The 72,089-nt window shown below is 41.9% G+C and overlaps 1 protein-coding gene across 1 annotated transcript; it reads right to left on the reverse strand.

The window, feature by feature from the left end:
• Window positions 1-847: 847 nt before the first annotated feature.
• LOC149275894 (zinc metalloproteinase-disintegrin-like VLAIP-B) lies at window positions 848-59,619 on the reverse strand. The gene is given in 25 exon segments (XM_089504202.1): window positions 848-954; window positions 2,056-2,131; window positions 2,717-2,770; window positions 2,772-2,798; window positions 4,695-4,839; window positions 6,200-6,302; window positions 6,578-6,650; window positions 6,652-6,774; window positions 6,917-7,006; window positions 7,927-8,104; window positions 8,462-8,592; window positions 10,676-10,760; window positions 10,856-11,025; window positions 11,284-11,355; window positions 15,290-15,352; window positions 16,437-16,611; window positions 17,615-17,691; window positions 18,354-18,432; window positions 18,977-19,053; window positions 20,436-20,518; window positions 24,183-24,308; window positions 55,013-55,093; window positions 58,598-58,835; window positions 59,007-59,152; window positions 59,403-59,619. Coding segments are annotated over 25 exon segments (2,796 nt in total).
• Window positions 59,620-72,089: the final 12,470 nt, after the last annotated feature.

Below are 72,089 nucleotides of genomic sequence, written 5' to 3' on the forward strand. Positions count from 1 at the left end.
ACTCCCAAATACAGCTCACCTTTTATATACTACTCACACGCCACTTACACACACATCAGGCTCGTAACTTAAAGTAAGCACTGCCTACACAGTCATACCATATCACATGTTTCCCACTTTCTGCACAGAATATGGCCCCCTCTCGGCACCCTATCCTTCGCTTTTCAAAGTTTTCATAATTATGATTAATTGGTGATTACTGGTGTAGACCACACATTCCATACCTCAGGTGCAGATACGTAGGAAATAGGCTGTTGTTGTTGCTGAACCTGGGAACCAAAGGCTGGGTTGGTCGAGCCAGATATAGGAGGTTTTGAGCAACTACAAGGAAAGAAAATGTGGTGCTAAAGCAGGAGATGAGCTACCAACAGTCAGGGTAGTTGGTGACTGGGCTTCATACAGGTTATACACATATATATGAAGAAAAAGGTAAGTTATGTTACGGGTTCCATTCATACTCTCTCCTCTTCTTCATTCTTTCACCTTTATTTTCTTTTTTTACCTGTGTGGAGATTACGATATTACCAACTGCCCCTATATATATCTTTGTCTTCCAAAATACATATGTAATTAAGGAGGAGCTGGAAGAGAGAAATGAACAGACATCGGAATAGAGGCAGATTCTAAAAAAATAGTCAGAGAAAAAAATATGTGACTATTTCCCCGTATGGGCCAAAAAGTGAGGGGCTGAGAAGTAGCTCTGTCATTCATGCCTGTACTACACACACTTCTTTATGAGAATGTTCTGATTAGTTCCAAACTATTCCACTTGTGAAAAGAAAAACGTGGCGAAAGAAAAAAAGCAGCAGAGATAGAAGGCTTTCATTTATTTTTCAAAAGGACACCATTACCTCTGCTTCCTGTGTTGCGACTGTCTGCGGAACACCACCATTAACACAAGACCAACAAGAAGAGTAACGGCAATAATGACCACCACCACGATGATGATAATATCTGCGGAAAGAGGGATTTATAATTACAATAGTGTGCTTGAGTAATAACACGTAATAACTCACAAGAAGCAGCATTTCTTCAGCAGACTCTAACTTAAACCTTGAGAGTTCCCGGCCACGGTGACACCTAGGGTAATTTCAGCGGGGAGCTACTGACAGAACGGCTGGTACGACATTATGCACTGCTGTTACTATGAAAATATAACATAAAAAGGTTGCTCTTTATGGACCAAGAATATATTAAGTACATTTTATTTGTTTATGTGTTCAGAAAGGCTGTGTGAAGCTTCATTTCTAGAAAATGTGTATTTGAATTGGAGTTTGACTTGATTCAAATTTTTTCTGCTGGTTTGATTCAATGTTCAGTTTGGCCCAAATTGTGTGTGGACTGTGTGTGTTTTCTCAAGGGTAGACTTGGTAGAATTTTGTAAATTTGGAAATTCACGGGTCCACATTCATTAACACCCTCTAACACTTACACTCCCATCAACTGAGGGCAAATTTGTGGTGCTTGCGGTGGAGGATCGGGGAGGACATCACCACAGCGCCGTTATTTTGGTAGAAGTTCCCGGCAGGTTATGTCCACGAAGATACGGTCAAAGAAAGAAACTACCAGATTAAGGATTGAAGATAGAATAGAGAAGAGAAGGAAGAAGATAGAGGATGAAGAAACTGTGGAAGAAGATGTGGTCGGCAGAAGCAGACGTGGTTGGCAGAGAAGGTAGGGAAACATTAAGAGAGCGTGAAAGAGAAAGTGAATGAGGGTGTGAGTGAATGAATGATGAATGGGCAGGGAACGAAAAGCGTTGCCCGAAAATGAGTGGGCCAAAAAACAAATCGAAAAATGTGTCTGAATCATTTTTGGCCTATTTGCACATGTCTACTCAAGAGCTACTCAGCAGTAGTCAGAGAACAGAGAGTAATTTGTGAGTTATCCTCTGGAGATGCCCAGGACAGAAGCTAAAGTAATTGGTGCTGGCAGAGTTAGACGTATTTGGGTGACAGTAGAGGCTACCTGAAAAGTTTGTGCTGTTTATATGTATGAGGAAAGTATTTCTGACATCATCCTCTGTTGCCATCACTCATCATGTCTTATACTTACTGGTACTTGAAGCCGTGTCACAGGTCAGGGGCGCCCATCCCTCCTGGCACCGACATTGAAGCTCATGGTCACAAACCTAAAAGAAATGAATCAGAGTGAATCCTCAACATGAGCCGAACCTGAGACTCTTCCAGTAATACCTATGTAAAATATCTAAATATTAACTATTTTATAGTCAAGCATAAATATTCTGCATTTGACTTTCCATGAGAGTTGCAGTATCATCTCATAGACACAATCAGAGAGTGGATTTTCAAGAAATTACACTGATTTAACTATGCATTATACATGGTCTGACAAACTCTTCTTGCATCAGATGGTCACTGGGTTTGACACATCATAATACAAAGTGTTGAAGAGTTAAAATGGCAACATTAATCAATACATCCTATAGATAAAAAGAAAAATAATCCAACACCAGGATCTATGTTTCTGACTGATAATAAGGTATAATGGTGATTCTATGCTACATGCTTTCAGGAATATTATGTTACTAACCACAAGGAGTGGTGTCAAAGTGGAATTATGACATTGATTCATTGAAATGATTAACCTCAAGTGAGTTTACCGCCTAATAGGTGGAAATCAGGAAAAAAAGACACCAGTATAAATGCATGCATATTCCTTTTATCCTCCCCCTTTTCCCACACCAAGGTCTCACCGCATGTCCTGGGCACTTGGATGAGCAGTCTGTTGATTTGAACGCACTTTCAAGTGGTAACGCATTTCCCGCTGTAACAGACCTAGACAGAGAATATGAAAGTTAAATCCTGCAATACCATATCCCCACCAGCCGGTTGGTACCGGCAGCGTAACATAATTCCAACAGAATGCAAACACTGAAAGGGGCCACAGTATTATAACGAAACAGTCAACGCTTAATTACAAAGGAGACGGAATTGATGGGATTCTTGTCAGACCCCTCAGGACTATTCCGCATAAACAAAACCCCACAAGTTTATTACAAAACAGGAGGCCTTATTTTGTGCTAAACTTCCTTTACTTCTCCCAAATAACAACAAAAGTGAAAATACAGGAATTTAATAGTTAAAATGTTTGGACAGTTATAAAATCCCCCAATTAATCAATAATATAATGAGGAAGGAAGGAGCCACTTTTCCGACCCCTCATCATCGTACACTCAATCTATGGGTAAAGGCTCCCGGAATTTGTTCCATATTCAACACCGAAACAAAGCTGCTTTCTTCCCTTCAAGTGGACATTCATGTAGATCTCAAGGTGGAAATGGTTATCCGAGATCCAAAACTACTTCCGGCAAGACCACACAATTTCCTTTCTTTCCAAGAAAAAGTATCAGACTTTTTTCCATCGCTGGATAAAAATGACAGCAGATCCATGGATACTGCAGTCAGTTCAGGGTTACGTCATAGATTTTGTTACCATTTCATACCAACGGAAAACACCTCAAACTCTTTACTTCCAGTCATCAGAGATAAAAATGTACACAGAGGTGCAAGATTTATTTAACAAAGGATAGGTTGCACTGGTTCAGTTGTCTTCACTGAGAGATGCCAGTCACCGACCAGTTACCACCATTTCACAATGGAAGGAATATATAATTTAAGAGATTTGCTCTATTTCCAGATGACATAAATAGGTCTCAAGGATGCAAATCAGTATCTATAAACTTTTCTTACAATTGAGACAAAATACCGATTTGTATGCCTTGGTGTTACAAAAAAATACAGAATTTTATGAAGAAGAGGCATAAGGATGATTTTGAACAACATCCTTATAATGTCAAACTGAGTTCCATACATACTGAATGGGCAGTAGATCTTCACAAGGTTTCCTGATAAACTGCAAAAAAATCCATCAAGATCCCCACACAAGGTTGGAATTTCTTTGCTTTACCATAGATCCTACAGAATGCCAAACTCAAGGTTATCAGGAAAGAAATAAGGTCTATTCTGGTGGGAAAAAAGCAGATTTCTTTTTGGAGGCTGGCCAGAAAAGGATGGTTTCAGCGTCAATCCAGGCCATATTTCCAGCTTTTTATTACTATAGAGCTCTTCAGAGATTAACCCAGCATTTGAGAAAGGGACTCAGGAATACAGATTTAATGTATCTGTCTATAGAAGCAACGAAGGAGCTCCACTGGTGATTGAAACAGATTCAAGCATAGAACGAAATAATTTGGTGCTATTCCAGATCAAGTCAAGTCGCCAGTCATCATGGGTAGGAAGCTCCATTTGGTTCACAGATGACGGGTGGCAAATGGTCCTTCCAAAGAACAGCACTTCGTATGAATTATTTGGACTTATGTGTTCTGAATTGTTTGCAGACGTATTTAAATAGGATAGCCCCATTATGTTAAACGTATAGCTTCTATTTTCTTATTCTCACTTGGTGGAATAAATGGATCATGGAGATGCACGGAAAATAGCTTTGGGCACAGGAGAAACAGAAAATACATACGAGGGATACATACTGGAATATCCCTTTAAAGAACTGTGGTGTGCTGCATAACAATGCCAGAGTGTAACAATATAGCTATAATATAAATGACCAAGTCAGGTCCTAATAAAACTACCAAATTCCGATAAACAGGGTCCTCACTGAGGTTATAGATCAGGACATCCCAGATTCTCTCATAATTAATGCCTGAGCTCACTCACCATTCCATCTCCACACTTTGTTCCGTTCTCAACCATTCCAAATGGATATGGAATCCCTTTGCAGTTTGGAAACATAAAATAAGGACCACTAACGGTGGGATAATCAGCACCACCAGAACAAAAGAGTAGCCCGCATTTTACATCTCTAGGTAAAAAGAAATAAAGTCAGGGGGTTAAATGTGAAAACACAGTAGAGAAAATGTATACAGATGTACAGGCTGAAGAGAGACCATCTACCATCTTAAGAAGAGACCCTTTGAGGTATTGAAAGCTAACGCTACATCTATTTGGCCTTACAAAATACCAACATAGAAACATAGAATTTGATGGCAGAGGAGAACTATTTGGCCCATCTAGTCTGCTGTTTTCTTCTGCTTTAAAGATTCGACCATTGGCCTTGTCTTAGATTCAGGATAGACGTCCTTATACCATGCATGTTTAAATTACTTTACTGTATTGAATTCTACTACTTCTGCTGGGAAACTGTTCCACATATCAACCCCCCGTAAATTGTTTCACTTTATTTAGGAACAAACCCAGCGCTGTCTGAGCCTATCCTGATAATCTGCCGTCACATCCCCTTACATTACATACAAACCCAGCACTGCCTTAGCCTGTCCTGATAATCTGCAGTCACATCTCCTTACATTACATACAAACCCAGCGCTGTCTGAGCCTGTCCTGATAATCTGCAGTCACATCTCCTTACATTACATACAAACCCAGCACTGTCTGAGCCTGTCCTGATAATCTACAGTCACATCCCCTTACATTACATACAAACCCAGCACTGTCTGAGCCTGTCCTGATAATCTGCAGTCACATCTCCTTACATTACATACAAACCCAGCACTGTCTGAGCCTGTCCTGATAATCTGCAGTCACATCCCCTTACATTACATACAAACCCAGCGCTGTCTGAGCCTGTCCTGATAATCTACAGTCACATCCCCTTACATTACATGCAAACCCAGCGCTGTTTGAGCCTGTCCTGATAATCTACAGTCACATCTCCTTACATTACATACAAACCCAGCACTCCATGAGCCTGTCCTGGTAATCTGCAGTCACATCTCCTTACATTACATACAAACCCAGCGCTGTCTGAGCCTGTCCTGATAATCTACAGTCACATCCCCTTACATTACATACAAACCCAGCACTGTCTGAGCCTGTCCTGATAATCTGCAGTCACATCTCCTTACATTACATACAAACCCAGCGCTGTCTGAGCCTGTCCTGATAATCTGCAGTCACATCTCCTTACATTACATACAAACCCAGCGCTGTCTGAGCCTGTCCTGATAATCTGCAGTCACATCCCCTTACATTACATACAAACCCAGCACTGTCTGAGCCTGTCCTGATAATCTGCAGTCACATCACCTTACATTACATACAAACCCAGCGCTGTCTGAGCCTGTCCTGATAATCTGCAGTCACATCTCCTTACATTACATACAAACCCAGCGCTGTCTGACCATATGCGAGAGCTGTGTACTCACTTGGCTGCACATGGAACGTATGTGTCCTCAGACTTTGAACAGCACCCATATTGAGTGCCTCTCTGATTAATATCGAAGCAAGAAGTGTCTCCCACCTGAGAACCTGATTTGGGAACAGAATAACTCAATGAATTAGGAAGACTGAGGGGTGGTATATGTCCAGGGGACACAGCAGCTAATACGATTTATATAACACATATGGCAACTATTATTATAGCCCATTATTGAACATATCTCTTGGGTTACTTATTAGTAGCTGTATAGAAGGCAGAATTGTTATTTGTTTTGTTTATATAAACCCTAGTAGATCTCTTATACGGCCAATAATGTATGAAATCCATATAGATTATTTAAATAACCGAGGCTCCTGGCACTCACTTGCTCCCCACAGCGCAGTACACTGACTCTGTAGAGTGGGACACTTCCCATTGTAGCAGCTTCCTTCTCCGCTTCTGCCACGAAAATCCATTGACTTTGTAACGATCAGAGGAACAGAAGGCAGACTTCCCGTTGCACATATCCGCCAGGTCACAGTCATCCTTGGCAGGTCTGCATACATCTCCTGCTTTCCTAATCTGTGCAGAATAAACTTTAATTACAGAGAAAGGCAAAAAGGGAGAGCAGATACCCAACTACATTCCATTCCACTTTGCATGTGACATTATAGTTACCAAATACTGAATGTTTAGGAAATATTATAAGGCGTATCCCACTCACCTGGCAGTCTTTACAGCATTCTCCTTCCGCACACTGAGCTGTGGCTTTGAGTTTGCAGGTGGCGGCATCACAGCAAGGATTGGTACATTCCTACGGGACAATCAAAAGACATGACCTGTCCATCAGCACCGGGGTAACTTAGACAGGAAAAAATCACTTTAGCCTCCTTTGACCTCATAGTGAGATTACTATCAAAATTAACAGAATGTTTGAGAACCAATGCAGCTCACCAACGAATCAAGAGGTTGACAGCAGATAGAAACCATTTAGCCATAGGCATGCACATGTGTAAACAATGGTGCTCACTCCCTGGTTGCAGATCCTGGCTGTCTGCCAGAGATAATCCCCCCAGCAAGTGATGGGATGATATACTGCTGGGGGTAGCCACAGAAGTCTTTACAAAGCCAGGGCCCATAGTCAATAAGGAGGAGGCTGGCTGTTAGGCCTCTCCAGTGGCCCCAGTGATGGAGGCTTCCGTCACAGGTGGCTATTGGCATCCCCTGGAATGTTCTCAACAAAGGACATTATAAAAGCTCTAGAAATTTTGATCATTATAACTGGCAGCATTGTGTCACAGGGTATAAGTGCTGGTGAAATAAATGAGTGCAATCAATTAAGTAAGAATAACATCTTTTATTCAGCTGCTAATATGGTTTTAGTCCAACTGGGAGAAAGGTGCTATGTAAATACTAGTTCTTTTAAGTTCAGACCCATGTTTCCCTGTAGAATATACTTTGATACTCAGCACAGGTATAAGGAACCTATTTGCCATCCCCAAAACAAGACAACATTGCAGTAAAACCTGGCTGGGTTCCAATACTTAACACACATGGTTACAACGAAACTGCTAGCTTATTCTATAATAAGGTCCTGGCATTATCAGGCAGTGTCTGTAAGAAGTTTTTTTATGGGGGATGAAAACCACTGACTGAGTTTCTGACTTTCTAGATCCTGAAAAGGTGTGTTAGGGGTGAGGGACACGCTTTGCATACATCGTGAATAGACGTTACCTCCTCTGTGCCACAGTCACAGTCTTCCCCCAGCTCCGTAAACTTATTGCCACACACTGGCGGTGTCTGGATATCTGTTTTCAGGGGAGCGTCCTTCATACACAGGGGCATTCTATCGTAAATAAAGTCTTTGAAGTTCTGGTGGCTGCAGCTACTAAAGAACTTCGGAGTTTTATAACTGCATGAGAGAGATAACAAAGTCATAAGGACAGTCTGGTGACCCGATAGAGAGATGGAAAAACAGAAAGGGGGCTAAAAAGAGGGAAATAATTGGGGGAACATGGACAAATTCAAAGAATGGGACTTAAAGAGAGTTACAGAAGAAATAAAAAAACATGAAGCAGGCAACATATAAGTGAACAGACCGAAATAGTTCTTAAAAAAATTAATGACCGTGTACAATAAATGGTATTTTGACTATAATCATTTCTGTCTCAATAATTGATGACACAGTTGACGACCTGGGCTATTAACAGATTGCAAGCTCCTTGAGTCTAGCCCTTTCTTTATAATACACAGTGATGTATAATCGCACCTGAGGCTGGCTGACATGATGCAGGATTCAGCGTCACAGGTGCAGGAGCTGCTATCATGATTCATCCCCAGGTTGTGTCCCATCTCATGCGCCACTGTAGCCCCTACTGAGATAGGTGGCTTACTGTGATCCTGGAAGAGGTAAGTGACAGTGCTGATTTGGTTTCTATGGTCTAAAGTCAGATTTACTTGAATACTGTGAAACCGCTGACTCTCAAAAAATGAGTGGACATATAACATGATTCTCAGAACAAAATTTGTTGGTGAGGTCATGGGAAGAATGCACAACACTGAAGCACTCAACTTCTCATATGCTGTAGCCTAAACTGTTAATTAGCTACTGAATAGTTGATGAAGCATTGGTCGAATCAGCTAAAACAGATGTCCACTCCTGGGAAGATTGGCAACTGTTTTTAATGTTTTCCACTTTTGAATAATCTATTTTACTGTAGAAAGATGGACTTTAAATTGCTTGAAAATTGCCTTATAATCCTTCCCAGATTGCTGGGTGGCATACTTCAGACCAACAAACTGCTAAAACTTTGGCTTTTATAGAGGTGGTCACACTTGATGATAATCAATTAATCAAGGGCATTTGAGCAGCAGCACTACTTAGCATCTTAATTCCTATGGAAGCTTAAGGAGTACTTAGTTTTTCCACACAAGGCTTCTCCATTTTGGCTCTCTTTTTGTTGAATATGTCATTATACAGTTTAATGCCAATGGTTCATTGTTTATACGAGGTTGTATTTACTAGACTTGCATTCTTATTCGAGCAAACATGAAAACGAACACGAAGGGTGCGTTTTCGTTTTTCAGCCCGAATACCGAACATACGAACATGGTGGCGGCAAAACGTAGACGAAGACACACAACACGAAGAATCTTCGTGTTCGTTTTCGTCTTCTAATCTCCCTGGTCCCTTCCCCATCTAGCCTACCGTATCTATGCAGCATCGCAGGGGTTAATGAGAGCGGAAATCCGTAGGTTCGCCGTCAGGAGTTAAAAAGGCACCAAAGCTGCTGCACCAAAGCTGCTGCACTAAAGCTGCTGCGTAGTCCGTAATAATTGTACCCATTTGGAAAAGTTTTGGCATAAAAATACCATTGAGAGGTATTATAGAAATTACCGTATTGGCTCGAATATAGGCCGCACTTTTTCCCCCCACTTTAAGTCTTTAAAGTGGAGGTGCGGCCTATATTCGGGGTCTAGCGCCCGACGCCCAGGACATGCAGTTCCGGGTGCCGGGCAGGCAGCAGGGTTAGGATACAGATCCCCCGCAGCGGTGCAGGGGACCCGTATCCTACTCTCGGATACGCTCAGACAGCCTCCCCTGCCAGCACTTTCCACGGGGGGAGTGCCGCACAGGAGGTTGTCTAAGCGCATCGTGCAGACGTTCACCGGCAGCGGCGATGTGCGTAAACAGCCCCCGCTGCCGGCACATCTGCACGATGTGCTTTAACAATCTCCCTTGCCAGGAATTCCCACGGGGGGAGTCCCGGCAAGGGAGATTGTTAAAGCACATCGTGCAGACGTGCCAGCAGCGAGAGGTTGTTAACGCTTGCACCGCCGCAGCCGGTAAACCTCTGCGCGATGTACGCTAACAATCTTCCTTGCCGGCACTTCCCACGGCGGAAGTGCCAGCACCGGAAGTTGAATACGTGTACTGCGTAGCTGCCCTTGCCGGCCCTGCAAGACCCCGGAGAGTCTGCACCGGTAAGTCTAGGGGGGGGGACCTCTTGGGGGCAGAGTGGCAGCATATCTCAGGAGGGGATAGAGTGGCAGCATATCTCGTGGGGGGGGCACATCTCGGGGGCAGAGTGCATATCTCAGGGGGGGATAGAGTGGCAACATATCTTGGGGGGCAGAGTGGCAGCATATCTGTTCCACTAAGTGTTTTGTTTTTTTTACTAAAAAAAAATTTTCTTTGAAAAAGCACCTAACTTTTAGGGTGCGGCCTATATTCGGGTGCGGCCTATATCCGAGCCAATACGGTAATTATTTATGGCAATTCTCAGCACACACTTTTATGGTTTCTGAAAGGGATAAAGGACTTCTGGTATTGCATGGCACAGGAAGTAAAAACATTTCTTATCACAAAAGGTACATCTAACATGGTTGTTTATTTAAGAAAGGTAATAAAATAAGGAAAATGCAATTACTCATATAGATAAACCTTAATTCTATATGACAGTAAATATATGGAGCATCTCACCTGGATAACCCCCGTGGAATAAGATTCGCTGCACATGGTGCCCACGTATGCCAGTCCAACCGTAGCACCATCAAAGTCTGTATTCCTGAGATGAACAGAACACGAGGCATATCAGAAATTACTGCTTCCAAAAGTACTATTTTCTTAATATATTCTTCCCTAAGGCTTATATTTACTTACGTGATAAACTGGGCATTGTCATGTACTATCCTCGGCAAGAGGCGTTCTTTCCTCCAGGAAGAAAACCTATTGAGATTTATCGATGGTGAGGAGACAACTTCAAACTGGTCACTTTTCTCCCAGATTTCCACCCCAGTGAGAGCCAAAAAGGTATTTATGGCCTTATACACCTGAGCATGAATGAACAATGGACAGGATAAATCAATGTGAAATACATGTTATCATCTCTTTCTGCATTACATTGTTATCATTACTTTCTGAATTACCCTTCTAGATTCACCTAATGGTCTTCTGACAGATGGTTTGATATCAGTTAAATTAACATGAAATAAATATGACTACCCCAATGATCAGTCAATTTAACTCTTCAGGAATGTAATAATTATAGGTTATACTAGGTCAGATTCTATCTATCAGGGTGAACTTACCAAGTTGACATAATTAACAATTTCAAAGATTCTCTTTTTAACAGATTCTGCACTGCGGTTGTATTTCGCAAACTGAAAGAGATATAAAAGGTTCAATTTGTGCTGAGTCGTTTAGAGAGAAGGCTATAACAGGAGCTAGAGAAGGCAGTCTACACGACCCACTTCTTTTCCCACGCGCGATTTATGATAGCGAGTATGGTAAAGGAGACAGAGAGCTCTGAAAGTATTTGGGCCACCAATTTCCTGGCAAGTCTAGCCATGTGACCCGGGTAATAGGGCAGCAAAACATATCTGATGGACAACATTGTCATTGTACACTATTCAGTTCTGTCTTAAAAACATATTTAAAGAAACAAACTTGAGCACAGAAAGGATCCAGTTGTAATGCTGACTACTCTCCTTGTTACTGCTCATATATGGTGGATATGTGTGAAACTGCAAGTAAAACACACATGAAACCTCCAGGACGTTGCCCAAAGGCTTTAAAAAGAGAGTCCCAATTACCACCCCATCGCCCTTGCCATCCCTCCGCTAGTTACAGGTAGAACGAGACCTCAAGGGCAAATAAACATAACTAAATAAGGGTATTGACAAGGACATTCAAAAATTTCACAGATTTTGCCATCTTTAGTAACATAGTAACATAGTAACATAGTTCATAAGGTTGAAAAAAGACCAAAGTCCATCAAGTTCAACCTATATACATATTGTGTCCCTACTGTGTTGATCCAGAGGAAGGCAAAAAACCCTTATGAAGCAGATGCCAATTGCCCCATACCAGGGGGAAAATTCCTTCCCGACTCCAAATATGGCAATCAGAATAAATCCCTGGATCAACGTTCTGTCCCTATTAATCTAATATCCATAACTTGTAATATTATTGCTTTCAAGAAACACGTCCAGGCTCCTTTTGAACTCTTTTATTGAGTTTACCATCACCACTTCCTCTGGCAGAGAGTTCCATAATCTCACCGCTCTTACTGTAAAGAACCCCCGTCTGTGCTGGTGTAGAAACCTTCTTTCCTCCAGCCGTAGAGGATGTCCCCTTGTTATAGATACAGTCCTGGGTATAAATAGGTCCTGGGAGTGATCTCTGTACTGTCCCCTTATATATTTATACATAGTTATTAAGTCCCCCCTAAGCCGTCTTTTTTCCAAACTAAATAACCCCAATTCTGATAATCTTTCTGGGTACTGTAGTCCTCCCATTCCCCTTATTACTCTGGTTGCCCGTCTTTGAACCCTCTCCAGCTCCACTATATCTTTCTTGTACACTGGTGCCCAGTACTGTACACAGTATTCCATGTGTGGTCTGACTAGTGACTTGTACAGGGGTAGAATTATTTCCTTGTCGTGGGCATCTATGCCCCTTTTGATGCACCCCATGATTTTATTTGCCTTAGCAGCAGCTGCCTGACACTGGTCGCTACAGGTAAATTTACTGTTAACTAAAACTCCTAAGTCCTTTTCCATGTCAGTCGTCCCCAGTGTTTTCCCATTTAATACATATTCCCAGCCTGGATTTTTCTTCCCCATGTGCATAACCTTACATTTATCTGTGTTGAACCTCATCTGCCACATCCCAGCCCAAGCCTCCAACCTATGCAGATCCATTTGTAATCGTGCGCTGTCCTCTATTGTGTTAACCACGTTACAGAGCTTAGTATCGTCTGCAAAGATTGATACTTTACTATGCAATCCCTCTACAAGGTCATTAATAAATATATTAAAAAGAATAGGACCCAAAACTGACCCCTGTGGTACCCCACTAGCAACAGTCACCCACTCAGAGTATGTACCATTAATAACCACCCTCTGTTTCCTATCACTGAGCCAGTTACTTACCCACATACACACATTCTCCCCCAGCCCAAGCATTCTCATTTTATGTACCAGCCTTTTATGTGGCACCGTATCAAATGCTTTGGAAAAATCAAGATATACGACATCCAGCGATTCACCCCGATCCAGTCTTGAGCTCACCTCCTCATAAAAGCTGATCAGGTTAGTTTGACAGGACCGATCCCTTGTAAACCCATGCTGATATGGAGTCATACACTTATTTTCATTGAGATACTCCAAAATAGCATCTCTTAGGAAACCCTCAAACAGTTTACACACAACAGAAGTTAAACTAACAGGCCTATAATTCCCCGGGTCACTTTTTGTCCCCTTTTTGAATATTGGCACAACATTTGCTATGCGCCAGTCCTGGGGAACAGACCCGGTCACTATAGAGTCCTTGAATATTAGAAATAGGGGTCTGTCTATTACATTACTTAACTCCCTTAGAACGCGGGGGTGAATGCCATCTGGACCTGGTGATTTGTCTATTTTGATTTTTTTTAGGCGGCACTGCACTTCTTCCTGGGTTAGACAGGCGACATGTACTGGGGCAGTTATCTCATCCTGCTGTATATTACCTGGCATTTCATTTTCCTCTGTGAATACAGCAGAGAAGAATATATTTAATAGATTAGCTTTTTCCTGATCCCCGTCTATAACTTCTCCCTCATTACTTTTTAAGGGGCCAACGCTTTCATTGTTAACCTTTTTACTATTTATATAGTTAAAGAACATTTTGGGGTTTGTTTTACTCTCTTTGGCAATGAGTCTTTCTGTCTCCAATTTTGCTGCTTTTATCTGATTTTTACATATTTTATTTTTTTCCCGATAGCTTTTTAGTGCTTCCTCACTGCCTTCCTGTTTTAGTAGCTTAAATGCCTTTTTTTTGCCATTTATTGCCCCCTTTACATTTTTATTTATCCACATTGGTTTTCTCTTGTTCCTGACTCTTTTATTCCCATACGGTATGTACCTTTCACAGTGAGAATTTAAGATATCCTTAAAAATCTCCCATTGAGCGTCTGTACTCTTGTTTTTGAGGACATTTTCCCAATTTACAGTGTTAAGGGCTTCTCTTAGTTGATCAAACTTTGCCCTCCTAAAGTTCATGGTTCTTGTGGCTCCTCTAAGAGTTCCCTTATTGAAGGACAAGTTATAATGCATCATATTGTGATCACTATTTCCTAGATGTCCCCTGACCTGCACATTAGTTACTCTGTCAGGTCTGTTGGTTAATATTAAGTCCAGTAGGGCGCCCCCTCTGGTCGGGTCCTGTACCATTTGGGACAGATAATTATCCTTACTTATAGTCAGAAACCGGTTTCCTTTATGAGATTCACAGGTCTCGGTTTCCCAGTTTATGTCGGGATAGTTAAAGTCCCCCATAATAACCACCTCATTGTGATTAGCTGCCTTGTTTATTTGCTTTAATAATTGATCTTCTGCTGCTTCCATTATATTTGGTGGCTTATAGCAAACCCCGATCAGTATTTTATTATTTTTCTTTCCATATATTTCTACCCATAATGACTCCACATTATCATTTCCCTCACATATATTCTCCCGCAGTGTGGCCTTTAGGCTGGACTTTACATAAAGGCAAACTCCCCCCCCTTTTCGTTTTTTCCGATCCTTCCTGAATAGACTATACCCCTGTATGTTAACCGCCCAGTCATAGCTATCATCCAACCATGTCTCTGTTATACCCACTATGTCATAATTTTCTTCAGACATTATTAACTCCAGTTCGTCAGTTTTATTGGTCAGACTTCTGGCATTAGTAAGCATACAATTTAGAGGTGTATGGTTTTTTTCCCTATGAAGCCTATCCCTATTAACTATTCTAACCCCTCCCTCTGCTCCACCCCCAGGTACATTTATAAGCCCCAGCTCTCTATCTACACTATCTTCCCCTTCTATATTGTAGTTTCCCTCCCCCCCTTTCCCTAGTTTAAACACTCCTCCACCCTTCTGACCATCTTCTCCCCAAGCACAGCTGCACCCTCCCCATTGAGGTGCAGCCCGTCCCTACCGTAGAGCCTGTATCCGACAGAGAAGTCGGCCCAGTTCTCCATGAACCCAAACCCCTCCTTCCTACACCAGCTTCTGAGCCACTTGTTTAGCTCCCTAATCTCCCGCTGCCTCTCTGGTGTACACTTACCATGGTGGTATCTGCCACTACGTAAAGTTGCACATATTTCGTTGAATTAAAAAATGCTTCTTTCTGCAAAATGTAAAGAGAATATCCTGAATTTAAAAAGAGACGAAATTGGCACTTGGTCAACGCACACCCCACAAGGCACACGTTGGGTGTTGTGAGGGGAGCAGTGATCTAAAAAGATAAATGTGAATTCAGTGGAAAAGAATGGTGTAAATTACTCTCAGGAAACTCTCACGTTTCCCTACCTTCTCTACCAACCACTTTCGCTTCTGCCGACTACTGCTTCTGCATCTTCTTCATGATTTTTTACCTTATCTCTTCTATCTTCTATCTCCGTCCGCGTATCCGCGGATCTAACCCAGCGGGAACTTCCGAAAAAATCCTAGAGGATGTCACTGAAAGCTCTGCCATATTGCCCTGAGTTCGAGCAAGAGCAAAATGATGGCGCTTTCGATGATGTCCTCTTCTCGCGGATAGGAGGTCACCAGGAGCCCTGCCATTTTGGCAGAAGTTAATTTCGGGAGATGCGGACAAAGATAGAGGAAGATAGAAAAGAAGATATAAGACAGAAGATGAAGAAAAACACGTGGAAGTGGAAACGGTCGGCAGAAGTGGAAGAGAAGGTAGGGAAACATTCAGAGAGTGTGAGAGAGATTGAAAGAGAGTGTGAGTGAATGTGGGCCCACAAATTTGTACGAATCACCAAATTCAAAAAATTTGGTAAATTGGCAATTCATACAAATCCACAAGTCTAATATAAATCAGCAATTAAGTCAGAAGTTATCGATGGAAGGTAACGCGTTCCACACAGTGTTTCAATAAAGATATAATGAGTGATGACCGAGGTTTAGTGCTGCACACACAAAAGAATAAAAAAAGATTTTTAAGATTTAAGATTTTGGATCTATGTATTTTACATAATTTGATAAACAAATAAATGAATACATACATCTTATATAGAAATTACATGTTTTATTTAGTCCATCCTTTGGTATCACTTGTCATGATTGATGAGTATGTGTTGTTAGCAGCTGTACTTATTATAATGATGTTGTCTTTTTTATGTAATATTAATGTAATCCATTGAGAGAATAAACATGGGCACAGAGATTAATAAATCTTATTCTGCTATTCCAGGGTATTTCACCTCGGCACCGCTGCTACGGGATGACTTGAAAGACTTTCCCTCCAACCAGGTGGTGTTGGTCACTCCGCAGGTTTTGGGGGGCTCTTCTGGAGCCTGGAACACGGCATGTTCTTCCGTGTCTGTCAACTTCAAAGGCTCGATCAAGAACCGCCGGCCGCGTGTCACAATAACCCCACTACAACGAAAATCGCGATATAAAAGAATGATACAAATAAATACGGAGAACATATTGAGCAATGGAAAGGGGTGACATAAAACACGCAAGGGCCAAAGAGATTTTGTGTTCAAATATAATTGTTTTCTAAACATGTTTACTTTAACTATATCTTCTAAATCTGATAGGCCTTTACTCTGTATATCTAAGGTTTATTTCTGCATGGAAATTTTTACAAGCTGGTCAAAAAATTAAATCCAGAATGTGTTGAAGTTTTAAAAAATAAGTTATTCATCACGATTTTCACATTAAGATTTAAGAATTAAGTGCTAAAATGTCCAAGCATATATAAATTCTTTCATAAACTCATTACTGTAAATGTGACGACAGCTAAACGCTTTATTTTAACAGAGCAGTTATATTGGTTTTGGAACATTGTCTACCAGCAATGAGTTTGAGACTTGACCGTTATATGAGAAACATTTCTGATGCGAGCGTATCGCAAGGCCAGCGAGGGAGGATCTTTGTAACAAAAGCACATTACCTAGAAACAACCTAATCAAAATAAAAGTTTTACGCTGAGAAAAGAAACGGAGATAGCGGTTATTTGTTTAGAAACGTGAATCCAGAACAGGAAACACAAGGTAAATGTTACTTAATATAACAATACAATTAGAGGTGATTACCTATAATCGCATAGAAGAAAAAGATGAAAGAGGGAGACGGTTTGAGAAAAAAAGTGCATTAAATGTGACTTTAATACTAACAGGGCCATTTGCTGGATCACACGATGTTAAGCTCAAAATGTGTCCTATGGAGCTTACAATCTATTTTAGGTAGATTAGGATGCAGTCGCTCCTTTCACACTCTATCTATGATAGCCAGCATAGCAAAAGAAGACAGAGTTCTGTAGGTGTTTGGGCCCTCAATTCTCTGGCCTAATTAACCTCATTACTTTCATAGTGTCCATCGCATACAGTCCCTCTGCACCAACTGATTACAGGGATCTCTCCTCCATTCTTACCTTAATCCGCTGCATGTACTAATGCTGGCCGCTGAATCGCTATCGTTCTTCATGCGTCCGTGGTAGTAGCAGTGATCCTATAAAGCAGAGCATGTGTTAAAAAACCCACATCTAGCACTAATACAAACCTCAGCTCTTCTGAACCAGGACCGTATTGAAGCATACGGCTAATACAGGCTGACCAAATCTCCTCTTCAATCATCGACACATACAAAAAAGCAGGTTTAATGTTACCCTATAATGTACATTTTACATATATGTCACCCCAGGTTACTATATTACTAATACTGTATTTGTGTAGGTCAAACCTTCACTTGCTATGTTGTATAGCTTAGCAATAGGCATACTGTGACACTTGTTAAACTATAACTCCCATGACCCTTAGGCAGCTGTGACCAGGTAACCCTTTTAACCACAGGGACTTGTGTAAAATGTACTGGAACATACTGCAGGTCAGCATTAAAGCCCAGTATGTCACATTACTTAAGTGTCCCCAGTTAAAGGGATCATATAGACTCTGTATTGCAGGCTTCCCAAGGGCGGTTTAGTTAAGCATTTTCTGGATCACAGGCTGCTATCTCTGTAACAGATTTGAAGTAGAATACTGTCTTCTTATGTATAAGGGAAACGTTGCCCCAGTACCCAGAAATTCACTTATACGCTCCCCGTGATTCAAATCAATTCCCCTCCTCCAAGAGGTAGACAATCGCCGCACCCCGGCCGGGGACACTCCCAGTACCTGGAGCCGAGGGCTGTTCGTTACTGGCGTGCCATCTGGCAGGTAACTTGTCTCTGTATAATTCTCAGATATCAGGCCCCTGCAGGAGACAGAACGCAGCGATCTCAGGAATGTTCTAACCTGCATTAAGTGTGTAAGCAGCGCAAACACAAAATGTACCCAAAAAACTCAAATATGGTAAAAAAGTTTATAAACATAAAATTGGGGTTAATAATTATGCAAGTTATTGGGTTTATGGATTAGCTGCATAGGTTCTCTCAATGATCACAATCAGGATGAAGCCCACAGGGGCCAGAATGGGTCGGAGTGGGCACTGACTGGAGGATATTTAAGGTTGTGTGCTGCTAGGGCAGGGGGCAGTTTGTTTAATAACATAAGCAAGATGGCGGCTGGATATGAGAGGCACACTCTGTGTATGTAGTGATGATGGGCAGTGGCCCACTGGGCATGTCCCTGTGTGCCAGATGGCCAGTCCAGGACTGAAGTAGGCAACTCCAGTTAGCACCTATTTACTCGGATTTTCACATATCTATATAAATAAAAATAAATACAAAAATAAACATGTTGGCAGCTGATAAAAACTAGATAAACTTGACGGTAGATAAAATATACAAGGCACTCACTCTGTTTTTTCAAGGTGTAGAACAAAGGGTTGTCCTTCCAGTTCTAGTCCATACTGTACCAGGTCGGGATGCTTACTCTGGAAAACGTGGATGATTTCACTTTACATACACATGTCAAATACAAACCACAGGCTTCCATATATATGTTTTTCAACCAAAACACACAAAGCAGAGGCTTAGGAGAGCTGCAGTATCAGCGTGTGGCCACAGTTAAATTGGTAACACAATACAAAGTTTATATAGAGTCACTGACCCAAACTCATGCTATAGAAGGCTATTCGTCATGTTAAGGTTGAATGCTACACCTTTTAATTTCCATCATAAAACTCAATCTATGGACTCAATTGAACAAGAGATAGTGTCAGGTGTTTTCACCAACGAGTGACAAAATAGTCTTTATAGAATGAACTGTGTCCAAAGATGCATTATATAAAGAAGTACTGTAAATAAAAGTGGTGAGAGTATCTATAATCAGACTCTATAGTAATCTCTTATTTCAATCTTTGTATAATCCGCTCATAATCTGGCTTTATTTCTTCAAAAAGAGCTAAAAGAGCAGTTATTTGTATCTATAGTTTTATGTAACATAGTAACATAGTAACATAGTTCATAAGGTTGAAAAAAGACCAAAGTCCATCAAGTTCAACCTATATACATATTGTGTCCCTACTGTGTTGATCCAGAGGAAGGCAAAAAAACCCTTATGAAGCAGATGCCAATTGCCCCATACCAGGGGGAAAATTCCTTCCCGACTCCAAATATGGCAATCAGAATAAATCCCTGGATCAACGTTCTGTCCCTATTAATCTAATATCCATAACTTGTAATATTATTGCTTTCAAGAAACACGTCCAGGCTCCTTTTGAACTCTTTTATTGAGTTTACCATCACCACTTCCTCTGGCAGAGAGTTCCATAATCTCACCACTCTTACTGTAAAGAACCCCCGTCTGTGCTGGTGTAGAAACCTTCTTTCCTCCAACCGTAGAGGATGTCCCCTTGTTATAGATACAGTCCTGGGTATAAATAGGTCCTGGGAGTGATCTCTGTACTGTCCCCTTATATATTTATACATAGTTATTAAATCCCCCCTAAGCCATCTTTTTTCCAAACTAAATAACCTTAATTCTGATAATCTTTCTGGGTACTGTAGTCCTCCCATTCCCCTTATTACTCTGGTTGCCCGTCTTTGAACCCTCTCCAGCTCCACTATATCTTTCTTGTACACTGGTGCCCAGTACTGTACACAGTATTCCATGTGTGGTCTGACTAGTGACTTGTACAGTGGTAGAATTATTTCCTTGTCGTGGGCATCTATAGGTGACCCCACATTCACCAACATCAGAAACATTTGATAGAAGCATACAGTATAAATCACCTTTACTATTTAACCTCATGGTCACATAACCCAGTCCTTGGTGTATTTATTTAGTTATTGGACAGATTCTAGGCTGTGGTACCTGTGTATCTCTTTTGTGCTGTGTATGAAGTTTACGTGGCAAGACGACCTCGTATTTCTGTCCAGCGGGGATCCGATCGGATGCTGCAAGAGAAGAGAACATGCTTTATTTATTATTTTTGATAATTGATAAAGCATTAAATCAAGTAGAAAGCCTGCATTGCTCAGTATCATAATCTAATAATAACAAAAGACAAAGAGACATAAAGTATCAAGGAAAAATAACTTTTTTATGTAAGTCTTAAATACAGTGCTGTATACAGTCACATAGTTTAGCACAAAAACGCTAAATGTCCTCTATCTGCAGACCTGTAACCTGCCATTGTTCTCAGTCATGTGTTATTTTGGGTATCCTTCTTTGCTCAAACACCACATTGAGCTGATGCTTTATGGCAATGCTAATGAAGTCCATTTTTAGACTTTTATTAGTCAGAGTGTCAGGCTGGGTAATAAACACTGAGCCATTCAATTCCTTAACATAAGGCAGCATGATGGGACCAGTGGCCAAAGGTAGCAAGACTACCAAATGAATCTCCAAAGGCTGTTTTTCAATTGTCCACATAAAACTCCAAAAAATGTAAAATAAAATGAAAAAAAACCTAACCATGATAATTCAGTGGTAAGGAATAATTGTCCAGGTCTTCGGAACAGGACACTAAGGCTTAAATCCATATATTTAACTTTAATTAATATGTAGAACTAATGTATGCATTAAATAAACCCATGTAATGTATAGAATTAAAGATCTTCTAATTCTAAAACGTTTGGCGTTAAAAAGTCAAAGAAATACACCCTGAATCCATCAGCAGCTCCCCATGAAGAACACAAATCACACACACCGAAGCAGAGTCCATGGCCAGTACCCAGCATGACATTATCAGGGTAACTTTGCTTATCGGATATTCTAATATCTCTTTGAAACAATGAAACGTCAGACATTTTAATACAATTTGGGATCTTATTATTGTTTTATACATTGATATGACCTTCCCCCAGCTTCTCAATTAAATTGATCCGTCCCCATCCAAAAAATAATAAAAATACACATAAAACATATGGGTCTGACATCATTATTCTTTGATGATATGGATTAAATCCTAGTGTGACATCATTCTTGATCTATAACATGTACAGTAGGTTCTGCACTGTCATTACGCGTTATAAGTATTAGACTTTACCTTCTGGCTTCTGGCTGACAGAAGTACAGTTATTTAACTTTTTTCTCTCAATATTTATTATTACCTAATTCATTATTAGTAAAAATGAAGACATCCATATCAGACATTCTGGAGCCATGTGGAGTGAAAATTATTTTTTTAATATAGAAAACAATGACCCAATAACCTAAAGCATTCTAATTTAAAAGTTCAGGCATTTAAATGAAATAGATAATTTTTTATACTATTTAATTTGTCTATTTTCTTCTCCAAATTTTAATATATAACATATCATAAATATAATAAACATAAACATAAAAAAGCAAAAGTATTGATTTTTTATGCCCCATACTCTGTAGCGTTCTATTAGCTATCAGTCTGAAATTATACACTACAGGGTCAATCTTGCCATCTAATAATATCACACATATATGACGGGGCCCAGAATCACGCTGACTGTTCCTATGACACTTGACAAAGGCCCTGTTTGGCCGAAACGTTGCTTTTGTTTGCTCTCGCTTAATAAAGTATCCTAAAGACTGGAAGCTGTTTGGAGTGCTGGGATTCCTTTTCTTTGTTCCTATTATACTCATAATCACACTTACTATCTGTTTAATAATGATACGACAGTACCCAGGAACAAATTCATTACCAATCTTATTGCATAGAGCCAAACAAAGAACCCTTGTCATTAATCTAATGACACCGTTCACCATACTGCTTACTGTACTGTGCAATAAAACAAAGCTTTCAGCGACTGTGTACATTGGAACCGATTGTATTTTCAGACGGGCTTTCTGTGATCTTCTGATAAAAATACAGATTTAATATGATTTAAAACACAATACAAGTTATTATTATATTTAAAACAGCTTGGTATACTTTTTAAACACTTGGAAAGCTGGTTGCCATCTGTTGCCGCCTGTTCCCACCTTACAGCAGGGACTGATTTAGAGAATATTCTTGGTGACTACAGTTAAGGACTTATTATGTTTGCATTACCTGCTCACCGTTTGTAGGATAATTACATGACTATTTGACAGGTTCTACAAGTTGGGGCCTATGTCATAGACACCTTTTTAAGATTTACATGTGCTGGTAGCGCACAGGCTCCCGCTGGCCATCCGGCACACAGGGCAAATGCCAATAGGGCACTTCTTACCCAGTGGGGAAATGCCTTGTTGATGTCAGAGGTCAGAGGAGAATGGGCAGACTGGTTCGAGATGACAGAAAGGCAACAGTAACTTAAATAACCACTCGTTACAACCAAGGTATGCAGATTACCATCTCTGAACACACAACACACCGAACCTTGAAGCAGATGGGCTACAGCAGCAGAAGACCACACCGGGTGCCGCTCCTGTCAGCTAAGAACAGGAAACTGAGGTTACAATTGGCACAGGCTCACCAAAATTGGACAATGGAAGACTGGAAGACGGTTGCCTGATCTAATGAGTCTCGATTCCAGCTGCGACATTCAGATGGCAGGATTAGAAATCTGGTGTAAACAACATGAAAGCATGGATCCATCCTACCTTGTATCAACGGTTCAGGCTGGTGGTGTAATGGTGTGGGGGACATTTTCTTGGCACACTTTGTACCCCTTAGTACCAATTGAATGTGTCCAGCACCTTGTAGAAAGTATGCCATGAAGGATGATAGCAAAAGGGGTCCAACCCGGTACTAGCAAGGTGTATCAAATAAAGTGGCCAGTAAGTGTATATGCACATATGTATATGAAGATAAGGTCTGCTCTAGCAAGCATTGCACTGCCAATACTGTAATGTGTAACTGTGCAGCAAGTGATTTATTTAAAACACGTTTCTTTAGTAGGGATGTATAGGGCATTAAACTGCCCCTTTAAGAAAATCAGCCTGATCTTTGAAGAATACGTTCTATTATCAGTAATCAATAAAGTTTCTATGATTACAATTAATTCATAAAATGACTGTGCATGTTATTAGTTATGACGACTGGGTGACATCAAATTCTGAAGCTATAAAGTCATATTAAAAAAATGGAAATTAACATTAAAACTAAAATTGACAGTAATACAACAAGATGATCTTGCCTTAAGTTTACCAGTACAGAAGGAGAGGAGCCCTGCTCTTGTGAGCTTACAATCTATCTATATCTATGTTTTACAGATTTTTCTAGTTTCGGAGCAAAACACTGTCACCTTTAGACATGACTAGAATGGCTAACATTCTAAATAGAATGTGGTAGGAATCATATGGCAATAGGATTAAGTGTAGGACTGCAAATAGGGAATGGGAGGGACATTGACAAAGGTATCTTTTTCTATGAAATACATCATTAAACTCCATTAATTGAGAAATAATGTTATGATTAAAAATAAATCAGACCATATAATAGCCTGTTATAGAATGATTTTGCACATTATAGTAACATGAAATTCCAGGCATTTCAGCCAACATTCTTCAACACACTCCTACTATCAAAAATATATGGTGTGGTCCAAACCCTGGTGCACAACCTACAGGAAAACACAAGGGTTTCTATGCCTAGCAGCAACTTATTTGAATTCCTAAAAAAAAATACATTGTGTGTCAGGACAAGGATTTACTCACCTAGAACCTGCAAGCTGAGGAACCCAAGAAGGACCAGCATGGGGGGCAGCATCATGGAGATCTCTCTTGCTAGTGTCTTGCTCTGATGAATGTGACTGACAAAGTGGTTGGATCTGAGGCTCTTCTCTGAGTTTATAACCAGAAGTTAAAAGAGTTTTATTGTGTTTATACATGTGTATGTGACTAGTGGAGGGGGGGATAATGTTATTTTTCTGGTGTGTATGTGTTTTGGCACACAGGTATGCCAGGTTATTTCTTTCCCCAATAATTAATTGTCCATCACATTCTGTTATTCCTTTATAATGAGGTAACATAGTTCCAGGTAAAAAGGTTTACATAATATACATTCCTGGTAATACTCTAATTTACTCAGATATCTTTTTAACTGATTGACAGTTACAGTAAATTTACTTTTTTAAGAGAAGCTTATTATTATAAAAAAAAAAAAATAATCACCAGCCAATTTACTATTACAACAAGTAGGCTTTATCTGTACTCAAAAATGCATTTCATATTAATATTAGTGTCTGATGTTAGACTTTATTGTAGTGAAATTGTTCCCATTTTTTTAAAGAAGGAATCCAGATCTGGTGTGTTCATTCATACAGTATTACATGGTCCATTTTACTTTGAAATGCATTCATTTGATTGGTTAGTATAGAGTCCAGAATTGGGGCAAAGAACACATTATGAGATATACCACACAGGGGGAGATACCATTCATTGTTATCTGTTTAGGGAGCTCCTTACTACACGTTGTTTTAGGTCTAGGGGTTGCTTGTTACAGAGCAGAGGAGGAACTGGGAATATTTATATCAATCTCTCATCTGTTGTGTTGTTTGAAGTTATTTTGCTATTTTGGGTAGGACCCTAGGCTGTGGGTGACCACTATCTATACATAACATAGTGCTAACGTAAAGTTAGGTAGATGAGGAATATTGGTCTGGGCTTTTTTTTTTAGGGTTTGGTCCCCTTAGTTTTCCGTAAAGGGTAATGTTAATGCTACAGGATACAAAGACATTTTAGGCAATTGTACGCTTTTAAATTTGTGGCACCAGTTTTGGAAAGGCCCTTTCCTCTTCCAGCAAGACTGTGCCCTGTGCATGATCAGGCCGTCTAATCGTCAGGCGTCCACAAACATTTGGTTATATATATATATATATATATATATACACACACACACAATGCTGTAAATAAGAATGCTTTCAAAAATAGACATGCTATTTTTTTATTTTTATCATTTAACCAAATGCAAAGTGAGTGAACAGAAGCAAAATCTAAATCAAATCAATATTTCACGTGACCGCCCTTTGCCTTCGAAACAGAATCAGTTCTTTTAGGTAAACCTGCACACAGTTTTTTTAAGGAACTCGGCAGGTAGGTAGTTAGTTGGAGAACTAACCACAGCAAAAAACTTGTGGGCGCGGACGGTGTTGCTGGTGTTGCAGGCGGGAGTGTTGCAGGTCCCGGTAATCCCGCGCAGTCCAGCAAGGCTGTCTCTTCTCTTGCTCCGCCCAGGAACAAAGCGGAGTCTCGTGATGTGACGTCACTTCCCGTGGCTCCGCCTTGTTCCTGGGCGGAGCAAGGGAAGAGACGCTGTGAGGGAGCAACTTGAGGGCAGCCTTGCGGGACTGCGCGGGAAATCTACAGTTCAGGTAAGGAGTTGGGCTTGATTGGCCTCTTTCATCGCATACGTGCAGAATGTTAGAACACTTTTCCTATCATACTACTTCACGATGAAGTTTTTAAGGTTTACCTTTATTGTCTCATCACTAACTTTTAGACCTGGATGTGTCATAATTAATGAAAACAATAAATTGGATTTTATCTATTGTCGTCATTATGCTTTATTAACAGATGGTATCTGGGTTCACTATATTTCCATACCTTGATTAACGATAAGATTAATATCGTAAGGTTTGCTCCAAGTTACAGCCAAAAGAACCTTGTGATGGTTTGTGTAGTTAATGGCCAGCAGGGAGTATTGAAGGTTTCCGTGCGCTAAAGGGTCCCTTATAAGTGCTAGGTGAGAAACCCACAAGGGGTTAATATCTGGATCTTGGCTAGATGCTAGAGTGAGAATTGGTTTTATGATGACATCAGTAGGTGACACGGATTATCCCGACCCGCTGTGGTACCTGGTGGGTGGTCTGCCCCTGATACACCACGTTGCAACATTTATAGTAGTGTGATGGGACCCTACAGCGGTCTTAAGTGGTTAGGTGAATTATTGACGTTTAACTGCCTATTTTATTTATGTTTTCTCAATAAAGTACGTTGCAGCATTTAGGTAAATGAATGCCGCGGCCGCGGTCTTTTATTGTGCATGTGTATTATTTATGGTAATATCAACCACTGTCACCGCATTGTATAGGCAGCGCAAGGGTCATGTTTAAGAAATATCAAATTTGTTTTATTGACATATTTTCATAACAAGAAGAAACTAATTTAAAAATACGTTTATAATTCAGATTTTGAAAGGAGATAAAACAGATATATTTCATTTGTCCTACTATACTACTTATAACAACTACTTTTCAGTCTATGCTTTGAAAATGCCTGTCCCCTGGATAATAATTTACATTAATATCATGGGCTTGACTCAATGACCTGACCGAACCTTAATTGTTTAAAAAAAAAAATACAGTAAACTATTCAATGACCTGACTAAGTCTCTTGGAACGATTGTACATTCCTCGGTTTGAACGAGCAGAAATGCATCATTGACACCATTAGAAACCCTTCCCTGAAAGCAATTTAATGAGGTGCGTAGTGTGTACATACATACATTTTTGCACATATATTTCAGACCATCAATTTGTTTGTCTAACTAGACCTGGATAAACTAAATGTAGATGCCATACAAGAAGCAATTAAACATGCGCAGTCAAACAAGGATGCTTAATCCTCTCAATACTGAAACAGTAACTGCTTTAAGTTATATGAAGAGACACATGTGTCTAATTCAGTTGGCTGCAATCCCGGAATACTGTAGAGAGCTCAGTAATGCCTATATTTCTATGAAACTGTCTGGTTTCAACATTCCTTATGCTGTGTGTGAAGGTCTGAATGTACAGTCATGTATTTATTTCTCATCTTCCTCATAATGAATGTCCTCTGATCTGAGAGCCAGGGCATTACAGGGTATCTCAATCTGTTTTAGAAGGTGACAAAGTGAGGAAAAGAGAACCTTCAGAGGTATGTGCTCAGCTGCATAATATGATTGCGCCAGTTATTATATATATCAGAATCTTCCTAACCCCTATGGAGCAGAATCCTACTGGGAAACCCGATCTCCCAATAGGTTTATCTGCCCCTGGTATTGCACCATTGGGTCTACCACCCCATTAAGACCTGCTGTCTATATCTAGGCCTAATTGGTATTGGTCAAAAATGAATATTAGGTAAACCTACATATTGTTAATATATTTTATAACTCAGGGCTTAATACGATACATATATTCAAGGGGTCTGGCAAGACTAGAATTGACAGACTAAGTTAAACCGATTCATTAGGTGAAATATGTGTTAAGGCTGAATATAAGACAAGCAACAGGGTTTTTTTTAACTAAAGCCTTGCATATGGGCAAACAAATGTATCTGCATTACTACAGTCTAGGTATTTGAGTCTAAAAAAGTAGGAGATAATTAAGTTACCCATTACTAATTTTCCAAAACTGTCCACAACACAGGCTAGTGGGTTGAAGAAGTGAGGATGTGGTCTTTTAAACATATCACTGGTATTAGCCCGAGAACTACCACAATATAAGAATTATGTTCCAAAGTGTTGGGAAACTGTGGGCTTTTTATTTGTATACAATTAGTTTATATGAATATTATTTTATAACCTTACTGCCTCCTCCAAAAGAGCATTTGATGAAATATGCAATGACCCCATTGTAAATGGCAACAACCGCCATGGTCTATTCAATAAAATGAGGGTTATAGTTTCAACCCAACAATTTCATTTTGCATTGGCAAGGTCCAACCTTAGTGAGCTTCTGGTACAGGAAGAGCTTGGATGGCCCTGTATAATGTATAATAAAATCAGAGATGTTTCTGCAGAGTATACTCTTCAGTTGCATTATACAGGACCAGCTCAACCCTTCACGATGGAGAAACCTGCCTGTGTTGGCCCTTCATAATGAATAGTGAAGGGATTTTGTTATACTGACTAAACTCAAATTTGTGTTTTTGTGGTATATAACAATAAATGTGGTGTGTAATTGTAAACTCCTTTATTTCTTTAGCCATTTTTTGAGCAAAAGACTTTGTAAGGGTATTGTCCCATAATAGAATGACCATCAACCCTTTTCTTATGCACCGTCCCAGACAAGAGGTTTCACAACTTGCAACCTGAGACTCTATAAAGCTGAGATGACGATGTTTTCAAAGAATAAACAGAATGTCAACTCATTTCTTGGAGACTGAAGATGAAAGAGGCCGTTTTGCTGCTCTTGTTCTGGGGTGGTTAGAGGAGACAAACAAGGGCTGAGTCATTAGATGAAAACCGCACGTGCCAAGGCTTGAGGTATTAAGGCACTAAGGAGCGGCAATGCCATACTAATAGCTATGTGTGATAATTCATGACCCTGGCACCATAGAAACGACATTTAAATCTTGGAAACAAAGCTTCCAGAGAACATCCGTCACAGAAACTAGTTCAATTGAAGGACAGAAAATGTTACTTCTGGAATCTCATAATAACATGAGACTCATCAACCTCAATGATTCTATTCATAATGTACAACTGGTAATAGAACAAGGTGTGCTCAACATATCGAAAACCCGCAGAAGCAAATCAGAACGGTGTTTAACCTGTCATTCAAATGACACAGAATCTTTCTCCCTTTTTCCTAAATTTTGTAGTAAACTCCATTCACACTCATATTATAAATGTACCTAATAAACGATGTACTAACCTTATACTGATTCCTATTTTTTTACCGCAAAAGAAAGATCAGTCTAGTAACAAAATTTCAAAGTAGGACTGATGAAGACCCATTTTTCTTTGGACCTGTTGGACACAAAGTTCTCTACCTAATACTCCATGTTTTATGGAACTATAAATCCTGTGGTGTAAGCCACATTGGATAATATTCTGCCAGAAATGGTCTTTCTACATGTGAAATGCGTGTGGGATCACACTCATAGTGGTTCCCTTTGATTTGGCTGCATCACCCCTTCAGTACTTGATAAGTCTTTAATAGACATGGGTCTGAGGGCAAGCATAAGTCTGGACTCAAAGATTCTCACTCCAGTCTTTCCTATCTCTGTTGGAAGGGATGCCCAGTTACTTTTAAACTAAAAAGGTTCCAAGACAATTACACCAATTGACACACCAAAAGTACACGCTATAGGTAATTTTGATATGAGAATCTAGTTATATTAAATCCTATCAGTGTTCTTGAGACTTAAAGACGATATGAATTCAAGAAACATGTCCCACTGTTGATATACCTGTCACCATGCGCATAAGTAGATATAAGAAAATGGAGCTTCCTCTTAGCATTAACATTAAAATTATGAGTTATGATATGAGAATTAACAATAAGCGTATTACATTTTAGCAATCCCATAAACTGTGTGTTATAATAATACATATTTGTCAGTAAGTTCAACAAAACCTGTAATCAGGCCCGGACTGGGACAAAAAATCGGCCCGGGCATTTAAGCCTGAGCGGCCCATTTTTATTTATTTACTTATTGTTAAAGCCCACCCTTCATGTACCATCTTTGCATTTACTCACTCATTCACACAATTCATCCACACATTTATTCATTCATTCTCATACGCATTCACACTACCCCCTCTCCCCATCTTATCTGCCCCTTTTCACTATGTACCCCCTCTCACTATCTAACCCCCCTCTGCCCCTTCTCACTGCACCCCCTCCCTCACCCTACTTACCTTGTTGCCGGAGCAAGCCGGATTGACTTGGGGGCTGATGGAGCTGCAGCTCCAGGCCCCTACCTTAAAATAGGCCCAATCAGGACCGGACTGACTGAGCCTATACGTCCTCTACAGCCGCATTAACGCAGGGCCCCTTAAGCCCGCCGCAACTGCGACCGGGTCCGCCACTCTAAGGGGCCGGGAAGCCCCCATCAGGGCCGGCCTAAGGGGTCTGCGGCCGCACAGGGCTTAAATTAAAACATCGGGGGTTTTTTTTAACTTCATTTAACATCCTCCATGTTAAATAAAGTTAACAAAAACTTTATTTAACATGGAAGATGTTAAATGAAGTAAAAAAAAACCATCAAAAAAAACCCCCGATGTTTTAATTTAAGCCCTGTGCGGCCGCACACCCGTAAGGCCGGCCCTGATGGCGGACCCGGTCGCAGTTGCGGCGGGCTTAAGGGGCAGGTGCCAGTCAGTCCGGTCCTGGCTGGGCCTATTTTAAGGTAGGGGCCTGGAGCAGCGGGCCTGCCTGTAATAAAATAGTTATGGGACCTGCGCTCCCTGCTAAGCTCAAAAATCACAATTATTAGTCACGGACGTCTACAACGATTAATTGAAATTAATCATATTGCAGGGATCTGCCAGTTACAACAACAACAAACAGCACAAATCACTGTTTAATTGAAGACTTGTTACCAATATACAATAAACTGTGTTCTCGTTCCAAATACCATAACATTTATATCTCTAGTATATTACACTTGGCATAGAACAATACATTTGTACATTTTGTTACACAAGCCACTCACACATAGACACAAACAGAGACAATGTTGGGTAATTTTGATTAACAGGTTCCCATTGTCGCAGTCCTAACCAATAAAGCTTGTGGTCGTACAGAAGACAATGTTTCATAAAAAGGGATTTATTTAAGAAGAGATTTTTTCTCCCACAATCTAAACAGAATTACCTGCTCTGCAATCAGGGCTGAACCTAAGATGGGACTTGTGCCTCACCCCACCAAACCAAAATTCAAGTATTACTATATATAGAATATTATGTTCATTAGAAGTGCACACTTTACTTAAAAGCCATTACGTAAAACAACAAGTCCATTGTTCCTGATGACTTCTTTATTTTTGATACGGGTTATAACTGAGGTTACTGCTCCCTTTCTAAATGATCTATGTTTCTGTATCTTTCAGATTGTCAGTTATATGATCTATGTCTTCGTGAGCCGGCTTACACTTAAAGAGAACTTGATGCAAATGACCGCTATATATATTTTATTGTTGACACAATTTCAAATATTAACATTTTCATCTATTTATTTTGACTTAGGACTGCAGAACATTGTGATGATAGAGGTACCCACTAAACATTTTGGAGCTTGTAGAAAAGAGGGACATCAGGGGAAGACAGATGGATTTGGGTCCAGTCAAGGACTGTCAACTAAACACTTGGTTGTGTAAAAACGCAAAAAAAGTAAGCCTTTGATGTAGGGATTTCGTAGACCTTTCATAATATCAGATGCTCATAAAGAGGAGAGATCTTTCTAAAACGTAAGGCTTTTAGATCAACAAAACAAATAAAACCTCTTAAAATCACAATGTATGTTTGTTATAAAACTTAATTACACAAAACTATGAAGTCCATAGAAAGATAAAAATAGTCTTATTTAAACAATTGCACCATCCTCATATGTATTGTTCATTTATGGCTTGACACAGAAGAACTGTTAAACTGTTAATAAAACCTATTCCTTCAGCTGTATGATTGTTCTTTCAATATTAATCTTTGATTTCAACATCATTTATCTTGTTCACCAGACGCAGCTACTAAGTAATTAGATGTCTGATATCGCCAATGCTATTTTACGTGTGAATGCTGTAGATTTATTTTCACAGCGGGTGCATGTTATGTGACCGTCCTGTTGTAGGGTGGCTGCATCAACCGGGCTCTGTATGAGGTAAAAGTGAGGGGGGTGAAAGGGGTAGAGAGTGTGTGTTTATATACTGTATGTATGTATTTATGTGTAAGTGTATGGTGTAAGAGTGAGTGTGTGTGTTACTGTATGGGAGTGTGTGTTAGTGTTTGGTGTTGGTGTGTGTGTGTTACTATTTGTTGTTAGAACGTTCATGTGTGTTAATGTTAATGTGTTTGTGTGAGCATATGGTGTTAGCATGTATGAGTATATGATTTTGACATGTGTTCTTTTACTATTGAGTCAGGGATATGCAAAGTGTCTGTACAACGACACCAGTGTTCATGGCAAGGTTTATGAAGGTCCATAGATAATCATTAAATTGTCCATCACAGACCCCAGTAAATGTCCACCATGAGCAATGTTGTTGCCTGCCCCTGCCAGAGCATTATTAAGCTGAGGTTCCTTTCTCAGGATGATCTTGACATGGAAACATACAAAATTATAGAGACTACAAAGTGGTCCTGTATAATTTACTTTCAGTGGTGATTACCAGTGTAGATACAATGTACTGGTAATTTTAGAGAACATTAGGATTTTGCAAGGTGTTCTTATTATTTCTAATATCATGTAAATGTTTAAAGGATGTACATTTTTACCTGTTATGTGTAAACTGAAGGTGAAACCATAAGGTTAATGAGGACAGAATACTGAGACAATACACAACATTGTGAGAGAAGACGAAAGTGCATGAAGACAATTAGTTGACCATGTTAAATTGCCATAAATAATACCATAAACATGTAATGACGTTATTTCAATTGAACTAGGCTGTACGCTCTCATTTTTAATTTCTTGTAAAAGAATGGTCACAGTGGGTAGTTACAGCATAATAATTGGATTAAACATTAAACAAATTCGCTCTGTGTCCACCTTGATTTGCCTCATCAGTCATTGTTTCTTCATTTTGTGGTTTACTACTGAAAGTAGAAACATTAACAAGGTATTTTACAAGAACATTTTGCCCTCATTCATAGGAGGTGTCTTGAAATTGGTTGCCAAACCAAATACCTGTTTACCGTAGATTCTGCATAGGATTTACAGGAAGATATCCATTTAGGTCATATTGTATGCTGTCTTCAATACCTTCTGACTCAGAGCATCCATATATTTTAAGAAAATCAGTAGGTATGACATGGTTTGTTAACTTCAATTGAATTTGGGGAATTGGTCATTCTACTCACTGCCAGTTGGTATAACGTTATGCCCCTAGCTTAGTTTAAATTTTTTGAATTGACGTCCATAAGAATCTTCGTGTTAGTCTTCGTTTACTAATCTCCAATTGGTTGATGCCAGAGGAGGCCCCTGCAAGCAACCAATAGACTCACTCGCACGGCCCTTTAACCCCTGACGGCGGAACTCTATTGGTCCTCGTACGGACCTTTAACTTTTGGAGAGTGAAGACCAGTGGTCTCCCCCGGCCAAGTTGTGGCACCAGGACTTTAAAAGTCTGTACGAGCAACTCTGTTGGTCGCCAGCAGATGCACTTCATTGGTTGATGGCAGAGGCCCCTGCCAGCAACCAATAGAGTTGCTCGTATGGACATTTAAAAGCCTGGTGCCAAAGCTGCTGCGTAGTGTGTTCCGAGTTAACCCCTTCTACAAAAAACGGAAAAAAAACAAGAAAGAAAACGAACACGAAGAATGTACAAGAATATTCGCCCAAACCAAACACAGGAACGGGTGAATATTGGCGAAATATGAAGATTTTTTCCCACACGAAGACTAACACAAAGAGTTGGCCGGCACATAAGGTATGTTCCCATCAGTCCGCAGTTACTGTAGTATGTTGACGTAAAATAACAAAACATTGCCAAAGGTTTTTTCTTAGAACTGTCTTTTCTCAGTCTCAATATTGTGTTACCAACAAAAGCTTTCCATATCATTTTGAGTTCGACCATTGCTATTACCGGTATTAAACAGGGTTAAGCACACACACACATATATTGAGTGGTTTTATTGAATAGCTCTAGTTAAGAGGGATTCAATAAACTATAATGAATTAAGTACTTAGTTACATAATGAGGACAGATACACCCTGTTACAACTTTTCTACTGGCTTGCTGCCAAGAACAACAGACTTCAGGGTCCTAAGATTTAGCGCTCTCTATTTGTCTTACTTTCTTCATCTCTAGTGCCAACAGCTCACTAAGACATTTAGCTGAAATGGATCATAAGTGAGTCAGAGCATAAATATGGATTTTGACAGCAAATAAAGAATTTAGTTTGCCCATCTATCTTGCTCATTCATCATCACTATCTCCATTCTTGCTTTTATTAGGGAGAACTAAGAGTCAAGGGTAGTATATTTATTTAGTGTGTTTATGGAACATTTTAATAAAACCACAACTAGTTATGGTGACATTTTGATGTAAAATTATTAAATTATTAAAATATTAAATGCCACCAAATGCTTTCAGTAGGTAGAGAGCTGGGAGTGCCTTAAAAAATCAAATTCCTGGGATTTATTGTCCCCTGGAGCTACTAAATTATACAAGTCATATCAAGAAAGTTTGAGAAACGTCTGGCACTGAATTTACTATACATCTGGTGATAAGGAATGTATTCTTACCCCAGCAGTAGGCAATCAAGGGTATGATCTATCAAGATTATGCCTCTGGGCTGGTAATTAATTTACCTCCCTGAGAACTCTATTGAGTATGATAGCCTTCTCACGGGCTCAGGGGGCTCACGCTGTAACACTCTGCGCTGACTCGGATGTCTACATCTGTCATGGGTGTAGGTGCTTCACAAGGAGCTGGTTTTCACGGTGTGAAAATCCAGCAACACTGAACAGCCCTGAGGAGAACATGATACAGATGTGGGTGTCTGGTCCTACTACACAAGGGCTGCAAACAGGTTGCTTCTTAAGATACTTTCCAAAGTTGGATAATATTTATTGCTTACTTAAGTGTCAATTAGCAGAAAATGAAGGAAAAATGGACTAGTAGGAGGCTGGATTCAACGTTGGAGAAAGGCCTATCACAAGTAACAAAGTGGAAAAAACAAAATGAGACTAAAAAGGGCATCCTTGTTAACAAGCCGATGTATTTGGGTTTATGTTATCTTATTTTTATAAATCTATGGATGGATTGCTTCTTAATTACTTGTGACAGATTATTTATGGTAATAAATCCAGGAGGTTCCAGTATTCATGTTAAGTTCTTAAAATACTTTAGTACTACATTGGAGTTTGCAGTGTGTTTTGAGATGGGCCACATAACCATGTCTGCAAACTCTCAGGGTTTTTGCCCCAATCTCAGGGTCTAAGGGTCTCACAGGCGGAGGGAAAGCTGCAGTTGAGGTAAGGGGGTAAGGAAAGGAGGGAGAGGGTAAGGGAGGGAGTATGTATGTATCAATGTACATACGTTAGAGTGAGAGTGTATTGGTGTTTGTGTGTGAGTACGTATGTATGTGTGTCTCTGCATGAATGTGTATGTAAAGGTGTGTCAGCATGGATGTGTTTGAAACACAGTTGGCCATTGGTGGGAGAGTACGTCCACTATCTTTTTTTTTTTTGCCCAATGCCCAGGGCCCACCAGAGTAGATTGAGCTAAAATACCAGAGCTATAATAGATACAAATGACTAATGTGTAGATGTCAGAAAACATCATATTATGCAAAAAAAACCATCAATATTTTGTAAAACTTTAATATGATACTAGTAATAACCACTTTCCCCTCTAAATAAGTAAATGGGTGTATATTGTGAGTAGAATTCCTTTAACAGACTAACATCTCAATAAGAATATTCACTGCTTTGTATTGGCCCTCAGGACAGGCACATCTGTACACTGGGTATGAGCACCGCGATCTACTACTGCATTGGCACAGCTATTCCAGCTGTACTACTCTGCGCTGGCAATCCTCGTTGTGTACACCTCATTACTTAGTAATAATTAGAACCCATATCACCTTCCTGCCGCTCCTTCCCTCTCTCCTTCCCTACAATGCCCTGTAACTTCAAGTCACTGTGCGTTCATATCCTTTGCGTTAACCCCTCATATCCCAGATGGAAAATCCGTCTACTTTTACTGTCTAAATTACTCCTGTTTATCAAAACTTAACGTAATCACTTTTAAATTAATTACAAATATATTATTTTTCCCAGTGGATGTGACATTTTTTAACCATATCTGGAAGGAAAATTGAGTAACACTTTATTGTAACTAAATTCTAAAATGAAACCTTACAGAACTGAGATCCAGAGAGATAAAACTTTTAAAGTCACACTCAGTGAGTATTTTGTGTTTACTCACATTGTCTTAAAATTAGTTGGATGATCTGAAACATTTAACTGTCACATGTGAGAAATAATAGAAGAAATCCAGAAGGGGACAAATACCTTTTCAAAGCACCGTATATAATCCCATATGAAGGGTAGAATGCTGACTGTATTGTTCATGGTTTAAAACAGGGTCTTGGATAATAAAACTTTGTTGTAACCAGAATAGGTGCTAATTATCTTTAATCATCTATGGCAGTGACCTTCTGAAAGTGTAATTTTATATTGTGAGTTTAAATTTAATAGATCCTAATTAGACGAATATCAATAGATGGATGACGTGTGGAACTTTTTCACCGATCGAATGTAAATACAAATGTAGAGACAAAAGGATTTTTTTTCTTTTAGATTGCACTTATCCTGGTTCTATCCACTATTGTTAAGAACATTACTAAAACAATACTTAATAATACTCTGCAAATCATGTTTTCAAGCTTTAAGTACAACTTTGCAGGGAAATCACCTGTCTTGGGGGATTAGAACCTAGGGTATTAAAAATATCAGGGTTAACCTCTGCGCTATAGGGGCTGCTGGGGCATATGTTATACCCCTGATCTCACAGTCCAGCTCATAGGTGTTTCACATTCCCAGGCTTGTCTATTGTGTACAAGAAGTAAGAGTTGCGTGAAGAGGTAAAGGGTTGATTTATCATCAAGAAACTGACCGTCAGTTTTCACATGTGACAGAACAATAGGGTATGTGTCTGACATTGGACCTGGTCCAGGAATATGTGGGGAAAGACATTCTTCCGGTTCTATGAATCCTGCGTCACCAAACATTCACGCACCTTTTCCACCATCAATGCAAGAGGCATGTCTTAAATAAACGCATATTACTTAATGAGGAACCTGTCCGCTCAACTACTGTGCAGGAGAGAACATTCAAATATAAACAGACATATTACCATGCATCCTCTTTTCCCCAGGCATGCCCTTTTTTGAGTAAAAAAATTTCATTCCGGGTGAGTTTTTTAAAATATGCCTAAATGTCTGTTTTTTAGGACAAGCTGCATGGCCAGAGAGAAGAGGAGCGCGGGTAACGGTGCGACGATGGCACCAGGCCACCAGCGGTCTATTGCGCAAGCGCAGGTCTGCCAGGGTGGGTCACATTTTGAACTTCGGGCTCCGATTGTGTGACGCCACTTCTTGGGACACCTGGAGATGTGCCGGTATCAGCACTGAGCAGCCCATGCTAAAGAGAGGGCGAGGGACCGGTTATCGGCCACATATATTTTTTATGTAGATGTGCATTTGTTAAATCAGCTATGGTGTCCTCTTGGCCAGGGCTGGCCCAAGGCAAAATGCCGCCTGGGGCGAATTTTAAAATGCCGCCCCCCCCCTTATCTACCATTCCTCTCCCTCCGTCCCTGCCGCCCCCCTTTTATCTACCCTTCCTCTCCCTCTGTCCCTGCCGCCCCCCCCCATTATCTACCTCCCCCCATCCCTTGTACTTTCCTTTCAGCAGTCCTGAGGCGAGTCTCCCTGTTCGGTCTCGGTGCCGGCTTGTAATGCTGAGCGCCGGAAATGAGGTAATCTTCCGGCACACAGCATTACAAGCCGCCACCGAGACTGAACAGGGAGACTCGCCCCTTTCTCTCTCTTTCGCTTTAAAAAAAAAAAAAAAGGGCTTGGGGCGGCTGCCCCACTCGGCTCCATTGTCGGGCCGGCCCTGCTCTTGTCCAGTCACTAGGATATGATAACTAGACTTGGGCACCAGGGGGCTCTTCGTGTTCGTCTTCGTGCTCGTCTTCGGGGGGGAAAAAACCTTCGTATTCCGCGAATATTCGCCCGTTCCTGTCTTCTCTGTCAACACATCGGAGCAGCAGCAGCTGCCGTGAAGGAACGTGTGTGCAACTCTATTGGTCGTTTCGGCAGGGGGCTGGTCTGGCATCAACTAGTGAATTGCAGAACGCACTTCATTCGTTGATGGCAGGCCAGCCCCCTGCCGAAACGACCAATAGAGTTGCACACACGTACTGAGGTGTACTGTACACAAAATGACCTAGAGACAAATGCTCCAAGGAACTTGGCCTCCGTTTATCATACACAATCACACATCCATAGATGTTTAATAAAAGAATAGGGATTATTTTACATTTTTAAATTGATTTTGGACCACTTGTAATACATGCCTAACATTTGCTACCTATTTACAATGGCATACTTTGCAACAACCCAACTTTTACTGGACAGGACTGGAAAAAAGCAGGACTGTCCACCAAAATCTTGGGTGTGTTGGCAGGTATGCGGATGGAAAAATGTTGGACAAGAACTAAAAAATAGCTTAGGGTTAATGTACGGTTATGTTTAAGATTAGTAGCAGTGCACTGCTTTGGTTAAAGATGTATTATGTCTAAATAATAATTTAATTTTAATGGGTTTTAAAAAAAAATTAGGGGTTTATTTAAATGTATTTTAAAGTTAGATTTATTATTTAGTACTTTATTATATTTATTTAATGTTTATACTAGTGCTACCTACCGAGCTATAACTACCAACGTGTATTTGCATACCTAGTTTAGCTAAATTAGATGGGACAGGACTGGAAAAAAGCAGGACTGTCCCTGAAAAAGTTGGGTCTGTTGGCAGGTATGTGGATGGAAAAATGTTATAGTATGAAGTGTGAGTTATAGCGTTAATGCTAGTGAGTGTAGAAATGAAGGCCAGGACAAATAACAAGAGGAAAGGTCCTTGTGATTTTTGCATTGTACGTGTATGTGTTATGTGTGTTATGTGTGTTGTCACTTGTCACTGTGTTATATGTGTTATGTGTGTTATGTGTTATGTCACTGTGTTATTTGTGTTATTGTGTGTGTTATGTTTGGTTGGTTGTGTATCAGAAGGAAAATAATGAAATGGAAATGGAAAAGGAAATGGGAAAGGCGAATGAGTGGGCAATTGGCGACCCACTCACCTGTTTCACCCCAGAGCAAAGCATCCAAACACTGTCAGTCCTAGACGTTTGGCAGCGGACTTCCAGAGCTCAGACACAAGGCCCTAGCGTAAGCTGGCCACTCCGGCGGAGGTAGCAGGCGTTGCCACACCGCAAACAGACGCAGCCAGGGGGGAGAAACTGCCCTTACCATTAGGGACATTTGAGGCATGACACTAGCCAGGAAGCGAACTGGCATCGAAGAGACGCTGGCATCACCACCAGCAGCAGCAGCAGAATTGGGAAAGGCGAATGAGTGGGCAATTGGCGACCCACTCACCTGTTTCACCCCAGGGCAAAGCACCCAAACACTGTCAGTCCTAGACGTTTGGCAGCTGACTTCCAGAGCTCAGACACTAGGCCCTAGCGTAAGCTGGCCACTCCGGCGGAGGTAGCAGGCGTTGCCACACCGCAAACAGACGCAGCCAGGGTGGAGAAACTGCCCTTACCATTAGGGACATTTAAGGCATGACACTAGCCAGGAAGCGAACTGGCAGAGAAGAGACGCTGGCACCACCACCAGCAGCAGCAGCAGCAGCAGAATTGGGTAAGGCGAATGAGTGGGCAATTGGCGACCCGCTCACCTGTTCCACCCCAGAGCAAAGCATCCAAACACTGTCAGTCCTAGACGTTTGGCAGCAGACTTCCAGAGCTCAGACACTAGGCCCTAGCGTAAGCTGGCTACATTGGCGGAGGTAGCAGGCGTTGCCACACCGCAGCAAGTGCAACCAGGGGGGGAGAAACTACCCTCTCCATTAGGGACATTTAAGGCATGACACTAGCCAGGAAGCGAACTGGCAGAGAAGAGACGCTGGCACCACCACCAGCAGCAGCAGCAGCAGCAGCATTGGAAAAGGCGAATGAGTGGGCAATTGACGACCCGCTCACCTGTTTCACCCCAGGGCAAAGCATCCAAAAACTGTCAGTCCTTGGCGTTTGGGAGCGGACTTCCAGAACTCAGACACAACGCCCTAGCGTAAGCTGGCTACATTGGCGGAGGTAGCAGGCGTTGCCACACCGCAGCAAGTGCAACCAGGGGGGGAGAAACTACCCTTTCCATTAGGGACATTTAAGGCATGACACTAGTCAGAAAGCGAACTGGCAGAGAAGAGACGCTGGCACCACCAGCAGCAGCAGCAGCAGCATTGGAAAAGGCGAATGAGTGGGCAATTGACGACCCGCTCACCTGTTTCACCCCAGGGCAAAGCATCCAAAAACTGTCAGTCCTTGGCGTTTGGGAGCAGACTTCCAGAACTCAGACACTAGGCCCTAGCGTAAATTGGCTACACCGGCGGAGGTAGCAGGCATTGCCACACCGCAGCAAGTGCAACCAGGGGGAGAAACTACCCTCCCCATTAGGGACATTTGAGGCATGATTTCAGCCAGGAAGCGAACTGGCAAAAGATGCTGGCACCACCACCAGCAGCACCGTTGGAAAAGGAAAAAGGTGAATGAGAGGGCAATTGACGACCCGCTCACCTGTTTCACCCCAGGGCAAAGCATGAAAGTCTGTCAGTCCATGGCGTTTGGGAGCGGACTTCCAGAACTCAGACACTAGGCCCTAGCGTAAATTGGCTACACCGGCGGAGGTAGCAGACGTTGCCACACCGCAAACACGTGCAACCAGGGGGAGAAACTACCTTAAACATTACAGATAAAAAAAATTAACTTTCCAAGCTAAGAGCTGGGTAACCCAACTTGGGCAGATTGAATTTAAGGAAGGCAATCTGCTCCATCAGATGAGGTGCCATGCGTGAGCGCTGTGGACTCAGTATGTTTCCAGTCATAGAAAACACGCGCTCACTTTGAACAGTGGTTGGCGGACATGATAGTAGCTGCTGCGCAACCCATGAGAGTGCAGGCCACACACTCTTCTTTTCATCCCAGTAGCTAAGAGGATCAACATTAGGCTCAGAAGGAACTTCACAGAGGTAAAGTTTGACCATTTCAGCAGCACTACTCTCCTTTCTGCTGCTAGCTCTGTCAGATGGTCCAACTATACTCCCAAGTGCCTCTTCCCAAAACGCAGCTGCTCCACTCAGCTGTGTTGTGCTGCTTGTGGCACTGCTGCTGATGCTGCTGCTAGGAGTAGCAGACCACATCATCTCTTCCTCCTCCTGCACCTCTCCCTCCTCGGACAGCATTCCCATTTTACGCTGCCAGTCACGCACCTTGTTGACCAATTGCTCCCGGTAGCTACTGAGAACATTACATTTCAAAGCTAGCTTTCCCTTAATTCTTGGATCGCAAAGGCACGCTAGCATCATTTCGGGACTCTCTTCCATTCGTTTGCGAAGGTGTACTTTTAGCAGATCCTTCAGCTTCCTGACTATGGCTGCTATGTCAGGATGTAGAGTGCCACCTTGAACAGCCTCACGGTTTCCAAGGAACACATCCATCTTGCTGCCTAGATGGGAGAACACTGGGATTACCTGGGCCAGACTGGCAGTGTTTGAGCTTAAATTTTCTGTGGCATCCCTGAATGGTTTAAGGACTGCCACTAGCTGGGCGATCACTGTCCAATCCTCCCTATTCAATGGAGAGGTAATCCCAATATTGTGCTCTGAGGCAAGATTATGGATTGCCCTCTGCTGCTCCAAAATCCTCTCGAGCATGTCTAACGTGGAGTTCCACCGTGTACTGACATCCTGACGTAGGCAGTGTACGGGAAGACCTGACCTCTCTTGCTCTTCCCTCAAAAGTTGGCTAGCCTTAACACTATGGTGAAAGTGCCCAGCGATCTTTCTGCAGCGGGACAGAACTACTGCTGCCACATTAGTTCCTTCTGACATTGCTGCCTTCACTACAAGATGGATGATGTGGGCTGCACAGCGCACACCAACAATATGACCATCTCGCAGCGCTTTCACCATATTGGCACCTCCGTCAGTTACCACAAAACCAACTTCAACATTGGTGCCCGCCTCTGCTCCCACCCAAAGGCTAAACATTTTCCTCATCGCATGCAGAATGTTTTGGGAAGTGTGCTTTTCATCCATCACTTCTGCATGGAGAAGGAAAGATCGGTAGCCTGCTGCAGCAGCTTCATTAGACACACCGGGCTGCCACCAGTGTGCTGTCAAAGAAAGAAAGGCATGCTGGCCGCTAGGTGCACTCCACAAATCTGTAGTGAAATGAACAGACTGACCAGCAGCCTTGGAAAGCTCCTCTTTCACTGCTGCAACACAGGACCGATACAATGAGGGGACAATGTTCCTGCTGAAAGTGGAACGTGACGGAACTGTATATTGTGGAGCCACAGCCGCCATCAATTGTTTGAAAGGCTCCCCTTCGATCATAGAGAAGGATGCCCCTCCAACAGCAATGAACTGACCAATCAGTCGCGTTACTTTATTGGCCTGCTGTTTGGGCATTGACCTTTTGGATTGGAATGCCACAAATTGTTCCAGGGTGGGCTGGACATGCAGTGCTCCAACCTGCCTTGGTCTCTGGCTGCCAGCACTAGTTGCTGCTGCTGCTGCTGCTGCTGCTGCTGCTATTGGCTCAGAAGAAGAAGCTGTTGGGGTTTTTCCACGGCCACCAGCTATGCTGCCTGCACTAAGTTTTCCCTCTGCATCTTTCCCCAATAGCACAGCGTTGTGTTGAGTGCTGAGGTGATGCTTCATGCTAGCACTGGTAAAATGGCCAGACACTTTCCCTCTGCTTATTAGCTTCCCACAATGTTTGCACTTTCCATAGCGCCCTTCTTCAACATTTTCAAAGTGCTCCCAAATTGGGGCGCGCATAGCCTTGGAGTGTGCCTTGGGTGCTGCTCCTACTGCTCGGGGTGGATGAACAGAGGCAGAACTAGTGGTGGTGGGACTGGTGGTAACAGTACTGGCCATAGTGGGACTGCTAATTGCTTTAGATTTGCTAGGTTTTGCTGCTGCTGCTGGTGGTGGTGGTGGTGGTGATGATCGTAGCGGAGAAGGTGGAGGCTCAGGGGAAAATTGTGCACTAGTCATTTGGACACTGCTCCCTGAGGAATCTGATTCCTGACCACTCATCTCCTCTACTTCCTCTGGCTCATAGTCTAGCTCTTCATTAGCCAGATCGAATGGAATTCCTGCTAGGCTGGAGCTAAGACTGATATCGTCGTGAGACTCGTGACTAGTAGTAGTGCGAGCAGGAAGAATAGACTCTGCACTTGGCCTCTCAGTCTCAGGCTCCTCTGCTACCTCGCTAGGTGGAGTTCCACTATGTGTAGCCCTCTCTCTAACTGTCTTTACAAAAATTTTGTAAGGACTTGGTGGCTTGCTAGAGGTACTAGGAGGACATGGCGTGGCGGTACCAGTGGGAACAGTAGGCGCAGCACTAGTGGTGGTAGAGGCGGTAGAGGTGGGGGTGGTGGTGGTGGTGGTTTTCCCTACAAAGGAATGAGATCGCTTTGGTTTGGGACCCCTCTGAGTCTTGCTGCTAATTTGGCTCTGCTTGGTACCTTGCATGCTGCTGGTGGATGGGGAAGATGCTGCTTGGGGCAAAAGGCACTTCTTTTTAGTCACTGGGCTGGTACTACTGGTGCTACCCTTTAACTTTGAACGTGCTTCTGGTGCTTTAGGCTTTCCGTAAAAAACCATAGAGCTTGTGGGCCTAGCCGCACTACTACTGCCTGCTTTTGGTGCCTTTCCTTTACTTGATGATCCTTCAAGCAATGCTTCCCCAAATGATAAGCGAGAGCTTGGCCTACTTGGCCGACTAGACTGACGCAAAGGCTGCATCTTAGAACTGGTGGTGGTGCTGGTGGTGGTGCTGGTGGTGGCGGTGGTAGATGGAGCTTGTCCCTCCTTAGTCCCAAAAGGAGGATCCATTTCAAATTTTGTGTTGTGTGTGTAGTGTAGTGTAGTGTTTAAAAAACTATAAAAAAAATAAAAAAATAAAAATAAAAAAAAAGGAAAAACGAATTAAAGACAAAAAATTAGAGGAAGTTCTCTTCAGTGCTACTGCTTAAAAAGTAAAACTATGCACTACTGCACTGTGCTGTGTGCAATCTGCCAAAGTGCTAAAGTTATTTAAATTATTAACTCAAGATTAACTATTTAATAACTAGCAGTATTTTATTTTTAATTTGAATTTACACGGGCCTAAGAGCTTAGCCTACTACTATGCTAGCCTAAAGCTATATTTCCTTACTATAAGTCTACCTCTAGGCAGACGCTCTCAAACCCACTAAGCTAAAGTGAGGTTAAATCAGATTCAGTATATGATTTATTAATTAATATTAAGTTATATAATATTAATAGATTAGAAATAATTTACTTATATATTATGTATTATAGATAGAAGAATATAGATTATGAATTAGAATTTAGAATTAGAATTACTTATATTATAGATTATGAATTAGAATTTATATTGTTATATATTATTTATAATATATTATAGATTAAGATTAAAGAAGATTAGAATTATTTTAGTACTACAGCTAGTAGCTTGAAGCTTTGCTTAGTACAGCTCGTCACAGTCAATTTTTCTTGAAAACAATTAGAAATAAAATAAAATGTCACAGCAAAACAGTTAGCTTCACTGCTGGCTGCACTCACTAGCCCAACAAGTTCACTTCACTGATGGACTGAGGTGAGCAAAACACTAAGGGTACTTTTAATAAAATTGAAATAAAATGTAAAATAAATGAGAAAATCTTTGCAAAACAGTTAACGTCACTGCTTGCTGATCAAAAAAAAACACAGCACTTATGCGGCTGCACTCACTAGCCCAACAAGTTCACTTCACTGATGGACTGAGGTGAGCAAAACAAATGAAATAAAATGAAAGATTAATTAAGAAAAATTGACTTGGTCTCTTTATTGCTAAAACAAAGCACAAACTATAGAGCTGCAGCACCAGTACTAATAAGATTAGCTGAACTATACGCTAGTAGTAATTATTTAATATTATTACTTTTATTTATAGCTAATTTAATTAACTATTAAGACAAGAAAGAATTATAGAATTATTGATATTACTGATTTTAGATTAGACACTAGTAGATGTCTTGAATGTCTACAGTACACTCTACACTAGTATACTATTACTAACTATAACTGACAAATATATATATAATTTTATAATGAATTCAATTATTAATTATATTAATTAATATTACTGATTTTAAATTAGACACTAGTAGATGAATGTCTACAGTACACTCTACACTAGTATACTATAGAATATATATATATATATGACTGACAAATATATATATAATAATGAACTATTAAATTATAGATTCTATTAAATTATTATTTATAAATTCTATTTAATTTATTTAAGCAGGACAGGCAATAGGCACTAGTGCCAGCCCAGGGCAAGGGCACCCCAGTGCCACTGAGGCACTGGGTGCACTGTCAACTCAACAGCACTTACACTACAGTTGATGACAAATTAAATAAAAAAAATTAAATTAATCAAATTATTATTATTAATTATATTAAGTAGCACTGAAGTGAGGATGAAGTACACTGTGAGAAATGGCAGGCTAAGGCTTACCAGTCTCACACAGAACAGAACAATCTCTCTCTGTAACGCTCGGATGCAGCACAGCAGTGTTGCCAAAGCAGTCACAGCGAAAAATGAATGGATCTCTCAGGCAAGCTCTGGTCTTATAAAGGCGCCTTCAGAATTCAAAAAACAGCAGCACAGGCATTGGACGAGACCCTTAGCGTGACGTCACAAGAGTGAGCTGATTGGACAGACGAGATCAGCTCACTCCTGTTTGAAATTTTGGCGGCTGCGCGGCAAAAACGAAGACGATCACGAAGAATCTTCGATTCTTCGTGGTTGTGAGTCTTCGTCTTCTCCTACGTTTTGCCGGCACTGTATTCTCTTCGGCGTGTCTTCGGAACGAACAAAAAAACGGCCTCTTCGTGCTCGTTTTCATGTTCGCCCGAAGACGAATGCGCAAGTCTAATGATAACCCTAAGTCATATGGCCCGGGCTGGTGGGCCAGTGCCTGATGGCACATCTCATCTACTGTTACTGCCAATCACATCTTTTATTGTGCAGACACTGGCTGGATACACACAGCCGCAAGCTGTAAAAGTGTGCATGTTTCCAGTAGCTGACCGCACTTACATCATTTTACTGGCAGAGGGCCTTACTGTGACCGGTGTCCCTGACTGTGATTACAAAGCTTGATACAAACGTGTATCAAAGGAAGTCTAAGGCAGGTACATTTCTACACCATGGCGCCAATAGATGGCAGTGTGGTTGTTCTACTGGCCTTCACCCTTTTTGGAGGCCATGAGATATATTCACCAAAACAAACGGGTTCAGCTGCTTCTTCAGTTCAATTTGGTGCCATTTGCATGAAAATCACAACTTGGTTAATGTGAAAGATTCAGACATCACTGACTTAAGGAAAAACAAAGGCCTTGCAATTTTTTAATTTAACTTGAATATTAAAAAAAAAAAGAAATCTGTTCTTCTGAATAAAAAAAATATTTGAACCTGAGGGCCGAGTATGTCGTCAGAGCGCTATGTAACGTAAGTGCCGCCGGGACAGGTTACCACTCTTTCCATGATTGTGCATCGTGCACTTCCTGGCTCCAGAGGCAAAGCAAAACGTCTTGTGGCTGAAAAGTAAAGCTGCTTTGGAGTTTATTAAACCTTCATTTGCTACCAAAGTTTAATGACGCTCTTAAGGTTTTAGTAAATACGGCAAATTTACCCCCTTGACTGCTAACGACGGCAGGTATACAGGTATAACTTAAACAGGTATAATACCTTGGTGCTGCAGAACCAACACACTGACCACAAGTGTGTGAAAGATAATACACAAAATAAAGAAATAAAGTGCTGCGCAAAATTTACAAACGACACCACAATATGTGCGGAAATTAAATTAAATAATACTTAAATTCATTAAAATGGATTCTTCAATAGTTTCCTCTGTTGGGAAGCCCATAGAGCCCCTTCTGGGGAATGGAGTTTCTTCTTTGTACCAGTGTACCAGAAAAGACCGGAGGAGAAAGAGTTAAAATAAAGTAGTAGCTTTAATATGAATAAAAAAGTAGTATCTTATATATAAGAATACTTTAACGCTCCTGTGGAGAGGACCGGAATAATGCTGTGTTGTAGCAATAACAGCTTGGTTCTCACAGGATTCCTCTGTGTCCACTTCCTCCATGGGCGTATTCAGCACAACACGTTTCACCAATTGGCTTCCTCAGGTGCATATACCATATCTGGGAACACTCCAAGTTTGACCCAGAGTCCCCAGGGGAACCCTTGCTTCCCTGGGTCTCCATGTCACTTTCCACGTAGCCGTGCCCATTTCTGTCCACATCTTGCCTACTCCCCGCCCATTTCCTTCCCACTAAAGGATATCTAGGGCTAGCTCCACCTACCTTTGTGACTAGCCCCACCCCATGCAAAGCTAATCCTTCAAAGAGGGAGATCCCAGGTGTGATTAACGCCATAACACCATTACCTCCATAACACAGCATTAAAGACATATAGCTCTGCCACAAGAATATTCAATGCACCCAATACTCTTTGTGTAATTAACCTTTTGCTCTCTTTGCCCCCTTGCCATTATATATAAACGATGTGTGAATCTCTTTACCTTCCAGTAAAGTTATCATCTCTCTTTTCTGTTACATTTATAAGCATCAGAGTGTTTTATTTACACAAAAGATTTTCATTTGTTTGATCTCACCTCCTAAACAGACAAAGTGTAATCCACAGACCAGGAGCATTAAAGAAAGACAGGAGAACCTGAGAATCTATGTGACTCACATATCGAAACAACCCGATGATTAGGTTACTGAACTGCCTGAGGTTATTATTTAAGATACAGCCTAGAAATACAGGATCACACTATGAAGCAGGGTTATACTGAATGAATTTATATATATCAGGGTAAAACAATTGATTACCAAGCAGGGTACAAAGATGAGTGCAATCATGGCCATCTTTAATAATTATGGGGCCCTAGGCAAGCCTTCCCTTGTGGACCCAAAAGTGTCTCTCAAGTCTCAACCCAGCTGCAGACCTCTCCGCTAGTGATTCCACGTGTTTTGTGGGATGTCTGATGCTGGTTCCTGGCTAGAATATCATATGATATCCAATTGTAGAGGTATTTATCAACCTCAATCATGCTTTGCAGCCTTAGCGTACACTAGGTGGCTGCTGAGCATGTCAAAAAGACAGCTGCTAGGTGCTCATAAGATAAGAGCCACACTAAACGGATTCTTTATGGCAATGCTTATGAGCTCTTTCCTCAGTGATAGTGTTGCACTGGGGGACTAAGAAAGACCCATGTCAATCTTTACAACAGGCAGTTTGACAAGTAGTCAGGCTGTTTGGCAGATTGGGATAACAAAACTAGAACTCATACAAATTGCTAATATGCCATGAAAACATTATAATAAAACTTTTTGTGCACAGAAAAAAGTTGAAAATAAAGAATGCTTGGAATGTGAGTAAATCTGTCCTAAAAAATTAGTAGGTATTATTGGATTTTAAAAATGGACTGAATAAATGAGCCAACTGGTTCTTTTTTTATGTACTTGACTATGTATCTGGATAAAACAGAAATGGATTATCTCATCAAATCCTCCCACCTAGTGGTGAAATAGATTATTGCACTTGTGTGTATTAGCAAACAGAGGGACCCAGCAATGGCAATTACTATTATTACTTTTTTGTGTTCGTCTTTGTGGAGGGAAAAATACTTATATTTCACGAATATTCGCCCGTTCCTGTGTTCGCTCCGGGCGAATATTCTTGTACATTCTTCGTGTTCGTTTTTTTTTCTTCGTTTTTTACGGGGTTAACGCTTTGGCACCAGGACTTTAAATGTCCGTACGAGCAACTCTATTGGTCGCCGGCAGGGGCCTCTTCTGCCATCAACCAATGAAGAGCACCTGTAATCGCTCGTACAGACTTTTAAAATCCTGGTGCCGCAACTTAAACTTTACAAATTATTATTATTGTTATATAGCGCCATCATATTCTATAGCACTGTACAACGATACAATGAATGAAAACAGTGACAGTGATTCTCTCGTTGTACCATGTATCCTCCCTATTTTGCCTTCTCCCTTGCTCTTTTTTTTACACACTTTGCAAAAACAAATAAAAAAATATATTAACATAAATTATTTTGTTCAATACAGTACCTCCAATGCTTTAATAGACATTAAACATGTAGTGCATCACATAACAATTAGAAAACAGAAAGTTAGGAAGGTCCCTCTCAAACAAGCCCACAAATCTAGAGGATTGGGGTATGCTACTCTAGACGTCAAGGGTATAAATTATTAACCCCTTGATGACAATTGACAGTCCGGGCATGTCATGCACTAACATCCATTTAGTGACAATTGATGTGCCAGGCAGTGGCGGATCTACCGGGGTCGCAGGGGTCGCGACTGCGACCGGGCCCCGGCGGCAGGGGGGCCCAAGCCAAGGGGCCGCCCGAAATCTTTTTTAAGTTTTTTGATTTTTTTTTAAAATAAGGCAGGGGCGTCCAACATGCGGCCCGCGGGCCAAATGCGGCCCGCGTAAGATCGGCAGCCAGGGCAACCGATCTTACACGAGCCGCACCTCAAGCCCTGCTACTTACTTGTGGGAGGGTCTTCTGGACAGCACAGAGGAAGCGGAGTTCACGTGACATCCTACTTCCTCTGTGCTTTAGCAGAGAAGGCAGAGGGAGGCCGTGCCCCCTGCTGAAGTCTGTGAGCGGCATCGAAGGGAGATGCAGTGCAGGTAAGGGGGTGGGGAGGGTGTTTGAATGAGTGTGTGTGATTGAGGGAATGAATCTGTGAATTAATGATTATATGAATAAATGTGTGTGTGTGTGTGTGTGTGTGTATGTGATAGCATGGATGTGTAAGTGCTGGAACCTAGGCATGATGGGACTGTGATTGCTGTTAGCAATCACACTCCTATCATGCCAAGTCAGCCAGTACATGCTGAAACCTGGCCAGCTGCCCCCCTTGTGTAGTGATGCTGCCAGCAGTATGGGGTCTGCACTTACAGCCACCCTGTACCAGCATGTACTGGCTGACTTGGCATGATAGGAGTGTGATTGCTAACAGCAATCACAGTCCCATAATGCCTAGGTTCCAGCATTTACTGGATGGATGTGTAAGTGCTGGAACCTAGGCATGATGGGACTGTGATTGCTGTTAGCAATCACCCTCCTATCATGCCAAGTCAGCCAGTACATGCTGAAACCTGGCTAGCTGCCCCCCTTGTGTATTGATGCTGCCAGCAGTATGGGGTCTGCACATCACTTACAGCCATCCTGTACCAGCGTGTATTGGCTGACTTGGCATGATAGGAGTGTGATTGCTAATAGCAATCAGAGTCCCATCATGCCTAGGTTCCAGCATTTACTGGATGGATGTGTAAGTGCTGGAACCTAGGCATGATGGGACTGTGACTACTGTTAGCAATCACACTCCTATCATGCCAAGTCAGCCAGTACATGCTGAAACCTAGCTAGCTGCCCCCCTTGTGTAGTGATGCTGCCAGCAGTATGGGGTCTGCACATCACTTACAGCCACCCTGTACCAGCATTTACTGGCTGACTTGGCATGATAGGAGTGTGATTGCTAACAGCAATCACAGCGAGCACAGTCCCATCATGCCTAGGTACCAGCATTTACTGGTTACCTGGGTATGATAGGAGTGTGATTGCTGTTAGCAATCACACTCCTATCATGCCAAGTCATATTGCTAATTTTGTCCAATTGTGTGTTACCTACTTTTATTAAACATGTGAGTTTTTATTATTATTTTTAAAGGTGGGGGTCATTTTCGGTTTTGGTTAAGTGAACCCTGAATGTTTTGGTCCAGAATTTTCATTTTAGTTCATCCCTAGAAATCTAGGGAATCCTGAATTTGTAGTCGCAAAACTTTCAAGGCCCAGAAATCAGTGAGAGGAAGAGTAAAGGTTTTGTGTCATTTTACTTTATTTTAATCTGCATATTTTATTAAAGGCCATATTTTTTGTCACAGTGAAAAATGAGTGCGGCCCGCGCACGTATACAATTCTGATGAAGTGGCCCACTGCAGAAAAAACTTGGACACCCCTGGATTATGCCCTTTGTACATGCGCCCCTTTTTCTTTGATTTTTTTACAGATATGATTCAATATGTAAATTGAATTTGTTGAATTAGTTGAAAAATAATTGTTGGGTAAAAATCATGTTTTTTTTGAGGGGGTGGGGGGTGAGGGGGTGGGGGGGCCCTTAACAGATTCTCGCACCCGGGCCCTGAGGCGTCTAGTTACGCCCCTGGTGCCAGGACTGTCATGGCTTTAAACGGGTGCAGAAAGCGATCCACGTTCACTTTATGCACCCAAATGATATTGCCGTAGTGGCTCGATATCGAGGCATTCAGCAACGCTGAGATGGTATAAGGGGTCATGTCTGCCCCCTCCACAGTGCGTCAACGTCTGCCATACAGTGTATGGGGGCAGACACCCGTTTTAAAAGAGTTTAAGAGGCGATCAGCGATGCGATTTTGCCACTCGCAAGATGGCGGCGCGTCCTTTCAAAAAATCAAGGAGTTGAAAGTTTCCAAGAGGGTCTCTCCAGACCATCCTGAGAACTCAGGTACTGCATTCAACCATGCAAATCAATGGAGCCCAGCTTTCTAATCATGATGCGATAAGTAAAATAAATTAAAACAAAAAAAAAAGTAATAATAAAAATAGTTTAAAAAAATAATAAAAACACTGTAATATATGGTTTGATGGGGTAAATTGCATTGAAAAATACCCAAAATAGCACATAGTGAAGAATTACCAGATTTGGAAAAAATGGTTTTGAAAATGCAAAATGCTACTTGTACTTATTGCTCCATAACATGCAGAAAAAAACCCATAAAAACATTGGGTATTTCTAAACTCAGGACAAATAGTAGAATCTATTTAGCAGTTTTTTTCATTAGCTTTTGCAGATGAGTAACATATTTTTCAAGTAAAAATAATGTCCCAGGTTTTGCACACGACTGGGGCTGGGGTGGCTGAACAGGGCTCTGTGGATTGGGGTTCTTTTGTTACCACTTTTAAGTCACTTCCTTCCGCTTCCCGAGCAGGGCAGGTTTCCTCGGTAGTGCAGACATCACCTGCCACGGTTTGGGAGAGTGGGGTTTCAAATACCGGCAATGTGACTTCTGTCCTATCTCTTCATCAGGCCCTTCTGCTGGGAGAGGGGAAGGAGCGGGTGCAGGTTCTTCTGAGGGCGCAGTGCCTGCTGCTTCTGCTGCTGGGGCGAAGGAAACGGGGGATCTGGTTCGCCCCTCAGATACCGCGAAGGGCAAAGTGTATGTTTGATTTAAGGGTCCTTTGTGGGGTTCATCTGAAGCAGGAGGTGAAGGAAAAAATATGGAAAGGGGAATATGTGGACATATAAAAAGAGGGGGTCGTTGTTCTTGTGCTAGATTACGGCTCCTGGCAGGGGTATGCGGCTAAAGTTCCCGGAGTGTGGTGGAACTGTTGGTTAATCAGTATATTGTTAAAGGGCGTAGTAGTAACCTCCATGGGGTGAAGTGTGGTAGTTGGGGTGGAGGGACCCTAAGTCATGGAGGTTACATTTATTGTATGTTTTAAGTTTTAAATAAATATTTTAGGTGTCACAGTGCTTTGATTATAAATAAAGCTGTGGCCTTTTCAAAATCCACTCAGTTGTCTGTGTTTTATTTTGCCAAGTCAATAGTTCGTTATTAAGATAAAAGCAGGACCCACAAGCTGTCAAGTGCTGCGATCGCTTCTTTTTGAGATGCCAAGTAGGGCAGATTTTACTTGTAATTCTCAGACTTTTCACAATTCGTATTGAAGCCCACGGGGGCCAGAATGGACTAGAGTGGGCCCTGACAGAGTGCTGAGCAGGGCTAGGCTAAGGCAGGAATTGTGGATTTTAGGGGAGGAGTTTTGGTAGGAGGATATTTAAGTTTGGTGATCACAGGGGTAAGGATCCATTTTGTTTAACCTTACCTGGTGGTGTTTGTCCTACCCACCCTCCCCTTATGTGGTTGAGTTTGTGAAGTGGTGTTGCTGCATTAGTCACAGTCGTGGGCGGTAGCTTGCCAGGTATCCAAGGGGTTAATGTGGTGGTATGATCATTGGTGGTCATAACCGGTGGGAGGTTCCTTGCAAGGAGTGGTGCTCGGAACCTCAGGTCCGGGTTGGGGCATCCTGGTATGTCCCCTCCCAAAATTGGTGTGTGGTTTGGTACCTGGATAACTTGGCAAGCTAGGTTGGTTTTGGTTACGTCATTGTCTCTGTTAACGCATCTATGTTTATTATTTCAGGTTTTACAGGACAATGACTGTTAAATAAAACGGCTGTGGCCTTTTCAAACCCATCTTGTGTGTTGGTGTTTTATTTAATTGAGCAGCTGAGCCGAGCCTGGCCCGTGAGTCGAAGCTACATCTGTCAAAAGCTGGTGGGGCAGATTACCCTCATCAAAAGTCAGTAAACTCACACAGAAAATTAATTTATAGAGATCAGGTCAACGTTGAACGTTTTAAGAAGATAATGGAAAGCGCAAGCTGCCTAAGTGGCGCGCTAATTGTCCATTGCTGGACATTAGTTATATAACAGTCACTAAAAGGTCAGGAAAGTTAAGGCATAACGTTTTGGCGGGCTAGGTTAGCTAAATCTAATTCTAGGTTGCTGGGCAGGCAGTTTATTTAGCGCAGCTGATTGGTTAATCAGCTGTGCTGCAGCATGAGGTTTGAGTGGTCGTTCTGTGCGGAGGGAAAAATAAGCGCAGCTGATTGGTGCAGTCAGTTGTGCTCACGGCGCGTGGCGAGATTAAATTCACCTCAAGAGAAATCTTCAAGAAGCTGTTGCTGAGCAAGCGTCCCACCCCCCCTCCCTTTTTGTGTTTAAATGTAAGGTATGCAATATGTTATATTGTCGTAGTTTTATAAGGGGTAAAGGTCGCCTCTGTGTTGAGGTGGATAGAGGCTTGGTTTTACACAATCTGGCTGAGAAAGGGGCGGATTGTATTTGGTGTATTATATATATAAGAAGTTATTTGGTTATTTACGTTAAACGGTTTGTGTTGTTAATGCCTCTTATACCCTTTTAAATAAAGCTACGGCCAATTTTATCCAATTTATTGAATCATCTTTTTTATTACTGCACAATACTTTGAAGCACAACTTTACATAAAATTATAGAATAAAAAACAATTGTGGAGGTTATCATGATCGTTATCAAGACCAATCATTTTGTGTAGTAGAATAATTGTATTCATTAAAAGAGTACTTTAATTTCTATTGAAATTATATTACATGCCATCTTCATGCCCCCACGGAGGGGGGGGACAGCATGGGCTATAGTGGGCCCTGACTGTTGTGCAGAGGAGGGGTAGGCTTTTTTGGCGGGTATTTAGGGGGTGGAGTTGGGGGTAGATTATTTAAGAGGCTGTTTTTCCGGGCTTAGGAACCATTTTTGTGGTTAGCTTACCTGATTGTGTGTCTGTGCGCTTCTGGGCTTTTTTGGCTGTCTGTCTCTTGCTTTTCTGCTCTGTCCTTCTGGCTGTTGTCTTTTTACCACCCCTGCAGGTCGGCAGATGGACCCGGACATGGAGGAGCTGCTTGCCGGCGTGAGGAAGGCAGCGTTGGAGCACGGTTAATCGTGGCTATGGGAGCAGCTGGGATCTGCGTTGAAGCCGGTTCAAGGGTCTGGAAGTATTACTTCAGAAAAAACTGCAGTAATTTTTCGTCGCGGACAGCAGGTTCCGGACGACGGGAGATGGAGGGACGCACCGGAGACGGAGGAGCCGCTCGGTTCCCAGACGTAGGAAGGGATGCCCGCAGGAGCAGTCGTGGTGGGGGTGCATTTAAAGTCTGAGGTAAAGGAAAAGATATGGAAGGGGGAGTATGTGGAGTTGATCTCTTTACTTCCTCTAGAAGAGCCACTTGACATCAAAGAGGATGAAAAGAAGGGGGATAGTAAGAAGGAGGAGGAGGAGAAGAAGAGAAAATATAGGAAAATCCTGAAAACTTTTCGGGAATTGGCTGCAGGCTTTTTGTATATTGGCGAGTATTATTGGGGAGAAATCCCCGGATAAGTGCTCCTCCCTGTTTTGCTATGTGGATAGGAAATGGGAGGCTTATAAGGTGTCTGGGTGTGGTGGCATGTGCCTTCCGATGGGTTGCTCAATTTCGTACACCGACTTTGAAAGGTCCAGTTCTTTTGTGGAGTGGGTAGTGCAGGAAGAGGCGGGCTGTCGCTCCTTGGTGCATTACTTGGACGGCTTTCTGTGCGTGGGACCTCGGATGTGTGTTTGCACTTGCTGCGCACATTGTAGGTGGTGGTGGCTTCTTTTGAGCACTTTTTTGAGTGGTGGCCTGCGGCCTGGCATGCTAGCCCACTCATTGACATACCTGGGAACTTCTGGGCTCCGGCTACCCAGAGCCTTCCCTTGCAGGACACGGCCAGGACTGCCCACTGACGTCAGCGGGCGGTCCCGTGATGTCAGTGGGCGGAACGCCATAATCAGTGGGAGTTCCCCCTGACGTCGGTGGGAGTTCCCCCTGATGTGGGTGGGCTGTCCCGCTGACGTTGGTGGGCTGACCCCCATTTAAATGGAAAATGGGCGGGGAGCGGGACGTGTCAGGACCCCACTCCCACAACCCGCAGGATTCGGGTCCTGACTCGGAGAACCGGAGAAGTTCCCAGGTATGCTCATTAAGAGCTTGGCTTTTCTGGAATTGTTTTCTTTGGTGGTGGCCTTGATGCTATTGGGTGGCGGATGCGTGATTGCAGGATTTTGTTTTTCGCTGATAATTTGGTGGTGGTTCATTCGGTTAATAAGTTGTCTGCTGCATTGGTTCCGGTGGTTACGTTTCTGCAGTGGTTTGTTTTGTTGTGCATGTAGTTTTAGCACAAAACATGTTCCCGGGATCAGTTTCAGCAGGAGGCACCTGGGCGGACGCAGTGGGCATGTTTTGAAGGTGATTAATAAAGGGTTGCAGGTTCCTGATGCTAGGCGTCCGTTCTCTGCTGGGCTTCTTTGCCGGTTGTTTGGGGTATTGCGGGGCATTTGTTTTGAGGGTTTTGGGGTGCTGTTGTTTCAGGCGGTTTTGGCTTTGCCCATTTTTGGTGCTTTTCGGGTGTCGGAATTGGTTAGTCCTGCTAAGTCTGTGCACCAGGGTTTGCCTTGGCAGGATGTCGAACGTGTGAGGGTGATTTGGTGGTTGTCTGTTTGAGGTCTTCCAAGATGGATGTGTTGAGGATGGAGCGAGGCAGACAGGTGCGGTTGTATGCTTTGCCGGGGGAGATCATTTGCCCAGTGCAATGTGTGCAGAGTTGTTTGGGTGTTGGCCTGTAGGTGGGGTGTCTTTCTTGGTCCATCAAGATTTGTCGCCGATGTCTCGGTTTTCAATTCTTGCGTGTGATGTGGCTGGGGCTTGGTTAACTTGGGCTTTCGTTGGCTGAATTTGGGACACATTCGTTCCGGACCAGAGCGGCTACGGTAGCGGGCCGATTGGGGTTGGGGGAAGGAGTCATCCAGAGAATCGGTCAGTGGGAGTCGGCTTGTTTTCGGGGGTATATCAGGCCGTTGCGGTTGGTTAGTTGATTGTGGTTTTGGAGGCGATTGGTTTCCCCCTTCCCTATTTTTTTCTGTTTTTGCATTGCAGGGCCTTGTTTCATCGCTTGGATCATTGGCCTCCCACCGGGGCCGACAGAGAGCCACAGTTAGGTGCAACGGCCTGTAGCTGGGCTTCCCCATGGACTTGGTGCATATGAGGTGGTTTAGGGCTCGGGGCATGGTGTGTGATGGGGTGTTGTTGGAGGTGGTGAGCTATTTGCCCTTGAGGGTTTGTCCATCGGTGGTCATTATCCACGGATGATATAGGGGTTACGCCTCAGCGGGAACTTGTGTGGAAGATGAGGCGAGATGTTGAGTGTTTGTTGGAGTTGGTCCAGGGTTTGAAGTTGGTTTGGTCGGAGATGATTCCGAGACATCGTTGGCGTCATGCGAGGGATAGGGTGGCTATAAAGCGTAGCCGTGGAAAGTTAATAGGTTGATGGCGAGTTTTGTATGCCAGCAGCAGGTGGTGGTTGTTTGGCATTTTGCTTTGGAGGAGTTTTGCCCTAGTTTGTTTAGTGTGGATGGGGTGCATCTTTCAGATTTAGGGTTTGATTTCTTTAATTTGGCTATTGCAGAGGGGATAGAAAAGGCCTTGTTTTTTCTTGGGGGGGGGCATCCGGCTTAAGGTGTCAAGGGATAGGCTATTGGCAGCAGCTTGCCAGGTATCCAGGGGGTTAATGTGGTGGTAAGTGAATGGTTGGTAACAACTGGTGGGAGGTTCTTGGCTGTCAGTGCTGGGAACCTCAGGTACGGGTGGGGGCATCCAAGTATGTCTAAAGTGGTATATGGCTCTGGATTACTTGGCAAGCTTTGTGTGTTTATTGTATATATTTACATGTTTTAGTTTTTTGAGTCATTGTCCTTGTTAATGCACCTACGTTTATTGTTTCAGGTTTTGGCGTGACACAAAAAATTGGCTGTGGCCTTTTCTTATCCATATTCAATGGTGTGTGTGGTGTCATTATTGGGGTTAATAGGGGAACAAGCCTATCATGACCTTACAGCTTGGGAGATTTTAGTTAATATACCCAAGAGACTTAATAATATCATTATTTTGGTTAAAATGCGTAGGGCACCTAAGTAAGTGGTAGTTAGCAAGGAGTCTAACTGTGAACTTCCCGGGGTAGGCTACCCAGAACTGTCTGTCATTTGGGAGTTTGCTGCCGATAGAGGTTGTCTACATACTGTATGTTCATTGAACCTGAACATCAGATGCCTCTGATTTCAAAATATTCTCTTTTACCATCTCACATAGACAGAATTTACAGATCTGTACAATAAAATATTCAAATATGCCTCAAAACCCACTTGACTTGGTAGATTATTAATTACAGTTACATATTTACATAGTTGCATAGCCTGTGGGACTAATTCTGTTGAAGTTTAAATATAAAGGAAGAAAAATTAGGCTATAATTCAATATATTTTAAGCTTTAGCAGCAGCAGGGCAAGATCAACTGAACTGCAATAAATTTTATATGATTTACACTTTTAAAGTACAACATTTTAGATGAATATTTGCATTAAATACCTTAGTTCGTCATACAAACAAAATACACGTTTGTATTCACACTAGCCAGTCCTAACAATACACATCCACAACATTCCATGTTCATCACAAGTACACGGCTTATTCATGCATTTCTATTTATTAATCTTATCATTCTAATCTACACATTTCTGACATGGTTCAGATCTGATTCTTCTACTTCCAGAACACCCAAAAATTAATGGGCTTTCATGCCAGCTTTACTGATTTTCTCAGCTAATTTTGGCCAGATTTTTTCTGCAGCCTTCATCTTCAAAGATTTGGATGTAGGCTTCTTCTCCTTGGACATGTGTTTAGAGATCCACTGGAGGTAATACTGGGTAGAGGTGTAAACTCCAGGCTTTTGCTTCTGGCCACAGCCGGCTCCCCAGCTGGTTATGCCAACCACACTATAGAACTTAGCTTTGCTTTTTTTGCACATCAGAGGTCCTCCGCTGTCACCCTGTGTGAATCAAGAAAAGAAAGCATTTCTTAAGAAAACTATTAATAATTACTACAACCTCAGCTGTTCCTCTGCACTGTTTTGTAAAACAAATACTGTCCAGGATTTTAAAAATATTAACATATGTATCATTACTGAATTCAAAGGACATGAGGACAATAATGGGCTTACCTGGCAACTGTCAATACCACCCTGTTCATATCCGGCACATACGTTGTAGTCACGCACAGCTCCATTGTACCAGGTTGGACGGTTGCAGCGTTTCACTGGAATTAAATTCACAGGAGCTTCCTGGAGGATGTCCGATGTTTCAGTGACTGAAAAAGAGTCATAAAATGCAGGGCTGGCCTCAGAATCCTTGGGGCTCTCTAAAAACATAAAAACATGACCCCATCCCACATCCCACCCCAAACTCCTTCTATCACCCTTACAATGGTGGGACAAAATGCCCTAAAGCTTGCAATGGGGTTACCAAGATTCAGAAAGGTGCCACAAGGGAGCACATAGGGTTCATGAAAAAGCCTATTCTTGTGTATTAAATCTATGGATAAATCTATGGATACTTACAGCCTTCTTCAAGGTAGCCCCAGCCTGCGATGTAGCAGTCGTCCATTTTGTGCAGAATGGCTTGTTTGGCAGGGAGACAGGCTGGCTGAGTGTAATTATCAAATATTAGAGGCTTATTCAGCCTGAGCAAGGCAATGTCATTAGCCCACATTTCCGGGTTGTATTTCTCGTGTTTAATCTTTTCTATTACAGTTCGGATCTGAGCATTTGTCCCCATGTCTGAAAGTTGGTTGGCGCCAAAGACAAGTCTCCAGGTATCACTGAATAAACCAAAGTACATTTTATTAGTGAATTTACTTTTTCAGGCATTAATAAATCCCATATTGACCAAAATGTATGCCATGTTTGTTTTTTGTCACAAGCCTCCACTAGCTTAATTATTGTAGGACATAGGCATCTGATTAAAGGATTTCTGATAAATGTTTCTACTGAAAGATCCCAATTAGTTGTAACACAAAGCACACAGGCCCACCGCCTTCTAAACTCGTGTAGCTCTGCATATTTCCAGATAAAACTATTTAAGTTACTTACTTGCCGTGATCGTTGAAACAATGGGCAGCTGTGAGAACCCACAAATGATTCAGGACAGTGCCGCCGCATAAATGAAAATACTCGTTGTCAACGCCCTCCTGGATACTCACTGCCCAGGGCCAGTTACCGGGCTCCGCATCCCTTCCCCCCACCACGCGGGAGCCACGGAAATCCTCCACTAGGGGTCTGTTTCCACAGACTGAAATAAAAACAAAAGGTCTTTTAATAAACAGGATGTCCCTGTAATCTGTATAATTTTATTGGTATTTACAGAATATGAATAATTCAGTATGAATAACACATATTATTAAATTTCTTCGTTTTTAAAACTTAACCTGTTTTAAAAATACAAAGGGGGAGTTAAATAGTTAATAATAGAATGAGCTGTAACAGTTGATAATAACAATCATTGCAGTATATAATCATCCCTAATGCGCTTGATGCCAAATAATCTGTAATAACCGATAAACTCACCTCTCTGAGCTCTCAGATGCCACCAAAAGAGCCCAAATAATAAAACCGCTCAGGAACAGCTTCATGCTAATTCATGCACATCGAAAAGCTATCTGAGTGTGCAATAGAATGTGCAGCCTGCTTCTAACTAAGGAATTTTTGACTTCATTAAAGCAGAATCAATTATTAGTTCACAAAACGTGAACGTGTGAAACACGGCAACATGATGAGACAGGGGAGAAAACAAAAAAATAAATAAATAAATAAATAAACGCACCTATGTTTATTGTTTCAGGTTTTGGCGTTTTGGAGACAATGACTCTAATACATAAAATTGGCTGTGGCCTTTTCTTATCCATATTCTATGGTGTGCGGTGTCATTATTGGGGTTAATGGGGGGTTAAGCCTAGCCTGGAAAATCGAGGCTACAACAGTCATAACACAGATATGGATTCAGTGCTTCTCTAGCATATTTTATAACAAAGTATTAATGCTCTAATGTTACATTAAATGTTATTAATCAAAACAAGAGAATTTAAGACCCAACTTTTCATATTATTTTATTAAAAACTATTTGTTCATATAACCTTTGGCCTTCTTTAAAACAGAGCGCATACCCAGTAATGCTTAGCCTTGTGAATATTATTCTTGTCACCTAGGAAATGGTGCAAATATGACCAGTAATCAAACTGTAAATTGGCTCAACGATCATTTCTTTGCTACCAAGAACATGCAGGAATCTGTTCCGAGGAGATAAGGGTTCAGGATAGGAGTGAGAAGGGGTGTCGTTACAGAGGACTGCTAATCATGGGGGCTTCTATTTCATGTATTAATTCAACAATACAGAGGACACCCTATATCCCCTAAGTATTCCCGCCCCTCACATTTACATCCCCCAATCAAAGCAGGTAAGTCTGTCAACTGTTCTGTGTCACTTTTGGCAGAACAGTTGACAGACTTACCTGCTTCCCACCCTCCCTCCCTTTTTATGTACTAACTTTCTTTTCTTTCGTCACAGCAGGCGGTTTGTGTGTCCTTGCCGGTCTGGTTTTGCTAAGTTATGGAGTTTGGATGCTGGTGTGAAGGAAGGCTCAATCCTCCCCCGATCTCTGGTGTTTTATTGGATGTGCCCACCGAGCTTATGATGGGCTGGTGGTTAGCACTGGTTTTGGCAGCTGAAGTTAGCTGTCATGTTTTTTTTTTGGACGACGGGGGAGGTGAGTACCTATGGTTTGGATTTTACGGTGGTGAGCGGCTAGCAAGGACAGGGTTATTTTCAGTTATTATTGTTATTTATACTTTTGTTGTATATTGTGTGTTTATGTTAATTTATCCTTTGTGTTTTAAGGCCAACACAGTGTTGTTCTTGATGTTTTGTTAATAAAGTGTTCTGTGGCCTGTTTTATCCAAATAAGTCTCTGTAACATTATTTGGTGGGTCTAGGTGGTAGTTGGGTGTCAGAGCACGGTACACACTACCTACATACATGTGACACTTACCTCGGCGGGTATCCGCTCCAGGGCTCGAATCACAGCTCACCCATCCACTGCCTCTGTCGACAGTGTCACTTGACCGGCATGAGAGGAGGTCAGCTCTCTCCTTGTCGTTTGCTCCAGGCGCAGGAGGGTAAATGGCGGTGCGCACGGACTGGTATGGATGACAGGCGCGTGCATGGTTACAAAGCAGGCATAGACAGAAGAGCCCTGCCTTCCTCCTGACGCCGCTTGCTGACATCATCTAGTGGGTGGAGTCGCTCCACCCACAATCTGCAGGATCATTAGTGGCTTTGGCAGACTATCAGGTATTTAAACCCCCCGCTTACTTTGTTCAGAGCCCTTGTTCGGTACAAACCTACTTTGTGATTCCTGTATTGTTCATCTTATTGCCTGTTATCAGATCCTTTGCTTGTTCGCTGACTATTCCTCTTAGAGGCACAGGCCACCTTCCATCTGTGCAGGGGCGTACCTAGAGTATTTGGCACCTGGGGCAGATCCTGTATGTGGCACCCCCTCACACACACACACACTTTAAAACTGCTTAGCTTCTATCATTAGGCAAACATTGACGGGGGTATGAGATAACTCATGGCAAACTCATTTGGCCTCCAGTATCATCTATATGCAGATGATATCCAAATCTACCTGTCTTCTCCTGATCTCTCTCCATCTCTCATGTCCCGTATTACCAATTGCTTGTCTGCTATTTCTTCATGGATGTCACAACACTATTTGAAACTTAATCTTTCTAAAACTGAACTCATTATCTTCCCTCCCTCCATCTCCACTCCACTACCTGAATTCTCTATCACCATTAACAACACGACTATCTCTGCTACTAACCAGGCCCGATGCCTTGGGGTCATCCTTGACTCAAACCTCTCCTTCATCCCTCACATTCAGTCCCTCGCCAGATCCTGCCGCATGCACCTAAAAAACATCTCTCGTATCCGCCCATTCCTCACCCAAGAATCCACAAAAATTCTGGTTCATTCACTTATCATTTCCCGTCTCGACTACTGCAACACTCTTCTGGTTGGCACTCCACTGTCTCAACTCTCTCCTCTACAGTCTATCCTAAATGCTGCTGCTAGGCTCATCTTCCTTGCACGTCGCTCCTCTTCTGCTTACCCCCTCTGTGAAACCCTCCATTGGCTCCCAATTACCTCTAGAATTAAATTTAAGATCCTGGTACTGACATATAAGGCCATCCATAATACTGCTCCTCCATACATTTCTGACCTCATTAGCAAATACTCTCCTACTCGATCCCTACGTTCTTCCCATGGGCTAAGGCTCTCCTCCTCACTCATCACCTCTTCCTTTTCCCGTCTACAAGATTTCACTCGAGCTGCCCCATATCTCTGGAATCTACTCCCAAGGAACCTTCAGCATTCACCCTCCCTCCCGACATTCAAGAAACATCTAAAAACCCACTTCTTCAGAGAAGCATTCCATCTTAGCTGCTAGAACTTCCTTGTCATCGATACAACCACCACACTACCTCTCACCCTTTCTCTATGCCTTATGTTTGTCACCCCGTTTCCCTCTAGATTGTAAGCTTGCGAGCAGGGCTCTCTCCACCAAATGTATCGGTTTGTCTTAGTCTGTCAATTCTTGTCTTGTCATATCCCTTGAAGTTATGTATTGTATTAAGCACTGCGTAAACTGTTGGCGCTATATAAATAAAAGATAATAATAATAATAATAATAACTGTTATCCTTATATACTGAAGCAGACATTGACGGTGGTACAGCATAACACCTATCACTATATACTGAGGCAGGCATTGACAGTGGTACAGCATAACTGCTATCATTATATACTGATGCAAACATTAACGGTAATACAGCATAACTGTTATCATTATATACTGAGGCAAACATTGATGGTGGTACAGCATAACTGCTATCATTATATACTGAGGCAAACATTGACGGTGGTATAGGATTACTATTATCATTATATACTGAGGCAGACATTGACAGTGGTACCGGATAACTGTTATCATTATATACTGAGGCACGCACTGACAGTGGTACAGCATAACCCCTATCACTATATACTAAGCCAAACATTGATGTGGTGAAGGCCTACCACTTCAGTGTCTGGCTTAGTGTATAGTAGCGATGCACTGAAATTAAAATTCTGGACCGAAACCGAAAAATTCATCATTCACTTGGCCGAAAATGAAAATGACTCCCCCACATTTAAAAACAAAAGCAAAAAAAAAAAACCACTTTTATTAAAAGTAAGTAACACACCAAAATTAGACAAAAAAAAATCAACAATATATATATATATATATATATATATACACACACACATCAAAATTGGACAGAAAAATGCAATAACGATATTAATATTATATATATATATCTATATACCGTATTTGCTCGATTATAAGACGACCCTGATTATAAGACGACCCCCCAAAATCTGAATATTAACTTAGGAAAAAAAGAAAAAGCCTGAATATAAGACGACCCTAAAGGAAAAAAGTTTTACCAGTAAATGTTAATTCATGTAAACTATTTTTTTAAATAAAAGCTATGATTGAGAAAAATATTTTTTTTGTTTTTATTTCCTTGTATTTTCCAACCTGTCCCCCAGTTACGCACATCTGCCCCCAGGCTTGCCACACCAATATGGCACTGTGGCCCATGATATGCCTTTTAACCCTCTATATGCCACTGTGCCCCATGGTATGCCTTTTGACCCCCTATGTGCCACTCTGCCTCCAGAAATGCCTTATACCCCTATATCCCATTCTGGCATTTAGGGGGTTAAAATGCATATTATGGGGCAGAGTGGCATATAGGGAGGTATAAGGCATTCCAGGAGGCAGTGGCATTAAGGGAGTTAAAAGGCATTGTATAGAGCACTCTATAAGGCATTTCAGGAGGCAGAGTGCTCTATTAAATGCCCCCTTAACGCCACTCTGCTTCCTGAAATGCCTTATAACTCCCTATATGCCACTCTGCCCCATAATATGCCTTTTAACCCCCTAAGTGCCAGAGTGGCATATAGGGGTATAAGGCATTCCAGAAATGCCCTATGTCCCCCATTTAACACACACACGCACACACACTTACCGGTGCTTCCAAATTCCTGCTGTATTGCCGGGGCAGCGGGTTGACGTCTCCTTCCGCTGCAGCCAGAAGGAGGTGGAGTTGGCAGCGGGGGGTTGTCTGCGTCCGTCGCGGATACCTTTCCCGGCTGTCAGAGATCAGAGTTCCGGCACCTGTGCGGGGAACTCTGATTTCTGACAGTCGGGGAAGGTATCCGCGACGGACGCAGACAACCCCCGCTGCTAGCCACACCTCCTTCCGGCTGCAGCGGACGTTGTCTACGCGGATCGCGTAGACGTCAACCCGCTGCCCCGGCAATACAGCAGGAAGCACCGGTAAGTAAGTGTGGGGGGGGGGGGGAAGACAGGATGATCCAGGTCCCCTGCAGCGGTGCGGGGGATCTGGATCTTAGTCTCATAATCAGACCTCTATTTGAGGTCTGATTAGAAGACGACCCCGATTAGAAGACGAGGGGTATTTTTCAGAGCATTTGCTCTGAAAAAAACCTCGTCTTATAATCGAGCAAATACGGTATATATATATATGATTGTTTACAGCAATCACAATCCTATCATGCCCATGCATACACAGATTACAGCATGTACTGGCTGCCTGGGCATGATAGGAGTGTGATTACTGTTAACAATCATATATATATATTAATATTGTTATTGATTTTTTTCTGTCCAATTTTGGTGTGTTACTTACTTTTAATAAAGGTGTGGTTGGACCAAAATTGGACAAAAAACAAACAACAAAAAAATCAACAATAATCAACCATTCTCAACCAATTTACTCCCTCTCCTATCTCAAACATGTCCTATGACATTTGAGAATTCCACTCTCAAATCTGCTGCTGAGGATACAGCCCCAGTTACTACGAAGTTCACTTTTCTTCATGACGTTCACGTTTCCAACCCTGGCACACGACACCCTGTAACCCGACACCTATGACGTTGTTTATGCACTGCTGAACGTAGTTGGTGGAAGTCTCATTCCATGTCTGACTTTCTGCACTATAAATGAATGTTACGTTCCTACTAACATTGCTTGCTTGGAAATGTAGCTGCTGTAGCTGCTCTCCTCAAGTGGCCTCCTTATAAGTGGCTATGTAAGAGTTACACTGGACCATCCCGACATCCATCCCTGGTCTTCATGCTTTCATCAATCCTCTGGCAATCACTAATGTCTGCCATATCTCCTTCTGTTACAGGTATGAATATCCCATATTTTATTTGAACCCCTCATCTCTTGCTGTTACCCCTGTTTTCCACCTGGTATGAATATCCCATATTTCATTTGAACCCCTCATCTCCTGCTGTTACCCCTGTTTTCTACCTGGTATGAATATCCCATATTTCTTTTGAACCCCTCATATCCTGCTGTTACCCCTGTTTTCTACCTGGTATGTCTGCATCCTGCCTGTCTCCATACCCTGTTGATATCAAAGGGTTACATTTGGTGCCCTCTAGTCTAGCTTAATTGCATTTGTTAGCCAAGGTGTGAAACATCTACCTCCTGTATGCAATCACCTTATCTGACCACTTGTGAGGAAGCCCTATATATATTCCTAGACCTCACTTGGAAACAAGCTTGCTTGGAAATGTAATAAGTGGCTATATAAGAGTTACACTGCAGTTAAACGGGAGCGAAACGACATACCAGGTACCACTGCAGAAAGCGGTTACAACACCATTGGAACCAGATCAACACATCCCCATCCAAGCAGTCCTCTCCTATTGTCTCACTTCCCCCTCAACCGCCGACTAGATTGTAAGCTCCCAAGAGTAGGGCCCTCTTCTCCTTTTGTACTAGTTTGTTATTGTATGTGTTTTTGTATGTGCAATTGTTCTACTGACTGTAACAGCACTGCGGAATCTGCCGGCGCTTTATAAATAAATGTAATGTAATGTACTACTCTGCTCTCAACCTTGCTAAATAAACCTACTTCACCTCCCTCATCTCCTCCCTGTCTCCTAACTACTCCATGCTAATCCTACTGGACCTTTCTGCTGCTTTCGACACTGTGGACCACCCTCTTCTCCTTCAAACTCTTCATGGTCTTGGTCTCTGTGGCACTGTTCTCTCCTGGTTCACTTCCTACCTCTGTAATCGTACCTTCAGCGTTTCTGTCTCCAATAACACTTCTCCTCCCCTCCCCCTCTCAGTCGGGGTACCCCAAGGCTCAATTGTAGGACCCCTTCTGTTCTCTCTTTACACTTCTTCACTTGGCAAACTTATCTTATCCTTTGGCTTGCAATACCACCTGTATGCTGATGACACCCAGATCTACCTATCCTCTCCTGATCTGTCTCCCTCTTGGATCGTGTAACTAACTGTCCCGCCTCAGCCTCTACTTGGTTGTCTACACATTTCCTGAAACTCAATCTCTCCAAAACTGAACTTCTCATCTTCCCTCCCTCCAATGCTAAGACTCCCCCCTATTCTTGATGTTAATATTGGATGCTACACAAGACAATCTATTAATTCAATTGAACAAGAGATAGTGTCAGGTGCTTTTACAGAGTGGCAAAATAGTCTTTATACAAACAGACGTGATCTCTGCAATCAAGAACACAGATGAAAGAACTGTATCCAAATACACATTATATAAAGAAGTACTGTAAATAAAAGTGGTGTGAACCTCTATCATCAGACTCTATAGTAATCTCTTATTTCCTTCTCTGTATAATCCGCTCATAATCTGTCTTTAGTTGCTCAAAAAGAGCTAAAAGAGCAGTTATTTGTATCTATAGTTTTATGTGAGGTGACCCCACATTTACCAACATCAGAAACATTTGGTAAAAGCATACAGTATAGATCCGCTTTACTATTTAACCTCATGGTCACATAACCCAGTCCTTGGTGTAAGTGATTTTTAGTTATTGGACAGATTCTAGGCTGTGGTACCTGTGTATCTCTTTTGTGCTGTGTATGAAGTTTACGTGGCAAGACGACCTCGTATTTCTGTCCAGGGGGGATCCGATCGGATGCTGCAAGAGAACATGCCAAATAGTTATTTATAAAAATATTATTATTAGCCTGCCATTGTTCTCAGTCATGTGTTATTTTGGGTAACCTTCCTTGCTCAAACACCACACTGAGCTGACGCTTTTTGGCAATGCTAATGAAGTCCATTTATAGACTTTTATTAGTCTGAGTCTAAGGCTAGGTAATAAACACTGAGCCATTCAATTGCTTAACATAAGGCAGCATGATGGGACCAGTGGCCAAAGGTAGCAAGACTACCAAATTAATGTCCAAAGGCTGTTTTTCAATTGTCAACATATAACCCCAAAAAATTAAATATAAAATAATAAAAACTAAACATGATAATTCAGTGGTCATAAAAAAATTGTCCAGGTCTTCAGAACAGGACACTAAGGTAGGTTTCTAATGTATATACACGTATTTGGCATTTTTTTAAAAATCTATACGTTTAATTAATACCATATTTGCTCGATTATAAGACCAGGTTTTTTTCAGAGCAAATGCTCTGAAAAATACCCTTCGTCTTATAATCGGGGTCGTCTTATAATCAGACCTCAAATAGGTCTGACTATGAGACGACTAAGATCCAGATCCCCCGCAGCTGCAGGGGACCTGGATCCTCCTGTAGCCCCCCCCCGCCCCACTTACCGGTGCTTCTGAGCCCCCGGTGTGCAGCCGGGGCAGCGCACAGACCTTCCCCGGCTGTCCAAGATCAGAGTTCCCGGCACCGGTGCGGGGAACTCTGATCTCTGACAGCCGGGGAAGGTCTGCGGGATGGACGCAGACAACCCCTGCTGCTAGCCACACCTCCTTCCGGCTGCAGTGTTTATTAAATTTTTTTTTACATGAATTAACATTTACTGGTAAAACTTTTTTCCTATAGGGTCGTCTTATATTCAGGCTTTTTCTTTTTTTCCTAAATTAATATTCAGATTTGGGGGGTCGTCTTATAATCAGGGTCATCTTATAATCGAGCAAATACGGTATGTAGAACTAATGTATGGTAAAACCTATTTAATGTATAGAATTAATTGTTTTCTAATTTTCCTTTCTAAAACAAAAAAGTTTTCTTTAGTGAATCCCAAAAACGTTTGGAATTACAAAGACAAAGAAATACATCCTGAATCCATCAGCAGCACCCCATGAAGAACACAAATCACATACACAGAAGCAGAGTCCATGACTGTAGGGGCTGCCATCAGTACCCAGCATGACATTATCAGGGTAACTTTGTTTATCGGATATATTCTAATATCTCTTTGAAACAAAAAAAATATTTTAATACAATTTGGGATCGTATTATTGTGTTATACATTGATATTGCCTGCCCCCAGCTTCTCAATTAAATTGATCCCTCCCCATTCTGAAAGTCGTAAAAAACCCATAAAGCATATAGGTCTGACATCACTATTCTTTGGTGATATGGATTAAAACCTAGCTGTGACATCATTCTTGATCTAAAATATGTACAGTAAGTTCTTCACTGCTGACAATATGTCATTACGCGTTATAAGTATTAGACTTTACCTTTGGCTAACAGCAGTACAGTTATTATTATTTAACTTTTTCTCTCTCAATATTCATTACCTAATTAATTATTAGTAAAAATGAAGACATCCATACCAGTCATTCTGGAGCCATGTGGAGTGCAAATTATTTTTTAATATAGAAAACAATGACCCAATAGCCTAAAGCATTCTAATTTAAAAGCTCAGGCATTTAAATGAAATGTATTATTTTCTATAAATTTTAATTTGTCTGTTTTCTTCTCCAAATTATAATATGTAACAAATAATAAATATAATAAAACATAAAAAGCAAAAGCATTAATTTTAATGCCCCTTACTCTGTAGCGTTCTAATAGCTATCAGTCTGAAATTATACATACATTATATATATATATATATATATATATATATATACAGGGTCTAATAATATCACACATATATGACGGGGCCCAGGGCAGGGACTGATTTAGCCTACAGTTAATGCCTTATTATGTTTGCATTACCTGACAGGTTCTGTAAGTTGAGGCCTATGTCATAGACACCTTTTTAAAACTTACATGTGGACAGGGCTGGTGGCGCACAGGCCCTTGCTGGCCATCTGGCGTAAAGGGCAAATGCCAATAGGGCACATTCTTACCCACTTCTTATCCAGTAGGGTACGCTTACTTATATCATTTAGTGGTCAATGGCATACCTGGGATCTTTTTGGCTCTGGCTACCAGGAGCCCCCCTTATGAGATGCGAGTATGAGGTCCCAAAGACATAGGTGGGTGGTCCTGCTGATGTCAGTGGGCGATCCCGCTGATGTCCCAGGACACACACTATTTTCAACGAAGAGGAAGGTGGGGAGTTTGGTGTGCCAACCTCTGCTCCCGCGACCCAGAATTGCCTAATCTCCTAAGGCAAAAAGGGGTCCAACCCTGTACTAGCAAGTTGTACCTAATAAAGTGGCCAATAAGTATATATACATATGTATATGAATATAAGGTCTGTTCTAGCAAGCGTTGGCACTGCGAATACTGTGGGGGTCTATTCAGACCCCTGTGTTACTGTGCAGCAAGTGCTCCCATGCTTAAAGCATCCAATCGGTGGCAAGAATCATCAAACAATAGAGAAGGTAAGTGATTTATTTCAAACACATTTTTCTTTAGTATAAACTGCCCCTTTAAGAAAATCAGCCTGATCTTTGAAGAATAAGTTCTATTATCAGTAATCAATAAAGTTTCTATGATTACAATTAATTCATAAAATGACTGTGCATGTTATTAGTTATGACAACTGGGTGGCATCAAATTCTGAAGCTATAAAGTCATATTTAAAAAATGAAAATTAACATTAAAACTAAAATCGACAGTAATACAACAAGATGATCTTGCCTTAAGTTTACCAGTACAGAAGGAGAGGAGCCCTGCTCTTGTGAGCTTACAATCTATCTATACTTAACAATTTTTTCTATATTCTATTTTCGGAGCATTAGCATCACTTCTTAAGCACTGTCACTTTTAGACATGCCCTTACGAAAAAATTACTGCAGTTTTTCTGAAGTAATACTGCAGGTTTTTGGAGATGAAAAAACTGCAATAATGCAGTTTTACTGCATTTGTACTTCACTGTACTGCAGTTTTACTGCAGTTATTTTTGTACGGAAGTACAAATGCAATAAAGCTGCAGTAAATTGAAGTACAACTGTAGGTTTGCAATATAAAAAAAAAGTGCAGTAAATGTGCAGTAACACTGCAGTACAGTGAAGTACAAATGCAGTAATTACTTCAGAAAAACTGCAGCAATTTTTTTGTAAGGGACTAGAATGGCTAACATTCTAAATAGAATGTGGATAGGAATGATATGGCAATAGGATTAAGGCTGCACTGAAACAATGAGTGCAGGACTGCAAATAGGTAGAATGGGAGGGACATTGACAAATACCGTATTGGCTCGAATATAGGTCGCACTTTCCCCCCCCGCTTTAAGTCTTTAAAGTGGGGGTGCGGCCTATATTCGGGGTCTAGCGCCCGACAGGCGCCGGGCAGGCAGCGGTATTAGGATACAGATCCCCCGCAGCAGTGCAGGGGACCTGTATCCTACTCTCAGATGTGCTCAGACAGCCTCCCCTTCCAGCACTTCCCACGGGGGGAGTGCCGGCACGGGAGATTGTCCAAGCGCATGGCGCAGACGTTCACCGGCAGCGGCGATGAGCGTGAACGACCTCCGCTGCCGGCACGTCTGCTCGATGTGCTTTAACAATCTCCCTTGTCGGGAATTCCCACGGGGGGAGTCCCGGCAAGGGAGATTTTTAAAGCAGATCGTGCAGACGTGCCGGCAGCGGAGGTTGTTTCTGCTCGCATCACCGCTGCCGGTAAACGTCTGCGTGAACAATCTTCCTTGCCAGTACTTCCCACGGCGGAAGTGCCGACACCGGAAGTTGAAGTGTTATGTGTAGATGTCCCCCGCCGGCCCCGCAAGACCCCGTGGAGTCTGCACCGGTAAGTCTGGTGTGGGGGGGGGACATCTTGGGGACAGAGTGGCAGCATATCTCGGAGGGGATAGAGTGGCAGCATATCTCGGGGGGGTACATCTTCGGGACAGAGTGGCAGTATAACTCTGGGGGGTCAGAAACCTTTTTCATTAAAAAAGCA

This window comes from Sceloporus occidentalis, unplaced genomic scaffold (assembly GCF_023333645.1).
Source record: "Sceloporus occidentalis isolate IW3139 unplaced genomic scaffold, rSceOcc1.0.p SCAF_259, whole genome shotgun sequence".
Classification (NCBI taxonomy): domain Eukaryota; kingdom Metazoa; phylum Chordata; class Lepidosauria; order Squamata; family Phrynosomatidae; genus Sceloporus; species Sceloporus occidentalis.